This window comes from Meles meles, chromosome 20 (genome assembly GCF_922984935.1).
Source record: "Meles meles chromosome 20, mMelMel3.1 paternal haplotype, whole genome shotgun sequence".
Taxonomy (NCBI): domain Eukaryota; kingdom Metazoa; phylum Chordata; class Mammalia; order Carnivora; family Mustelidae; genus Meles; species Meles meles.
In genome coordinates this window covers 7,684,507-7,753,835 of record NC_060085.1, presented here as the reverse complement: position 1 = coordinate 7,753,835, position 69,329 = coordinate 7,684,507, and the positions used below count along the sequence as shown (strand labels likewise).

Genomic DNA, 69,329 nt, shown 5'->3' with positions numbered 1-69,329 from the left:
CCAGAGGGCCCCCCTCTGTTCCCAGCACAGCTGCCAAGGGCAGGCGGACCGAGCGTGAACTGACAAGCGTGCAGGGAGGCTGCCACATTCTCAGACCCTGAAACTGAGAATGTCACAGCAAGACCCTCCCTCTGGCCCTACGTGCCGATCCCATCCCAAGAGAACAGGTATGTCCACACCCTGCCCCCACCAGACACTCAGGTGGGCCGATGGGGGATGGGTCAGCTAAGCAGAGGTGGGAGGAAGGGGAGGCCGGGCCACGTGAGGGCTCTCAAGCCCAGCAGAGCAATCCCCAGCGCTCACACGCGGGCAGTGGGGCTCCTGGCTCCTGGAGCAGGTAGGGGGGCCTGTGGGCACACCTTTGCTGGTTGGTGCCGCCTCCTGTCTACAGACAGCTTGGAGCTACCCTGCTGTGCCCAGGGTGGGCGGGAGGGGGAGGGGACCCTCCCACACAGCCTGTCCTTCCTTCCCATGTTTAGCACCAAGGGTTCCCCCGCCTTTTGGGCAGCGTGAATTTGGGAGTCATCGCATGCCTCCCACCTGCGGGAGATGTGCGCCCCACACTGCTGGGTCTTGGGCTGCTGGAACAGTAATTTGGATAAAACTGATCCGTGGCATCAGTTTACTCTCTTCAGGCGGCCTCCTCCACCCCTCCACCCGCCCCCATCACAAAGCCAAAACACCAAGGAGAGAGACACGGTCCACAATGCGAGAGTGCACACATGCGAAGGGCTGGCAAGGCGGCCGGAGGACAGGAGGTCCGCCTCAGACCCCCTCTCAGAACCCCGCCACCTCAGCCGCCCCACGGCCTGAACAGAGCACCTCAGCGCCCCTCCTCAAGCACAGGAATGAATGAAGACGCCAAGTACTGAGGACTTGTTACTTTAACATGTATTGATTAAAAAAAAATAAAGGGAAGGAGAAGTTTTCAACGTCATTTCAGGATAACTATTTCCTGGTATAAAAAGACATTATTCTCAAACAATAACTTTCTAAAAAAAAAAAAATACATCATGCAAAGTTTTAAAAAGTTTCACTGAATGTTTCAAACCTCTGGGAACAAATTATATAGTAACCGTTTTGACCATTTTTTGCCTGAAGAAACGCAAAATCTTGCAAGTCAACGCAAAGACAGGCTTTGCCGCACAGGACTGCTGCTGACCAGAGCCCAACCGTGCTCTTTCCAGAATGGCCTGCCACTGGAAGAAGTTAGAAACCCCAGCCTGCACCCTAAGGTGAGAGGGCAGAAGATTCCAGGCCTTCCGGAATCTATCATAGCTGCACACCCAGCAGCACGGGCCCTGTGAGGCCGGCTCCTCACTGGAGAAGTGGGCTACGTATTAAGCCTTTCGGCTTAGTTATTTTAAAGCCCGATTATAACAGATAAACTCTAGAATCCCATGCATTTGCGGCTGTGATTAGGACTTGCAGAATTCCACGTTCTCTCTCCCTTAAAGCCTGTCTGTTTCCTGCACTGGTAACGGAAGCACAGTTGCGATACCTTTGAGAGTTCACCTCTAACTAACCCAACCACAGAACACCACACCCCCAAACAAGAACCCCGCAGAGCGTTTACAAAAGGCGGGAGAGGTTAATTTAGCACAATGTACAATTCCCAATGTTCCCAACGTTTTACAAGCTTATTTAAAAAAAGGAAAAGAAAAAACAAAAAAACCAGTTGCTCTGGATTCAGATGTGATAAAATCGTTTTCATTACTGTCAAAGGCATCAACCAGATGTGGGAATTTGTTAAAAGGTTAAAAATTCATACAAAACCTGCTGTAAATTAAGACAAAGGTAGATTAAAATGCATCATTATCTGTCTCTTAAATAAAGTAATGCTTTCCATAAAAAGCAAAGGTGGGCTTTTGCCTTGATGCTGACCAACGCTGACTCTAGAATTCTGTGCAATTCTGCACAAAAATGCGTTCTCTGAAAATTGCTTTCCACTTATTGTGAACTTCAATATGACCAAGTTCAAAGGCAAATCACGATAAAAACTGCCATTGTCTTAAATTCTGCAGGCTAAGAGTTTCAGACAAGCTGCGGTGACAAGCCACGGTTGAGAAACCCAGTGAAGCACAGGGGCACAGCACGGACACTTGGGTTTTGGAGTTCGAGAAAATTGGAGTAAAAAGTTGATTTTGTGTGCAATACTTTTAGATGCTCTAGGAAGACCCAAAATCATGATAGCCGTAGCAGTCTGTGAAAAAGTCACCTACAAAAGGGGGAGACAGAGCAGAGAAAAAAAATTAGAATTCTTTTGAAAAATGGCACAGAGCGCCACATCTGAAATTCATGTTTTAGATTTCTCTGCTCCTGTAACCCCCCAATGAAGGCTCCTTCTCAAGACAAGAGCTGTGCACTGTCAGGAAAAGCATCATCACAGGACTGGTGCTTCACATGGCTTAAAGCAGAGAAATGTAAAATTCTAACTCAAGGAAATTTCAAGGCACACAAATACGTGTGTCAACATTTAAAGCACGAATCACACGTCTGCAGCACGGGGCCAGAGGACCGTCTGCTCTAACTACTGAGAAAAGCTGTGGGCCACTCCTCGACCTCGGGGAGGCTGCTGCGGGTGGGCCGCCCTCTCCTAACTCAGGCGCGGGAGCTGAGCTGTAGCTTCTCCCCAACCTCAGACAAAGAGAAACACACACTTACTGTAGCCTGCTGTCGCCGAGTTGCCTCCATACCCATAGCTGCCATACCCAGCGCCTGGAAAGGAACACACAGGGTCATGGGGGAGGCAGGTGAGTCTGCCCTGCCCCTGCCTCTCCCACCGTCTCGGCCGGACCCCAGGGGCCCCACGTGCTCCAGGGAGCCAGTGGGGTCCGCGGGGACAACACAAGACCAGGGTCCTCACCAGCGTTCATGTAGCCTCCATGGTTGGCGCCACCAAATCCTCTCCCTCGACCTCGACCTCGGATGTTCCCTCCTCTTCCCCGCCCTCGAAGGTTCGGGGGCGGGGGCACTTCGTTGTGCATGGGACCTCCCATGCCAAACCCAGGGTTATGTGGCTGCGGGGGAGAGAATAGAGACAAGCGGCGTTCACCTCGCACTCCGACCACAGGAGAACTCGGGCTAAGGCCAGAGACGGCCAGGCCGACCGCTTACCTTAGCAGCAAATTTCGGTCCCCCCCTGACGGGCACAGGGGCTCTCTTCTTCTTGTTGGCTTCCAGGGCGAGAGGAGCATCAGGGAAGAGCTTTTCTAGTGCAGCAAGAGCGGCATATGCTTTTGCCACCTTTTTGTTCGAGCCAGCACCCTGAAATTTCTGTCCATCCACCTCGACCTGGGAAGAACAGACGTGTGTTCAGGGTGGCCCCGAGCCTCCCCTGGGGCACGAGTTAACTCCTGGGGAGCTGGCTGCTCACCTCCATGACAAAGCGCTTGTCGTGGCTGCCCCCGGTCTCGGAGATGAGCTCGTACTTGAGGCCACGCCTCTTTTCGTTAAGTTCCATAACAGGGTTCTTGCCATGCTTGGTCAGGATCGGCCCCTGCTGTTTTACGTTCTCAGGGAAAACAGAAAAGAAAACCAAAAAACTCAGCTAAGGGCTTTCCAGCCTGTGGTGGAGGGCCGCTGCCCCCAGACAGGACAGAGACCCTCCACTCCATCTTCCCTGCTGTTCTCACTTCCCTCGCCTCCCAGCCTCCGAAAGTCATCAGAGGGCGTCCAGCAATGGGACTGCCTCCAACGGCACTCTATCTCTGGGAAATGGCCTGACTTCAGCTGAGGACCATCCCACTGCAGCCCCAGGGGCTGGGTCAGCATCAGCAGGGGCCCTCGTGGTGGCAGCTCAAAGGCTCACCCCCGGCTCCCTGTGCAGGCCCCTGGACTGGAAGCTACCGTTGTGGGGGAAGTAACGAGAACCAGCAACCACACTGGCTCACAGGACACAGAGCTGCCTGCGGCATCCCACCGGGCACGCCGGCCCCCACCACGTGCTCACCTCGGCGGTAGGATCGGAGGGGAAGGCAGTACTGGGGGTCGAAGCAGCTTCCACCACAGGCGGAGGGGCCACCACGGCCGGCTTTGCTTCCGTCTCCTCAGCAGAGTCCTCCCCTTTGCTAGAGTCTCTGCCTTCCGCGCCAGTAGGCAGACCCATGTCCTGTAACACCTGCCGGAGGGACACCCGCGAGACTCCCCAGTTAGGGATGGGGACTCAGCACCAGGGTCATCTATGCAGACCTCCCCCCATCCCCTGGATCCCGAACCAGCAATCGGAGGCTGTCCCCCACCCCCCAAATCCCTGACGCCCAGCTACATTCAGGGACTCTCTGCCTGTCAACCACAATGAGGAATCTATCCTTCCACTTGTGACTTGGAAGACATTTGAGAACTACTCATCTCCGTGTTCACACACCCTCCCTAAGCCGGGTGTTGTCCACGCTGAGGGTTACTATGGCCCAGGATGGCTCAACAGGAGCCCCGATGCAGAAGCAAACAGAAGCACTTTGCTGCAGGGAGAACAAGCACATGGTGCCTGAACCCGCCCATATTTACCTTAACGGCCACATGCAGCTTGGCAGTCTTCTTGGACGGCCCAGAGGCCTCAAATGAGTTGCCATCCACCTCCACAGACATGGTAAAGATGGGGGCGTGGACTGGACCGGTCTGGGAAACCAGCTTATACTGCAATCCCGGCTTCAGCTGGTTGAGTCTCATGAGTGCGTTCATAGCTTGGGGAGGCTCTGCCTTCTCCTCTGCAGAGACAGAACACCGACAGGGTTCCAGACCAGCAGTCGGCGGTCCCCGGGGTGGGGGGAGGAGTCACCCAGGACCCGCTCCTGCTCCTGAGGCACGGCACGGCGGCCTGGAAGCCTGCCCCAGCCCCAGCCTCACCCGCGCTGCTCCCAGCACGTCCACCCCACTTGCGTTCCAGACCCACACTACAGTCAGTCAAGGATGGCTGCCATATCCTGCCTGAGAAAACTAAGGCAAAAAGCAAGCATCTCACCACTTTGGGACTCTTAATTGAGCCTGAAGACACGCTACGGTCTAGAAACAAATCCTAGTACCTTTCTTCTGAATCTTCTTCTTCTTTTTGCTCGGAGACTTTTCCTCCCCATCTTCTTCCATCGGGCGTTTCATGGGCGTAACAGCATAGGTGGTGCTGGGGGGGATTTGAACTGAAGGAAGAAACCACGACAGAGAAGGCTGAGACTCCCTCCCGTACTCCTGCCAGCAGACCACGCCAACCAGCAGGCTGGGGCCAGGCCCCCGTGGCGAGCTTACCTGTGTAGTCCACTGGGTTTTCATTCTTTGGTTTCTTGGGCATCTTGGAAGGCAGAGGGTCCATACCCAGAACTTTATGGAGCTGGCCAAACGCAGCAAGTCGCAGAGCATGCTGGAGAAGGGGAAGAGGACCTGACTCAGCCGCCCTGTGCTCCCCACCAAGGTGTGTGCGCTCACTAATGCCTTCTGGAAGGGGTGGGAGCTGAGGGGATTGCTAACGGTCTCCCCTACAACAGCAAGGGGTCCCCCAACAGCCAGAGGAGGGCCTGACTGCCAGGGCCCAACCTTGCTGTGGGGGAAGGCCTGCCTGTGACCACCCCCCTCGAGAGGAATACAGGAGACCCCAACCTGGGGACTGGTTGCCACACGGAGCCACGTGGGGGGCCTGCAAGGGAAGGACCCTGGAGCAGTGCACACAGCAAATACCTCTCCCCGCTGAACTCGGTGTCCAAAAACAGCACTCGAGCAGGCTGAGGGGACAGGAGACAACCACGCGTGGCGCCAAGGGAAAGAAGCAGCCCAGATTGGGGCGCCCTGTATCAGGCACAATCCCTTTTCCTTCGGTCCCCAACATGAGCCTACAAGTCCAGTGGCTACCCTGAGAATACCCAGTAACGGAACTGGAAGCCAGTGATTACAGACTGGGTAAGGGCTCACGTTGGCAATGGCGATGACTATACCTGCGCACTCTGTGTGATATCTTCCCGTTGCTGTCTGTCTAGATGCCCAATAGCATCAGTGGCTTCTTTTTCACAAGGGTCATAAATGCCAGAACCATCTGAAGGCAGGAAACAAGGAAGATATGCAGAGGATTATCTTTTAGCATCTCGGAAGAGTTGTGCTGGCTGAGGGGACCAGGTGCGTTACCCCCCACGCCCCATCCACACCCAGCTCTGGAAAACACGCTGAGCTCGGTGACCCACTCGGCGTCCAGCCCATGAGAGAAATAATTCACGTGTCTCAGAGCAAGGAGCTCGCGTGGGAGTGGGTCACCACCGCCCCGGATCCGCCCTGAGTCACAGCTGCGGAGCCGGCACAGGGCTGGATATGATGGCGCAAGAGGGGAGTCGCATGCTTCGGCCCTAGAGGGACACGGGGCTGCTGCTGCCCTAACCCGGTCAGGGGAACCGCCAGGAAGTGGCCTCGGGGCCTCAATCCCTGTCCTTTCCCTGCAACCTGCAAAGCACAAGGCCCCAACCTGGCATCACGATCCCTGACGCCAAGCACTCCAGCACTCTCCGCAGGGCCTCGCCGGCACCCATTGGTCTGTTGGCTGTGCCAATGGATTTCTCACAGAGAAGCTCAAGGGGCTGAAAGGCAAGAGGGACAGTTAGTGCCGCTGTCCAGGAAGCGATCGACCGACGCTGAGGAGCTGTCACTGCGTGTGTGTTTTTTGGGGGGAAAGGGTGTCTAAGCCCTCCAATTTCACAAGTTGGGGGGGGGGTCAAAGCCCTCAAAGATCACAAGCTAAGGATGAACCAAAGTCAGGACAACTAGAGCCGGGCTTGGTGACTTTTCCTTAAAAGGATGAACACTGAATCTGTCAGACTGTGTGAGCCAAGAGGCAAAGCAGAAACTGTTACCTAGATACTTATGCATTTATTAGGCAGCCACTTTAAAATATAAAAAGCGATCTTAACTACAGGCTGTTGACACACAGGCAGCTGGCCAGAACTGGCCTATGGGCCCCACTCTGCTGACCCCCGTCCACGAGCAGCTATAAAAATGCTTCTTCACAGTAAATGTGCTACCTGGCCAGCGCCCTTCCCTAGGCTGAGCTATGTGTCCACCATGGCGGGTGGTGGGGGGTGGGGACGGACATCCCGGTCTAGCTCTCACCCCTTGCCCGAGGTGTGGCACAAAGTAGTTCTCAATAAATGGCTACTAAGGGATGCAGCGGCCACAGCCCAGAGGGCCACTCCGGCCCGGTTACTATAACATATTCCTGGGATACAGGAGAAGTCTCTACACACACAAACCCCAAGTGGCCACAGCTATAAGGTGCCTTACCCATCCTCTGAGGGGACCCCAGGTGGGCACGCGGGTACACAGGTCCCTCAGGACCCGGATGACAATGACACATGACTTCAGCCCGTTGGCTCTGGCCTAGAGAACAAAGCACAGGCTCTTTACACCAAGGAACCTCCCTTAAATACAAGGCAAACATGAAAAACACGAGTCTCAGGGTGCTACTTTGTCAAGGGTAAATGGTGAACGGTCAAGACCATCAAGTGTGTGGTCAGCAGCGGTTTCATCGTGTGGACAAGAACAAGGTTACTCTTGGCACAAAGCAGCAGCAGCCCACCTACTCAGTCACAAGCCTCCTTTGGGGACGTCAAATTTGTCTAAGCGCGCTCCGTTAGCAACTGCACGCCAGCAGGTGCTAAGTTCGGCACGGCGGTCTTCAATGTTACCGAAACTTTATGGTGTAAGTTAGCCAAGTTAAAACTTAGGAATTCTCTACCAAAAGACAAATAGAAGAACAAAATGCAAACCTGGAACCACTTGGCGTGTCGGAGGGACGCCAAGGCAGCAAGGCATTTCTGCCTGTCCAGAACGTCCGGGGGATCGTTGACTGAGAGCGTTTCTATTCATGGATGGAATAAGAAGACAAGGTACAGTTTGACCAAGGGGTTTCTGTCAGGTGGAAAGGGGATGTGGCAGCTTCCTAAAGGGCAGCTGAGGCTCCCAGAATCTCAAGTCATCTCCACCCTAGACCAGGGAAGGAGAAGCTAGAGTGCGTTTAACTCTGCCCTGAGGAGATCGTAAAAATCGGAGGCCCCTCCAAAAAAAAAACCAAAAACAAAAACAGAAGTGGGAAGTTACTCTAAAAGGAATAATCCCATGGAGGGGAAGGGGACAGATAGGTGGATCCTATCTTCTAATAGACAATTACCTTGCTTCCTCCCCATGAGCTCCCAATAAATTAGCTATGCTAAAAATTTCAATAGCAAAAATCCCCCCCCAAAAAAAAAAACCAAAAAAAAAAACCAAAAACAAAAAAACCCCAAAAAATAAAAACAAAGCAAAAACCCCCAAAAACAAAAACACCATAATAGGTGGGGGGAGTGGAAATGAACTCCCTCTCTGCTTCCCACAACGGCCATCCCCTGAGGCATCAAAGGGGACCACCTCCGCCCACCAGGCGGGACTGCCCTAGCCCCAGCCCTTGACAGAGAGAGTCCTGTTGGTCAAAGGTCCAGCGTCCCTAAATCGATAATTGGAATCAGGTATGAGAACCAAAGGTAATCAAAGAATAGCAACAAGGGCGCAAGGTGTGAGCCTCTGCTGCAGCAGAACTGGGGCGCGTCACCGCCGCCCCCCACGTGTCAGGGGTTTGGATAAGGCCTGCGACCTTCGCTCTGCGCTGCGAGAGCTCGGATTAAAAACAGTCTGCACGCAGAAGAGACACCGGAGGGGCCCTTGGTGGCCTCTGAATTACGAAAGCATTATGAGCCTCTGAGATTTTTGGTTTTGCAAATAATACAACTGTTTACAACTTTATCCAAAACTCTGTACCAGCTCCTCGCATTCCAATCCCGGCAGCTGATTAAAGCGGCCCCTGGAAGCGAACGAGCGAGGCGGCCCTCGGTTCTGCTGCAACACAAGCTGTCTGCATGACTCCAACGTGATGTTCATGCAGAGACCATCTGGTTGTCTTCCAGAATTTACAGGCCATATAAAATCACCAGGGACACACTTTTCCAAGGCCAGAGAACGCTCAACAGAAAAACCAAGTTAACACTGATGAGAACACTCACGGATTCAGATTAAAAAAAAAAACGGTGCAATCCTCTAAGAAAAGTGCTACTCACTTTTAGTGCAACTGTTTTGTCAAACTCCCAAGTGCTGAAACTGCACGGGAGATGGGGTCTCAGAGTACAGGTGGTCAAAGCTACACCGACAGCCTTTTAGCAAAGCAGTCTAAAACTGAATAGCACGTTTGCCTGGTGAGGGCACACCAAATTTCCACAGTCCTGCTGGCCTTTCTCAGCCTCCCTACCTCCGGCTAATACTTTCTCCATTTCTTCTCTGACAACAGGGGATGTCAGGTGGATGGTCAGGGACAATGGAGGCTCTTTTGTGTTTTTTATCACAATTGCAGCATCGTCAACAGACTGGAGTATTTCGTACTTGTCTTCCGTGACCGCCTACAAAAGAAAACGCAACTTTCAAACACACTTCCTCCCCAAGGCAGGCCATCAACAGCTCTGTCTCGCAGGTTACCCCAGCACACGTGGCAGCTTCTTGGGTGGAGACGGGACAGCGGTGCCTTCATCTAGGGGATCGGGACCTCCCTCCTGCCCACCAGGTCTCTGGCCATTTTCTGGGTACTCCAGAGCCAAGGTCTCTAACTACGTAGAGAAGTCATTTTTCACGAGGAGCTTCACAATGCAACACCTCAGGGTCTGGGAGAAGGAGACGAGGGTGCGAATCCTCATTGTGTTGCGTGGGAGTTGTGTTTAACTCTGGGCGAGTTGCTTCACCTCACTGAGATACTGGTTTCTAATGTGTAAAATGGAATTCGTGACAAGACCTACACTACCAGGCTGCAGGCTTACACCGACACCGCGTGCAAACACAACCCGCAGCACAGAGGAACCCACTGCTGGGGGCGGGGGGCAGCCATCAGTGTGCAAAGAGACGGAGTAGTAAGTGATCAGTGTCACAGGACGCACACAGAAAAACATGTGCTTGCTGCTAACGTGCGTGTCTATAAAACGATGTTCGCCTGGCTTCTGCTTTCTCCTTTGTACCAGCTTACGTGCCTTCATCAAGAAAATTCAAACTATTATGGTTTTTGTGAGGAGAAATATAAAGGCACTATCACGTTGAGGAGAGGACAAATGCAGACTGAAGAACCTGGGTTTTTTTCCACTTCAGCACCAGGGACCCCCTGGGCTACGGGGACAGCCTCCGCCCTGCGGACACTGAGCAGCCACCTCTGGCCCCCACCCAGCAGAGATCAGCAGCACCCCACTCCCCCTGCTGTGACAACCAAAACTGTCTCCAACTCACCAAACGTCCTCTGTGAGGGCCAAAATCGCCCCAGTCAAAAACCACTAATCTGAATCAATAAAAATACACTATTTGTATCTTTCTTAAAAGACTTTACAAAAGAGAAAAGAGGTCTTTCCTTTGGAAACATTTACAACAACGCAATTTTCATCAACAAATATACTTTTTATAGACCTGGATTAAAATTAACATAAAAATGACCACCAACGGGGCGCCCGGGTGGCTCAGTGGGTTAAAGCCTCTGCCTTCGGCTCAGGTCATGATCCCAGGTTCCCGGGATCAAGCCCCACGTCTGGCTCTCTGCTCAGTGGGGAGCCTGCTTCCTCCTCTCTCTCTCTCTCTCTGCCTACTTGTGATCTTTGTCTATCAAATAAATAAATAAAATTAAAAAAAACAAACAAACAAACAAAAAAAAACAAACCACCACCGAAACAGAACAGTTAGGGCTTCATTCACCCGGAACCTGGCTCTCCAGAAGTACCTACTGTACTGCATTAGCTCCACACTCAGTTCTGACCTCTATCCCAAATCAAGTTATCAAGCACATGGGAAAAAGAAAAAAAAAATCTATGTTTACATTTGGAAATGAACAGTGCCTTTCCCTAAGGAATTCCACTTCTTGGTTTCGTTTTGTTACTTATTCTTCTGCTAATCCTGCTGCTGAATCAAGGGTGAATGTGTCCCAAGGAGGCAGCACACGGTGGTGACACATGGAGGTCCTGAAACCCCCGGACCCACAACCAGGGGTCCTGGGATCAACTACTCAGCTCCTCGCACCCCAGTGACATCTCCTGAAATACTCGAACAACAAAATCCTATCTTAAAGGATCATTACGAGGAGGAAACTTATAAACACATATAAATAAATACATATACGTAAGAACACCAACAGTACGCCTGGTCTAGAGTCTGGTATAATAAACAGTAAACACACAGGAAATGTTGAGGGTATTATTTATGTAACACTTTGGTAATGAAACACATAAGCTGGTTTTTAAAAAGCTCTTGTGTCCAGTTTTGGATCAGGGAGGAAGAGTTAAATCATTGTACCTTCTACCCAACCCTCCGCATACCCGCCCATCCACCCCAATGGATGGAGCACGGACTTAGGGCTCCAGTCCAGTACGGCCCAGCACATAGTAGGCACCGAGTCTTTCCCGGCTGACAGCATCTGGGCCCATGGTGGTCGGTCAGGCGCCATCCCAGAACCTCAGCAGCCCTGCGGCGTCCTGCCGTCACCTCCGGGTCAGGCGTGCGCAAGCACGTGCGAGGCGGGGTTTGCGCCGCACCTCCCGATGCACAGCACAAGTGGGCCTCTCTTCTGTCCCGCCGTCCCCGACAAGCGCGACCCGACCCCACCCTGGGGAGGCAGTGACACTCACAGCGAGCTGGATGGCCAGGTTGTCAGCCACCTTGTCCAGGAGGGCGGTTGTGGGCTTCTCCTTACAGAGAAGCACCAGCTCTAAATCCAAGTCCCCCTTGAGCAGCAGGCCCTTTGCCACGAGGCCCACGCGCATCACGCCGCGCAGGGTTCTGGTCATGTGCTCCGTCTTCTGCTCCCTGAGGGACACACAATGCATGCTCAGTGAGGGAGTCCACGCAGCCAGAACCCAGAGTCCCTGGAAAGGCTGGAGTATCTTAGAAAAGGAGATGCTCACTCCGATGCTGGCCAGTCTCTCTCGGAAGGCTCCCCACCCTTCCAAAACCTCACACGTACCCAGCCCCTTCTTTGGCCTCATCCTCCGGGGGCACGTCCACATTCTCAGACTCCGCATGCTCACTGCTGCCTTTCTCCTGCTCGTCTATCCAGTCGGACACGGCCTTGAGCGCCCTTTCTGTGTGCGACACCATGTTCTGGACCGCCTCCAGTTCCTCTTGGGTCGGATAAACAGAAGAATGCTTTGCCATCACATGGCGATCGTCATTCACAAAAATTCGCATTGGACGCTGGAAATGTGAACACTCAGTTTAAAACCTTGCACAGACACCAAGCCCCCTCTGGGTGTCTTTCAGGCTGCCCAACTCAGAATTCTGCCTTATCACTTGTGTCAGAGTAGGCTGAGAAGCAGGACAACCAAATGGAACAGCTGCTCATTCCGGAGGCAGCTGAGAGGGGACACACTCAACCTAAAACATTTGTATGTGCGTTTGTATCTGTATGCGTGTGAACTCTGACACAATGTAGTAGTATTTTGTAATTCAAAAAGTCTAATGAAAAAATAGGAGAATCAAATGCCTTGGGGAAATGCCACATCTCTGAATATCATGAATAAAGAAGTATGATTAAAAAAACTTACCATCTTTACTTCTTTTTTCTGTAGTGTCTGGAAATCAAATGTTTGCTTATCTTTTCAAATTGTGACAGATTTCCTTGGTGTTATCAATACTTCAACTATCTATAAGATCAGAAAATCTTTTTAGTTTCAAGTATTTCATAGATGGATGAATTTTAGCAGCCAGACACTGAACAGGATGAAGGACAGTGGTGCAGCCACGGGAAGGGGCCCTGTTAACCCAGGAGGACACATTTTTATTCCAAGTAGTCACTGCTAAGCTGAGGTACAAACAACTAATTATAAAATCCCGTAAAAATGAAAACAGACCAACTTTCCACCCACATCCAGTAAATTTCTATTTCATCTCCTTTCATCTTTTTTTAATGTAAAATATGCCAGTTTTTACACATATAGACAAAAAAATCAAAAACCTATGAGCCTCCAATAAATGTTCAGCAAACTCTTGGTGCTTGAAGAAGGAAAAGAGAGGGAAAGAGTTCTGGTCTTTGAAGGGAATGAAAAAGACGGAAGGAAAGCAGGAGACAGAAAGCCAGTTTCTGTACTGGAAAGGCAAGAACCTCCCGCAACATCAGGTGGATGTGACCGTGGCTCCACGTGGCCACACCTGTGCGTTCCATTTTGGAGAGGCCGAGAGAACCAAGTGCGTGACCGAAGTCCTCAGGACAAGCACAGCTGTAATTACCATCTGGGGCTCTAAATAACAGGCTGACTACAACCTACTCAATTCCCACTCTGTGCAAACAGTCTGGTCCACACTCAAATCTTCCAAATGAGTAAACAACAACAACAAAATCCATCAGAGTAATACACAACAGAAGAATGCGCATATCCCATCCAACCACACAACAGCCAGCTCCTTCAGTCTTGGTCAGTCACCAGCAGGGGCAGCAGGCCCCACTTGGAAAGGCACACATTTCAAGGACAAACCTGGACCTGACGGGCCAAAACAAGAATTTCCCACAATGCTTCAGGACTACCTAACAACCTAACTGCAAATCTGCAGGTTTCAAAGTGAACTATAAAGCTGAAAGGTGGAATTAGAGGGGGCTACAGACAAGCGGAGGTCAAAGGCTATGCTGTGGGAGGGCTGGGGAGAGGAGTGAATCTCTGGGCTCCGCTCTGGTCTCAGCTGTTCACTGCACCCTTGACGAACCGCTCGGTCACCAAATGGGAGCTTCCGCACACACCTAGGCTTGCCTGTCCAGCCACTAGCCATGTGGCCCTCCAGTTTCCTTGCAGCTTCCTTCTACACCTGTGACACAGATACGGCCCATCTTCGCAGGAGGAGGCAAAATTAAACAGGTCAACCTACAGAAAGCAAGCAGCACGGACCCTTCCCAACGGCACCAACTTCTTCCACCACCGAGATCTCCACTTGCCAGGCTGCCCTGGGAGGCTAGGCGTGAGTGACACACAAAGTGCATCCCGTATGAAAAAGTTCCCACTCCTTCACTTAGGAACACAGATATCAAGGCTGTGTACAAAAAGAATGCTTTACTGCTAGGCAGTATTTAAGATAAATTACGGCTGCAAGTACACTCCTGGTATTTGCTCTAAAACACCCCAGGGAGGCAGGTGGTAGAGATGGGGACGGAGGTAAAATGGGACGGTGCAGTGCTGACCGCCGCTGAAGCTGGGAGACGGTTATGTTGGGATTCACTTGTAATGTCTGAAAACTGCCATTCTGGTTTTTTTAATTGCAGAACGGACTTACGTACTTCTAATCAAAGCGCAGCCACGGCAGGTCATCCAAAAATTCAACCAACACTCAGATACCCAGAATCTCAACCAAGAAGCAGACTCCGAGAAATCACAGCCCACTGGAGACACGGCCATGCCAGATGGCCCCCACTCCTGGCCACGTCGACGCTGGAACCGCATCCCTCTGAGTAGCGAAGGCTGATGCTCCAACCGTGTTGTATTTAGCACGTACTTTCTCCACACGAGGCCCCAGGGTTGGCTTCCCGGACAGTGCCAGACACATCAGACAAGGGCCTGGCCCCCATGGACCTGGCTGGCTGGCACAATGTAGAGAAGAAATTCCTGCTTTCCGAGCCCAACAAGGTGCCAGGAGCCAACATCTCACCGCACACTTACCAGCTCTTCGTGCTACGCTCCGCCGCCGCCACGAACATCAAATGCAGAGATTTTAAAAACAACAGAACTTAAACCAAGTCTTCAGAAGGCTAAGAGCTTTTCATTCTAGGTTTTACAGACCTGATGTTGTCTAACTTTCTAAAAGGAGCTCCCCAGAGAGATGGCAGTTCCTGCACCTCACCCGGGAACTGTGGGAGCCTGCTCATTTGCACATCAGAAAGCAAGGAAGCGGGGCGCCTGGGTGGCTCAGTCGTTTAGCGGCTGCCTTCAGCTCAGGTCATGATCCCGGGCTTCTGGGATCGAGCCCCACATCAGGCTCCCTACTTGGCGAGAGACCTGCTTCTCCCTCTCCCACTCCCCCTCCTTGTGTTCCCTCTCTCTCGGTGTCAAATAAATAAATAAATTTTTAAAAAAGCAAGGAAGTGCTTGGACATTAACGCAAGTCCAAAGGACAAGGAGTTGACTTGTAAAGGCTCCCATCTGGAGCTACATCTGGAGCAATGGAATACAAAAGAAAAAAAAAAAAAAAGAAAAGAAAAGAAACATAAAATGAGCAGTGCCTGGGTGGCTCAGTGGGTTAAGCCTCTGCCTTCAGCTCGGGTCATGATCTCAGGTCCTGGGATGGAGCCCTGCGTGGGGCTCTCTGCTCAGCAGGGAGCCTGCTTCCTGTTCTCTCTCTGCCTGCCTCTCTGCATACTTGTGATCTCTCTCTGTCAAATAAGTAAAATATTTAAAAAAAAAAAAAGAAAGAAACATAAAATGCTGCCGTATCTATGAAGTTCTAGAACAGCCAAACTGCTCAGCAGTTGCCCTGGATAGGTGGTGGCAAGGACACTAGGAAGGGTGCTTTCAGAGTGATGGTCACAGTCTACATCTTGGTAGAGATGGAGCATACGCAGTGGTCAAAACTAAACAATATACCGAAGATGTGTGCATTACTTAAGAAAAAACAAACAAACAAAAAACCCAAAAACAAACACAACTGTAACTAAATACTGGTCTCTAGTTAATACTTAGATAGAGACCGCAATTTTCAGCCACTGAAAGGCATCATAAGGATAAAGTGGATTATACGCCAGAGGCATCCAGTAGACGCGTACATAAATAAACGTGAACTGAACAACAACCAGAACAGACGGAGAGATGTATGAGATAAAACCAGAGCCAAAGGGCCACGGAGGAACCTAGGCTATACCCACAGGCAGCTGCTCACTATAAGACTCTGTCACCTTCGGTGTACATTTGAAAATTTTCATCCTAAAACGTTATAAATATATAATCATATAATTAGATATAAATATATAATTGATTCTGCACCAAAAATGTACATAAAAGCTTGAGTCTGTAATAAGACTTAATAAAAACCCCAGAACCTAACTTGCCACCACGGGAGGGGTCCATCCCAGCTCCCTACTCTGAAAATGGGGAAGAGGGACTGAAGCCCGGCCACAGCTGAGGTGGGCATCGCAACTCAGAACAAACGCCATCTGACAAAGAGAAACCAGGAGTAGAAGATCACTCTTCTATGAATGGGTAAAAAGACACTGTGTCACGGGACGCCTGGGTGGCTCAGTGGGTTAAGCATCTGCCTTCAGCTCAGGTCATGATCCCGGGGTCCTGGGCTTGAGCCCCACATCAGGCTCCCTGCTCACTGGGAAGCCTGCTTCTCCCTCTCCCTCCGTCTGCCACTCCCCCAGCTTATGGGCCCAGGCAATCATTCTCTTTCAGGCAAATAGATAAATAAAATCTTTTTTTTTTTTTTAAAGATTTTATTTATTTATTTGACAGAAAGAGAGAGAGAGATCACAAGTAGGCAGAGAGGCAGGCAGGGGAGGGGGAAGCAGGCTCCCTCCTGAGCAGAGAGCCAGATGTGGGGCTCGATCCCAGGACCCTGAGATCATGACCTGAGCCGAAGGCAGAGGTTTAACCCATTGAGCCACCCAGGTGCCCCGATAAATAAAATAAAATAAAAAGATTGTGTCAAAGTAAATGAGCCCATCGAAAGTACCTCAGAGACATACACACGCCCCCAAATGCACCTGCTGTCCCGCATGCAGGCCTCCATCTGCCGCCTTCACCATTAAAACTCGAACGTGGGTGCGCCTCTGCTGCAGGCGGCTGCAGCCCCTGATCTTCCGCTGTTCCGAGCGGCAGGCCCCAGAAGGAACCCCTGAAGAGACCCACTGGGCTGTGGCTGGCCATGACCACCACACCTGGCCCCCACCTGTGGAACATTCAGCCCCGGTGCCCTTCTCCTTTAGACCGGGCCTTGGTGGTGATGCCTCCTGACTCAGGGGCACAGAATTATGTGAGCTAAAACAAACGCTGAAAACTGGAGACAATGCTCCTTTGCAGGCCAGCAAACCCGGTCTCCGTTGTCTCTATGAACCCGGATCTGTCATCCCAGCCGGCTTTTTCAGAAGCCAGCTGCTCTGGTCTTGAATACCAGGGAATCCAACTCATTAACAGATATAGGACCGTCTTCTGGGCAAGCAGAAACCTCCTTTCCAAGATTTTTAGTGAAGAACACTGTTGGCGAGAAGCCCCCAACACCCACCTACCCATAAGCAACACTCCACTGGCCCCTGCCAATCAAACTTTAAATAGAAGTCGCTCCTGCAACCACCTTTATGATTCAAAAATGGGGCATAAGGAAGCCCGATTTTTACCAGCCCAGCTTCTCTGAAAAGAAGCCAAAGCAAGGAACGGCTGGAGAGTGAAGAACCGGGGTTTTAAACGTGAACTTTGTGTGGCTCAGGATGTTCTAACAGGGATCAGGTTTCTTTCTTCTCGAATCCAGCCCACTCACAGCATGAAGAGTTACGAAAGTTTAAACCACAAAACCCTTCTCTTGCAGTGTGATGACCACCTCTCTGACCTCTTGCTAATTAGAATGTGACATACGCGGCACTTGCTGTTGGAAAAAGAAACACGCCCAAGTCAGCATGCAGGGATCAACAACCGTTTATAGGATGAACTGACAGGTGCAGCGGCAACATCCTCACAGGTACGGCCCCGCCTACTTTCCAGAGCTGATACCTGCTCTGCCAGCATATTTCCCCGAGTTCCTACCGCTATTCCAGAGACTCTGGGGAACTGTCTTGAAACAGACGCTCCGCTAAGAGACTGAAGAATTAGGCTTTGACATGTGCAAGGATCCAATTTTAGTATATGTGCTGCCGAAGCGAGCACCATGTGCAAGGATCCAAACCCCACGCCCAACTGCCCCATCTCTGGAGCTGTCCTGTCCTGCTTTGTGACGTGAAGTAACAGACAGGTGCTCCTCTTTAGTGACTCTACAAACCTCTACAGACTGACATCATCAAGGACACAAAAAAAGTAAGTTTAACAAAGCACTTCAATCAAAAGACACCTATCTAAAATCTGGTTATGGGGGCGCCTGGGTGGCTCAGTGGTTTAAGCCGCTGTCTTTGGCTCAGGTCATGATCTCAGGGTCCTGGGATCGAGTCCCGCATCGGGCTCTCTGCTCGGCAGGGAGCCTGCTTCCCTCTCACTCTCTCTGCCTGCCTCTCTGCCTACTTGTATCTCTCTCTGTCAAATAAATAAATAAAATCTTTAAAAAAAAAAAAATAAAAATAAAAAAATAAAATCTGGTTATGAATGCCACTCCGAGAAATTTTAAAATCCAGCACAGATCTAATATCTAGTACAGTGATTCCCAAATCTGTCTGCAATGGTATTTTTACTGATCCACAAGGAGATATAAAGTTAGGAATAAAGATTTTCACAAACATTTTCTATTTTAAAAAGCATGTCTTTTTTCTCAAGAAAAGATGGACACAAGGTACACTAATTAATTACAAAGATATTTTTCTTGGCTAAATAAAAAGTTGACAAATACAGATTTTTTTCCCCTCAAAAGGTTTCTGGAACTCCACTGGTGAGACCCCGGACTCTAGGGCCACTAGTACTGTAGAACATTCACGGATCTTGGGAGACAGAAGCCCCAGGTTTGTGCCCACCAGGGCTCTCCAAACTAGCACCTATGGGACCTTCCAGCAAATTACCTACCTATTCAGAGCTGGGTCAAACATGAGATGGAAAACACTAGCTAAGATAAGAGTTGCAAGTACTAAGGATAAAAGGTGACTTTATGGAAAGAAACCTCATCGACCATAAGACCACAAATGCAATATATTAAAGGAGGAATTTCAACGACTGCTGGACGAACCAACAGAAATGTTTTTCAAGGCTGCCTGTGAGAGGACCTGTCAGTAAAGTGTGTACCATGACTCCAAGTGGAACTGCCAAACCTCCTTTCCAACATCCTCTTCAAGAGGCAAGGTGGCGAAATAAGTAAGTTTAGGAACTCTTCCACACCTGGCTGGGGAGGGGGACACCCCCCACCCTGGGAAACCCTTCCTTGTTGGATTTTTTTTAAGTAGACTCTACACCCAGCGTGGCGCCCAACGCAGGACTTGAACTCCTCACCCTGAGATCAAGCATCAGATGCTTAATCACCTGAGCCACCCAGGTGCTCCAGATTTTTTACTTGGCATGCAACCTGTTCACTTCCCCCAAAACACCCCCCCCAACCTCTGCAAAGAAAATAAGATCATTCCTCAAAGGATGAGACGTATACATGCGAATTCACAAACACAAATTATTTTAGTGGGTGAGGGCGGCACTTTTCGGTTTTTAAAACTTTTATTTTATTTAAATTAACATATACTGCATTGCTAGTTTCAGTGATTCATCAGTTGCATGTTAACGCCCCGTGCTCAGTACATCATGTGCCCTCATTAATGTCCACAGCACAGCTACCCCCTCCCTCTTCCAAGGGCCACCCTCTTTTAAATAGAACTTTTCTATTTTGAAGTCACTGTAGCTTCACATGAAGTTGTAAGAAATGACAGAGATCAAGTGTCCTCTGTAACCAGCCCCCACCCTCGCCCCCGGCAATGGTAACATCTTGCAAACTACATAGTACAGTATCACAACCAGAGCAGACGTGGATACAGACACAGGCCACTGCAGCCCCACAAGGATCCCTCCTGTTGCAAGTGACTGGCCACACTCCCCTTCCACACACCTCATATGCCTAACCCTAAAAACCACTAATCCATTCACCATTCCTATAATTTTGGCATTCCAAGAATGTTATGTATGTGGAATTGCAGAGCATGCAACCTTTCAGCATTGGCTTGTTTCATGCACCATAACTGCCTCAAGCCTCATCCAAGTTTTGTTATCAACACTTGCTGCTTTTGGTTGGTGAGTAGCATTCGAGTATGGAGGCACCACTGTTTAACCATTCACCCACTGAAGGGCATGGCTTCCCACTCCTGGCTACCAAGAATAAAGTTACTATGAACATTTGTGTATACATTTTTACGTGAACATAAACATTCATTTCTTTGGGAAAAATGCCCAAGAGTGAACTTGCTGGGTCACGTGGTAGTTGCCTATATGGTTTCCCAAGAAACCGCCGTGTTTCTCCAGAGCCGAGATTTTAAAGAAAATTCCAGTTAACTTCATCAAAATCAATTCAGTTCACCTTCTCTCCACTCCTGTCAGCTCACACATCTGCTCTGTGCTGCTCTGGTCACTGGTGAGCCCTCACCGGGCAGCCTTTATTCCTTCCTGCAGACATTCTGCACAGGTCACCCACAGGACAAATGCTTATTAAGGGCTGCTACGAGCCATGGGGCTGGGCTGGTTATTTCCACATTGTTAACATCTGGACTGCTTTTCTGAATTATGAGTACATAGCAAGGATTATTAACTAGCAAAAAATCTAAATGTACCAAGAAGCAGCCAACCTAACTGGCAACATTTTATTCTTTAAACACACACAAACTCAGTCAGGTAAGAAAAGGAGTCCAAAGGAAGCAACAGAAAACCAAGTGGCCTGGATGATTATCCTAGTAAGACTGAGCTTGAACCACAGTCCTAATGAAAACAGTAAGAAGGATGGCTGTTTGGGACGTTCAAAGAAAATTACAATAGATCTCAAATTGCAAACAGCATCACTTCTCACTAATCACCTAAGATTATAAAAATAATTTGGGGGGAGGGCACCTGGGTAGCTCAGTGGGTTAAAGGCTCTGCCTTCAGCTCAGGTCATGATCCCAGGGTCCTGGGATTGAGCCCCACATCGGACTCTCTGTTTAGCTGGCAGCCTGCTTCACCCTCTCTCCCTACTTGTGATCTCTGTCAAATAAATAAAATCTTAAATAATAATAATAATAATAATCTGGGAAAGATTTACATACTCTCATAAAAGGATGCATGCTCCGTTTTGTGACTAAATGATCCTCAATGATCACATATGGCACACAAGAATATGGCCTGTGGACGACAAACTCATTTTCTTGTTAAAACTAGCAGCTACAGGGGCGCCTGGGTGGCTCAGTGGATTGGGCCGCTGCCTTCAGCTCGGGTCATGATCTCGGGGTCCTGGGATCGAGCCCCGCATCGGGCTCTCTGCTCTGCAGGGAGCCTGCTTCCTCCTCTCTCTCTGCCTGCCTCTCTGCCTACTTGTGATCTCTCTCTCTGTCAAATAAATAAATAAAATCTTTAAAAACAAACAAACAAACAAAAAAACCTAGCAGCTACATTTTCAATTTCTTTATCCCATGAACACTTAATAAGAAAAAAACTTAAGGGGCGCCTGGGTGGCTCAGTGGGTTAAGGCCTCTGCCTTCGGCTCGGGTCATGATCCCAGGGTGCTGGGATGGAGCCCCGCGTCGGGCTCTCTGCTCAGCAGGGAGCCTGCTTTCTCCTCTCCCTCTCTCTCTGCCTGCCTCTCTGCCTACTTGTGATCTCTATCTGTCAAATAAATAAATAAAATATTTTAAAAAAAAACTTAAATTTCAACTGGACATTGCTTTCTCGAGACATGTGAAAATGGCTGATGTTAAAAGTCACTTCTAAACTTCCAATCACAATTTATAATGGGATCGCCTATTAAATGCAACCTTGGGGAAATATCACAGGCATTTAATAGAGCATAAAATGGCAAGAAACAATTTTTAGAAGTCGCCACACTGAAAAGGCTCCCTAACAAACACCTGTCCACTCCGCTTTCAATATTGTTCCTGTAATGCTGCTAGCGCCACAAGAAGTCAGCACCCACTTACCCTAAATAACAGAGCAGAGAGGGAAGCTGGTCATTTCAGATGAACTGTCAAGTGCTGCAGCAGGAATCTGAAGGAATCTCATCCCTTCAGGGGCCCCAACTTGCTTCACTGTGTGTAGACTCACTCGTGTCAAACCACTATCTGCCTTTAGTTTCAAACCCCTTTGCTGGAAATAGAAATCAAATCTTTCTCTCCCAGGACTTGACTAAGATAAAAAGCACCCAATACGCATAGCCTGGAAAATCCTAACTCCCGGGACTCCTGGGTAGCTCAGTGGGTTAGAGCCTCTGCCTTCGGCTTAGGTCACGATCCCAGGGTCCTGGGATCGAGCCCTGCTAAGCAGGGAGCCTGCTTCCCTCTCTCTCTCTGCCTGCCTCTCAGGTGCCTACTTGTGATCTCTGTCAAATAAGTAAATAAAATCTTAAAAAGAAAAAAATCCTAACTCCCATGAAGGCTCAATCAAAGCAATATTCAGATAAAATGTCATCCCTCTGTGAGACACACATGCTAAGTTAATACCAGATAGTGACATTTACAGTTCAAAACTGCACAAGGTCCATCAACTTACTGACAAAATGTAAAAGGAGGGCAAATCCAAGGAGGTATAAACCCAAGTTCCTTGGGTAAGGGAATTATTCCTTTGAGTCATAAAAGGTGAAATCAGGAGGAACTGGGGAGAAGGATGAGAGAGGTAAATAAGAGGGAGTTGATTCAGCCCAAAGAAAACTTTTTTCCTTTTTTAAAGATTTATTTATTTATTTATTTCAGAGAGAGAGAGAGAGAGAGAGAGAGAGAGAGAGATAGAACACACACAAGCAAGAGAGCACAAGCTCCCCACCCAGCAGGGACCCAGAATCATGACCTGAGCTGAAGGCAGACACCTAACCAAGCCCTCACAGAAACTTATAAGAAAGCCTTTTTCAGAAAGTCATTTCCAAGCCCCACATCTTGCTACGGACAAGCCTACTGCTTACTCAAACAGAAGGGGCTTAAAGACTTACAGAAAGCTCTTTCCTCATCACTGACTCCACCTGTTCCTACCTGGAGAACTTAAGCAGGGGAGCAAGAAAACGAGCACCGAGTAAGTGACACCCACATATTAGCAGCCGCTCTTGACAATACAGTTTGACAGGAAGAATTTAAGAAAAGGAAGAAACAGCCTTAGATTCCTCATTGTCTATAACATGGGCCTCAAGAAACAAAAACAGAGGGCGCCTGGGTGGCTCAGTGGATTAAGCCGCTGCCTTCGGCTCGGGTCATGATCTCGGGGTCCTGGGATCGAGCCCCGCATCGGGCTCTCTGCTCCGCAGGGAGCCTGCTTCCTCCTCTCTCTCTGCCTGCCTCTCTGCCTATGTGTGATCTCTCTCTCTGTCAAATACATAAATAAAATCTTTAAAAAAAAAAAAACAGAAACAAAAAGCCTCTAAAATATACTAGAAGAAGCTAAAGAAAGGAATGTTTGCCTAAAGGCACTAGACAAGTTCAATCAGGAAAAAATAAAAAGTGCAAGCGATTAGGTACCACTCCGCTCCAGAAAGAGTGAGATTCCCAGGCTTGCCCAAGCTCTAGAAGAGTAGGGAAACACTGATACACCCGCACTCGATGCTGGCAAGGCCAAGCCTGGCAGTAACTGCCAGCCTCCAATCAACTCCAAACACGAGGGCCTGCAGAGATTCCATTCACAAATCCCAGGGTCCAGGATCTGCTCACATGGCCAACAGACAGCTGGGGGAAAGACCCCAGCACTAGGACAGTAGCACCTGCCAGTACCCCGGGGCCTCTTTTTCTCTTTTCCAGATGTTAATGAGTGTCTGGTTCCCACACCTCATTCACAGCCTCACTGGCTGCTGTTACCTACATCCCACAAGACCACACACAAAGCATAGTGGCAGCAATGTGAGCAATCCGCGGAGATTCCCAACCACAACTCTCTGAGAAAAAAAAAAAAAAAAAAAAGAGTCTGCAGCCCTAAATTTGAGTCCCAACTCTGGGTAGCACCTTAGGTCTTCCTGTGGAACCCAAATCTGCCACCAGGCCACTCCCTTTAAAGAGGAGAATCCTAAGCAATCGGAAGCCAAGATTCAGACCACTGAAATACCTAAGGCCTGAAAAGGAAGGCTTCTCAGGGAAATGGGCACTCCCTTACTCATCCATCATGTCCCCTGAGCAGAATCCCAAGCAACGGGTCAATCAATTTTGGAAATACTGAGAAGAGATGGCTTATCTGCCCCCAAGTTCTGAACTGAGGGAGAGCATGCTGATCACTGTACATCCCAGATAATTCATCCAGGCGCAGTATTAAGTGGGGCAGAACTTTAACTCAGTCCCTCAACTACTTGAGAAAATAATGCAGAAAATCGTTTTAGGCTCTCATGTTTAGGTCACAATCTTGCAAGTTTCAGGTACCCAAATATCGCACCAGATCACCATTTTGAGGAAGGATGCAAATCCTAAGCAACCTGGAGAAAATTCATCATCAGTGAAACACCTGAACTAAAGAAAGGAAAAGCTTAAACCCTCCGCCAAAAATGGGCCCTGGGGAGGCCTGGCTGACTACAAATTTGGGAACCCCATGCACCGACAAAGGCCTCCTAGGCAATCAGCGTGGGAACGGGGTTTCTGGGAGGAGGTCCGCGTCTCCACGCCATGTAAGGACAAAGGCGGCGACATTTCCCGCCTCGGGAACCTGGGACTCTCCTGGAACCCGGGACGGGACTGGGACAAAGACTGAAAAGGAACGAGGAGGGGGTTCGCTCCTGCCGCGCCAGCCAGGATGCTACCGGCCAAGGGGGGTGTGTGCTCCCGGCACGTGCGCGCGTGCGCGCGGGGCGCCGCAACAGACAAAGCCGGGCCCGGGGGACTCGGCGGCGGGGGGCCCGGTGCGCGCGCACCCCCCGCGCGAGGCGCCGCCGCCGGCCGAGGGGCCGCGAGGGGGGGCGGATGCGCGCGCACCGGGCCCTCGCCGCCGCCGCCGCCATTTTGTTTCCTCGGCACAATGGGGGAGAGTAACGGCCGAGCGCGGGAGCGAGACTGGCGAAGGAGGAATGAGACAAGTGCTGGGGCCAGGGAACCGGGCGTAGGCGGGGAGCGCGGGGCGCCTGAGGCCCTGTCACCGCGACCCCTCAGCCCGGCCCGCGCTGAGTGGGAGGACTGGCGGGGGGAGGGGCAGAGGCGGGAATGGGCCCCGCCGCCGCCACATTGACGCTTACCTTGTCGGCGTTCCCTTCCCCGACCGCAACCGCCGCCGCCGCCCTCCTGCCACAGCCCGCCGGGGTCTCCCCCCAAAAGCCACGCGGTGCGCACCGGGCTGCTGAGTCCAACTGCAATGGCGAGAAGAGGAGGAGGAGGAGCCGGGGCCGGGGGCGAGCGGGCGGGCGGGCGCGCGCCGGGGAGGTGCGGGCCACGTGATCGGCTGGAGCCCCGCCCCCTGCCGCCGCGTTGCCGCCTGACGCAGGCCAAGCCCGGGAGGGAGGGAGCGACGAAAAGAGATAAGGCGGGCTTCAGTCACGTGGCAGGAGCGCAGCCGTTGCGTTGTTGGTCACGTGGCATAGAGACGTTTACCTCTTTTCGAGGCCTTGATCATGTGATAGTGGCTTACTCAGAGGGTTCCTTGGCCATGTGACAAGGACTTCGGCGCGTCCCTTTGCTGTATTGGTAGGTCTGCGTCATGTGATATGGTCGCCGCTTTTTTTAATGGCGGTTTTACTTGGCATTACCACGTGACGGAGGTCGAGGGGCGGGGTCTCCCCTGCTGCGAGTTTATGCGCCTGCGCGGCTGCCATCTTACGCCAGTCGCTCAGTGTACGTTGGCGGAAACGGCTCGCAGAGCCCGGCATGTGAGTATCCTCAAAGTGGCGGAATTTCGGTCGCGGAGGTTCGGCCTGTGTCCGAGGTTACCTGGCGGAGCTTCTTCCCCTCTCTCTGCATGTCTTGCTAGAGACCGAGAAGACCCGAGATGCGGGTGTCAGCAACAGCCGGACAGATCTTGTTGCTGCCCCGGGACTGGCGCCGGTGAGCGCTACAGTTCTTGGTCTTGAAACCCCTTAGTGTAGCGTCTGGCCGCCCTGCCGGGCCCGGCGTCCAAAGGGCAGAGCCGAGCTGCTAGGGATCTTCTAGTCCTTTCACAGGTAGGGAAACTGAGGCCTAGCTGGAGGATTCACATCCCGCTCGTGGGAGAGCGGGGTCTGCGGTCACACGCTCGGCCAACCACAGCTCAGGGTTGTTAAGTAAAGGCACCGGGGACCGAGCGCCTTCTCTTTTCAAGCCCGTTGTTGTTGCATCCTCCCGGCGTTTCGTGAGATCCCAGATGTGCATACAATCTGCCTAAAGTCATCCCCGCTCCCTTCCGGTGTCAGAATCAAGCTGGCGCTTGACAGGCGTCGTTACTAGGCACGTTGTCAAGTTCGAGGCTGTTAAGAAACTGCCAGGACTTGGAACAAGGACTTACTGAAAAGGTTTCCTTCTTGAAAGTGAGAAGCCGTTCAAGAGTTATCGGCATAGTAACGGATATTCCTAGCAAAAATGTAGGATGTAAGCGCCTTTGTTAAGGATGCAAGACCCACTGTCTGCTCTGGGTTTGAGTCGCCCCCCCGCCCCGTGTCACCAAAACCAGCCCACTTCTCTTGACCCTGTGTTTCCTTATCTACAAAATGGTAACGATTTTTCTTTAAAGCACTTGGCACAATTCTGTGTGCAGAATAAATGCCTCATAAATATTATTAAAAAGGTAAAGTGTAAAAATGTTACAGAAATGGATGCATACTGTATCTACTGCTTTGCTTTTCTATTTACATTTTATTTAGGATTTTGAGCAGATAATCTGTTCACCTGATACAAAGTGTCAGATTTTCAAGAGTGTGAGAGGACTATATCTGCCTTCGCTCGTTAGCAGCCAGTGTTAAGCTTCGTGTGTATCTCCACATTGGTCTTATATTCACGGAGAGGCTTAGATTTGTTATTTATTTTTGATGTTTTTCACACAAATGGTAGACATTTTGCATCTTGTTTTTTTCCCCCGTATTTGGAGATCTTTACTAAATAGAGCTTGAGACTGAAGGAAGTTTTGGTAAAATTAAGGGGCAATGCATTCAGGTAGAATTGGTTAAAGTAAATTCAGATTGTTTACCGTCCTCATGAAGAACAAGGTGATAACTGGCTTTAACCGGTTAGATTCCAGCCATTACCCCTACTTCAAGGCACAGCTCAGCTGGGTGTAACTTGACTAAGCTAACAGCGCTACCAAGTGGCAGAGCAAGGAAGGTTTCTAGTTTTTGACTTCCCAAGTCCATGGATGGTTCTTGGGAGGGGCCAAATATTAAATTTCTCAAGAACTTGCTTTTGAGGCTCTCAAGGCAGACCCTGTCAGATGGCCCCAAACTCAGAAAAGGGTAGATAGGATCATGGTTATAACCAAAGGTTTTAGATCAAACTGCAGTCTTCACAGAGGGCCAAGGACAGCTTTGAAGTGTTTTTCTGTCTCAAGGCTTTGCTAAGGATGCACAAAATGAGTGCCGGGGAAGCTGGTGTGGTTCTGATTGTTAACCTGTTGGACAGGTGGCTCGTCCAACCTCGATTTTGTAGTAAGAGCTGCTGGACAGCAGTTGAAGTGTCAAGGAAACCAGACTCCCTTAGATAGTGCGTTCTGGGGGCGCCTGGGTGGTGCTGTCAGGTTTCTGACTCTTGGTTTCCACTCAGGCCATGATCTCATGGGTTTTGAGATCAGGCCTGGAGTCAGGCTCCACACTCCACCGGGAGTCTGCTTGAAAATTCCCTCCCTCTGTGCCTCTCCCAACTCTCACATGCATGTGTGTGCTCGTGCTCGCTCGCTCGCTCTCTCAAATAAGTGAAGTTTAAAAAAAAAGTATGGGGCGCCTGGGTGGCTCAGTGGGTTAAGCCGCTGCCTTCAGCTCAGGTCATGATCTCGGGGTCCTGGGATCGAGTCCCGCATCGGGCTCTCTGCTCAGCAGGGAGCCTGCTTCCCTCTCTCTCTCTCTGCCTGCCTCTCTATCTACTTGTGATCTCTCTCTGTCGAATAAATAAATAAAATCTTTAAAAAAAAAAAATATGTTCTGCTGGAGCCACCCCAACCCCATCCATCAGGAGTGGCAAGATAAGTTTTCAGCCCCGTCTTCTGACAAGCCACATCCATCCTGCTCCTTGTCTGTGTTCTCTCCTTGGTCACCGTGCAAGATAGAAGTCCCAAGGTGCCACCTGTCCCCTCTTGTCCCTTCATCTCCACCTGATCCAGCCTTCCGCCCTTACCTTTCCATCAGTACATGTTAACAACCCCTGTATGCACAACCATTCTGACTTCCGTGCCATGCCCTGTCATCTAGCTATGCACCCCCTGTCCCCGCTACAGCCTCTCCATCAACAGCTGGAGAGTAAGGTCTGTCCCCTCCTCTTGCAGTCCCTCTGCCTAGCCAGCTTCTGTCTTCATCAGGGACTTCAGTGTTCTCGTGAACATGCTGTCCATTGCTTGCCTTCCTCCTCTTTCTTGCACTTTAGCCCCCCACCCCCAGTCACACTGTGGAACTTTTCCCTCTGAATCCTTTTTGACCCATGTTGGTTCCCTTCTTTCCCTTTCAGTGAAGTGGACATGGATGGATCACAGTGCTTTGGGGATCTTCCCTTCTTTGCTCAATCTGGAGTTCAGTTGACGAGTCCCTGCTATCATACTCAAACTAGGCCCATGGCTTGGCCACAGTGCTTGGCTTTAGGGGTGAGGGACCCAAATCCAGTCAGTCAGAGCCACTGAGCTCTTGGCAAGGAACTCAGGCAAGAGACGCTCTTGTTCTAATCTTGAAGCCAAGGAAATACCAGGGGAGGGGGGGCGGGCAGGGAGTAGACCTTGATGAAAGAACTTGACAGAATGAAACCAACCAGGAAGAAGGCTCAGCTAAAGGTTGGAGCAAGAAGACAACTTGGGGGGCGCCTGGGTGGCTCAGTGGTTTAAGCCTCTGCCTTCGGCTCAGGTCATGATCTCAGGGTCCTGGGATCGAGCCCCGCATCGGGCTCTCTGCTCAGTGGGGAGCCTGTTTCTCCCTCTCTCTCTGCCTGCCTCTCTGCCTGCTTGTGACCTCTCTCTCTGTCAAATAAATAAATAAAATATTTGAAAAAAAAAAAAAAAAAAAGACAACTTGGTGGGGCACCTGGGTGGCTCAGCGGGTTAAGCCTCTGCCTTCAGCTCAGGTCATGATCTCAGTCCTGGGATTGAGTCCCACATCAGGCTCTTTGCTTGGTGGGGAGCCTGCTTCCCCTTCTCTGTCTGTCTGCCTACTTGTGATTTCTCTCTCTTTCTGTCAAATGAATAAATAAAATCTTAAAAAACAAAACAAAAAAACGGGCGCCTGGGTGGCTCAGTGGGTTAAAGCCCCTGCCTTCTGCTCAGGTCCTGATCCCAGGGTCCTGGTATCGAGCCCCGAATCAGGCTCTCTGCTCAGCCGGAGGCCTGCTTCCCTTCCTCCCTCTCTGCCTACTTGTGATCTGTGTCTGTGAAATAAATAAATAAATCTTTAAAAAAGGAAAACAACACCGTGTTTTCTCCCAAAATTAAACAACATATCCAGCAATTCCGCTTCTGAGACTATGCCCACCAGAAATGAAAGCAGGGACTCGAGATGCTTACACACCCCTGCTCATAGCAGCATGACTCACAGTAACCAAAAGGTGGAAACAGAACCCAAGCATCTGTCAATGGAGGAAACACAGACAAGTTGCAATGTATGCAGACCATGGAATATTAAATATTCAGCCCTAAAAGAGAAGGAAATTCTGACATAAGCTATGATGCGGATGAACCTAGAGGATGTCACAGTAAATGAAATTAGCCAGACACAAAAGGGTCAATACCGGATGATTCCACTCCCGCAAAGGTCTCTGGAAGAGTTAGATTCACAGAACCAGGAAGTAGAAGGGGGTTGCTTGCGGGTAGGGGAGTTTGTGATTAATGGGAACGGTTTTCGTTTGGGAAGAAAATTCCTGGATGTGGAGGGTGGTGATGTTGTACAAGGGTGAAGGTAAATGTCACTGAGTTGCACACTTAACAGTGGTTTGGGTGGTGATTTTTATGTGTATTTTACAGCTATATATATATATATATATATATATATTTTTTTTTTTTTTTTTAAGATTTTATTTGTGGGGCGCCTGGATGGCTCAGTCAGATAAGCGTCTGCCTTCGGCTCAGGTCTTGATCTCGGGGTCCTGGGATTCCCTGCTCAGCAGGGCGTCTGCTTCTCTCCTTCTTCCTCTGCACCCCCTCCCTGTTCATGCTAGCATGCTTGCTCGCTCTTTCTCTCAAAATAATTTATTTTATCTTATTTGACACAGAGAGAGAGATCACAAGTAGGCAGGGAGGCAGGCAGGGGTGGGGGAGCAGGCTCCTCGCTGAGCAGAGAGCCTGATGCAGGACTTGATCCCAGGACCCTGAGATCATGACCTCAGCCGAAGGCAGAGGCTTTAGCCCACTGAGCCACCCAGGCACCCCAAATTAATACAATTTTATAAGTAAATGTATTGGGGCGCCGGGGTGGCTCAGTCGTTAAGTGTCTGCCTTCAGCTCAGGTCATGATCCCAAGTCCTGGGATTGAGCCCCACATTGGGCTCCCTGCTCAGCCGGAAGCCTGCTTCTCCCTCTCCCACTCCCCCTGTTTGTGTTGTGTGTTTCTCTGTCAAATAAAATCTTTTTAAAAAAATAAGTAAATATTTTGAGAGAGCACACACGCTCGTGCACTTACGAGCAGGGGACGGGCAGAGGGAGAGAGAAAGAGAATCCCAAGCAGACTTCTTGCAAAGCGCAGAGCCCAACGCAGGGGTTGATCTCATGACCCAGAGATCATGATCTGAGCCAAAACGCAAGAGTCCGAGGTGCCTGGGTGGCTCAATGGGTTAAACCTTTGCCTTTGATTCAGGTCTTGATCTCAGGGGCCTGGGCTCGGGCCCGCATTGGACTCTGCTTTCCCCTCTCTCTGTTTGCTGCTCTGCCTGCTTGTGATATCTCTCTCTCTGTCCAATAAATAAAATCTTTAACAAACAAAACCGAAGAGTCCAACACTCCAACTGAGGCACCCAGGCACCCCAGCAATATTTTACATTAAAAGAAGTAGATGGGGGGCGCCTGGGTGGCTCAGTGGGTTAAAGCCTCTGCCTTCGGCTCAGGGGATCGAGTCCCGCATCGGGCTCTCTGCTCCACGGGGAACCTGCTTCCTCCTCTCTCTCTGCCTGCCTCTGCCTAGTTGTGATTTCTCTCTGTCAACTAAATAAAATATTTAAAAAAAAAAAAAAGTAGATGGAGTGAACGTGGAGCCATATCACGGCCACATTAATTTGAGCCCCAGGACGTTAAGACATGGAGAGAAAAATTGGCATGGCCGCATGTCAGTGCTGTCATATGGCCCAAGTGTATGTAGGAGCCCAGCCACCTGGAGTTGACCATCTTCACCTGCCGGGGCCCTCTTAGCTGTCCTCAGGTCCCCGCTGTTCTAGTTCTTGCTCTTGCTGTCGTCCCACAGAGCAGCTGGCTACCCAGCAGTGGCTTTGGCCTGCTGGGTACCCATTCCCCCTTTGTTCTGAGAACCAAGGTTTTCTTTTGGGGAACCACCACTCACCCACTGTGTTCCCACCACCCAGCCTCTGCCTTGGATCTGGCTGATCAAAACCCTACTTCTTTCCTGGTCCCATGATTGGTGGAGAGATGGTGTTTCCCCAGAACTGGCCAAAGACTAGGCTGCTTTGGGACTTGCCTCCAGTCATCAGAGAAAGCTGCGATCTTTCTGCTCTGGCAGCTGGACTGGGAGGGTGCGAGCCTGGGATATACAGTTTGCCTTGTCCTTTCACAACTTCCTCCATTCTTTTAAGCATCCTGTCACCTCAGGGCCTTTGCACTGACCATACCCACTGCCTGAAACACTCTCTTCGCTCAGGTATTCAGAGCTCCCGCCCTCACTTCTCTGAGCTCTGTGCTCCAGCTGCCTTCACCACCATTTCTCCAACAGCACTGTCAGATTATCCTGCTTTATTTTTCTTCAGAGTGTCTATCACCACGAGTTACATACTTAGTTGTTATCTGTCTCCCTTGCCAGAGAGTTAACTCAGACCAGGGAACATGGTTCTGGTTCACCCTGGCTTGCAGCACTCGATACAGTGAGTAAATGCATGATTGGGTCACCCACCACACCTGGCCTCCCCTGTGCCCAAGTCAGTCCAACCTCAGGGACAGCGGCCAAAGAGGAACTCCCCATTTCCTTTAAGGCACTTTTTTTTTTTTTCAACCAAGGTATAATACAATCATTTAAGCGTACATCTTGTTAAATGTTTACGCATATATCTGTGTAACCACCACCCGAATCAAGATAAGGAACGTTGGCACTACCCCCCACCCCCAACACCCAGGAATCTCCCTCCTGCTGTCCCTAGCCAAACCCTGTCACATCCTTAGGATCAGCTTTACCTGTTCCTGAACATAACAACTGGAAGACCTCTTCGTGTCTGTTATATGCCCGAACCACTTCATTTCCTAACTAGCCCACACACCCGTGCCTGCTGGCCTCCTCTCCGCTCGGGCGGCGGGCTCCCTCCCCTCGGCCTGGCCACACCCCTTCGAGTATTCTGGATTGGTACCTCTCCCGAGCTGCAAAGGGCAGAAGCCAGTGCTGGCCAACCGGAGCAGAAAAAGAGCTTCATGTAGGCTGCGGGTGACACAGACCATCTGGGAGGGTGGGAGGAGCTGGCCTTGAGTGTGCTGCTGCTGGAGACACCGTTAACGAACCATCCCAGGGCCCTGCGCTCGCAGAGCTGACCTAGCGGGGGAGACAGGTGATAGATAATAAAGCAGAGGCGAGTGCGGGGGGTGAAGATAAAGCAGCACAGCGGTGATGCGGGGCTGGGGCAGGTGCAATTTTGAGTCAGGCGGCACCCAGCGAAGTCCTTACAGGGAGCTGAGGGAGGGAGGCCGAGCAGCTCCATGGGAGATGGGCGTTCCAGGCAGAGGGAACAGCCAATACAAAGCCCAGAGGTTGGCAGTGCTTGTGGAAGGAGCAGCAAAGAAGTCCCAGGGGCTGGAAGGGGGCCAGGATGGGAGGTGGGAGGAGAGCCATCCAAGAAAAGGGGTGGATAGGTTGTTCAGGGCCCTGGAGACCCACATGGAGACCTTGACTTTCACCCCGAGTGCTTTGAAAGCTATGGGCGGGTTTTTGGACAGCAGAAAGCTAGCCTGCCTCTTGCATCTCCCCCTGCACGTACTCTCAAGCCCCTGCGTCTTTTTGTCGAGCCGGAACTAAATCTACCCTCTGCCTGCACCTCCCACCTTGTGAGTTTGGGGGAGAAAAAAAAAAAAACAGCCCACAGTCCTAACATTGCTCATTCATGCAGTGTTCTCCCAAATTTCACACCTTATCATTCATGCAGTGTCTCCCAAATTTCACACCTTATTACAGCGTCCAACATCACAGGCTCTGCCCTCCGCTGCCGTCCGTCCTTACTGCACTAGAAAATAGTCGCTCCATTCAGTTGATCCCACGCTAAAGCCAGGAGCGCTTGTGCCCACACTTCCTGCCTTCAGCTCGAGACGCCGCCGCTCTCCCCTAAGTCCCCTAAGTTCTTTTTTTCCCTTCTCCCCGGAGCTCAGACCTCACCTCTCTGGACACTTAACTCCCCAGGTGATCTCAGCCAGCCCCACGACCTCAAAGACCATCAAAACACTGATACTCCCGATTCAATGCCTCCAGCCTGGGATTCTCCTGTGAAGTCCCGACACATCCAGCCACCTACATCACTTTGTGTAAAGGAGTTCCAAAATACACCGACCGGCCCGGATCCCTTCATCTCTGCTAGACTGTCTCTTTGCCAGGGCTTTGCTGGCTTTTCCGCAACCGCCTGCCCACCACCCCTTCTTCAGAGAACTACCCTGGGCTCGGGACGACGCCAACACTGTCAAGAAGGTCAGACTGGGGCACACGGACATTTTGCCTCTGCACCCATGAGAGTCAGACGTACCTAGGATTGTAAGCTCCTGGGCCACCTTTAGTCCAGTTTAGGACTGCTCTGAGAAGTCACTTATCCTCTCCAGCTCCCTATGGGCTCAAGTAACAGGTACCCTCCACAGGACTCTTAACTTGACCCCCTCAGTCCTGCTTCCTCCTCCTTCCTCGAGTTCTCTCTCTTGTGTGTGCAGTCAAACAAGTCAAGTCGAGCTCCATCTTCAAATGACGTGCGAAATCTGCACGCTTTTCATTATCTTCACCAAGACCACCTGAGTCGTCCACCAGCAGCACATGCCCAGATCAGTGCAGTAACCTTTTTTTTAATTTAAAATTTTTAAAGATTCCAGCATGCATGAATACACGTAAGCATGGGGGAGGGGTAGAGGGAGAAGCAAACTCCCCATTGAGCAGGAAGGCTACATAGGGTTCCATCCCAGGGCCCCAAGATCATGACCTGAGCTGAACACAGACGCCCAACTGACAACTTAAAAAAAAAAATCTTTTCTGGGGGAGGGGCGCCTGGGTGGCTCAGTGGGTTAAGCTTCCACCTTCCGCTCAGGTCATGATCTCAGGGTCCTGGGATTGAACCCCGCATCAGGCTCTCTGCTCAGGAGGAAGCCTGCTTCTCCCTCTCACATTCCCCCTACTTCTGTTTCCTCTCTTGCTGTGTCTCTCTCCATCAAATAAACTCTTTTAAAAACAAAAACAAACAAAAGCCACACACACACAAACAAAACAAAAAAAAATCCACAAAAAATAAATAAATAACAAAAACAAGGGCTGCCTGGGTGGCTCAGTGGGTTGGGGACTCTGCCTTCAGCTCAGGTCATGTTCCCAGGGCTCTGGGATCAAGCCCCGTGTCAGGCTCTCTGCTCAGCAGGGAGCCTGCTTCCTTCCTCCTCTCTCTCTCTCTCTCTGCCTGCCTCTCTGCCTACTTGTGATCTCTGTCTGTCAAATAAATAAATAAAATCTTTAAAAAATAAAAAACAAAAACAAAAAACCACCTTTTTTTTAAAAAGTAGGCTCTACACCCAACCCAGGAGCTTGAACTCACGACCCTGAAACCAAGAGTCGCAGGCTCTACTGACTCAGCCAGCCAGGGGCCCCTGCGGTAACCTCCTCATCGGTCTTCCTGCTTCTATTTTGCATGGTACAGTCTTTGCACGCGGCAGCCAAAGAGTTTTGAGCGTGCACGGAAGATCGGGAACTTAAACGCCAGCACAGGCGAATACACCGGTAACAGTGGTTCGCACTGCACTTCGCCCAGGCCAGGCACTGTGCTAAGCCCTTCGCAGTTATTCAGCTGTTCTGTGCCTGTACACGGAGGGCCTGCTGTGTACCACGCACTTCGTCCTGCTCTGGGATAAGTTGGTTTAAAAAAAAGAAAAAAGGGGCGCCTGGGTGGCTCAGCGGGTTAAAGCCTCTGCCTTCAGCTCAGGTCATGATCCCAGAGTCCTGGGATCGAGCCCCGCATCTGGTTCTCTGCTCGGCAGGGAGCCTGCTTCCCTTCCTCTCTGCCTGCCTCTCTGCCTACTTGTGATCTCTATCAAATAAATAAATAAAATGTTTAAAAGAAAAAAGAAAAAAAAGGCGGCCAGATCTGGATCCCCTCTGAACTGACATGCTGGGTGGGGAGGCTGACAATTATGAAGTGAAAACACAAATACTTGCAGGTTGTGACAAGTGCCCTGAGAAAAATAAAGAGTGTGATGTGTGGTGGTCACCAAGAGGTTCTTCAATGAGCCCCGAAGGCTTCCTGGAGGAGGTGATCCCTGAGCCAAAGGTCAAGGAGCTAGCCACACAAAGAGCCAGGTGGGGAGCACTTCAGGCACAAGGGGGAGCCGATGGGGCAGACGGGGCAGGACCTCAAGGGCTGCAGTGAAGACTTCGGCTCCTACGCTGAATAAAGTGGGAGCCATGGAGGGTTCTTGAACAGAAAAGGAGTGTGAACTCACTAGAATGTTCACAAGCCCCCTTTAACACCTGTGTCAGGAACTGCGGAGGAGGGGAGGGGATGGCCGGAGCCAGGGACCTGGGCAAGGGACTGCGTTGGTTCAGGTGGGCGACAATGGGGGCTGGGGAGCTGAAGACGGGAAGAAGTGGGTAGGTTTGGGACGTATTTTGGAGGCGGAGCTAACAGGAACTAGGGATAAGGAAGAGAACAAACTCAGATAATCAGAGGCGACACTCTCTGGAGTTGGTACAGGGTAGTGGGGAGGGCTTGGAGTCCCGGAGACCTGGATTCAAATGCCTTCTAAGCCACTCTCCCACTGGGCGACCTTCAGGAACGTAACCCAACCTCCCAGCCTCAATTATTGAGGGGAGTAATAGAAGTGGTCTGTGTGGTATGCGTAGGGAGTACTCAAGAAATGGTGGCCATTTAAGAAAAAATTCCTAGGGCGGGGGTGCAGAGAAAGGCAGTGACACCCACTGTCACCCAGCAGTGACAATGACAGATAGAGACAGCAGGGGGCAGCACGAAGCCTCCAGGCAACAGGCCAGGCGCCAGCTCTTGGCCGCTTTGCAGGTTCAAAGAGGCTGGACTGGACTGTGGACGCCTCAGGTGCCTAGGCCTGGGGACAAAGCAGGCCTGCGAGCATGTGTCCAGGTCACAAGACTGAGGTGGGCGGGAGGTGGACAGGCTGTCGCTGCCTTCCAGAGTCTAGGAATCAGACCCTAATAAGGGGCGTTTTGTTCAGGAGAAACCTGAGCAGCCTGCATGATGGGACTCAGGCAGAGATGGGGCCCTGCAGGCCGAGGGCTTCCTGCCCTGCCTCCTTCCCCGCCCCCCCGGGAGACTCGCCCCAGCTCAGACACCCAATCCCGGGGCAGTCAGAGCTGGGGTTCCCCCTACCAGCCTCCTACTCCCTCCACAAACACTCCAGGCCCAGGCTCTGTACAATAGGCACTTTATTAGTGGTTGGAATGCATTTAACACGCAAGAGTGTGCAGACAGAACGGGGGGGTGGGGGGTGTTTGCTGAGGGCTGGCGGCAGGCACAGGAGACTGGGACCCCAGGCTGGGTTTTCTCCCTCTCTCGGATGCTGCCGTGGTGCTGATGAGCAAGGACGTGAAGTCACGGGCCCGGGGATATGGCGAAGGGGGAACCGGGAGACCAGGTCCCCCGAGTTCAACAAATTTGGCAAAAGGACCCTCAAGGTGAGGTGATGGGGTGGGGGGTGGGGCCCAGTGTGTCCACGGCATCTGCCCCCAGGCCCTCCCCTGACAGTGTCCCTCGGGTGGATTCCGCAGCTCGTTCTCTTACAAAGAGAGCTGTGTCAGTAACGGGCGCAGGAGGGAGGAAACTGGACCTGACTGCCGCGGGCCAGCAGATTTCCATTAAGCAGCTATTACCCGACCCCTCCCTCCTACTCTGGTCTATCCACACCGGTCTGTTCCCCGCAGCCCTCCCCCGACAGACAGATTCACTACTCCCTCTCCTTCCACGACACCCCTGCTGTGGCCTCCGTGCCAGGAGCCACTCCCACTTGGCCACACCACTCCCCGCCCAAGCCAGGCTCCGCAGGGAGGGGACACTCAGCAGGGACGACAGAAGGCACGCCTCAGCTGGCCCCATCTCAGCCGTGGAGACAGAAAAAGCAACAGACCCTTTAATGCATGTCCAGGTTAAAAAATAATAATAATAATCAATGCGTGTGGCAGCCCATGAGACAGCTGTTCAGCCGTGAAGGGGCTCGGTCCTGGCCAGAGCAGCCACGAGTCAATGGGGGCCTCACTTTAGCCGGAGCTTACGTTGGCCATCACTCTTGCAGACACCAATACCGTCCCGTCCTAAGAGGGGAACAGGCCCCCAGAGGCCGGGGCCCCCCTGCATGCCGGACTTCAAGAGGCCTCACCGCCTACGCCCCATCCTAAGGCCTGGAGTGACCTGTGTGGGCTTGGGGCACCACCGTGAAAACTCCCAACTGCCTCTTGGCACAGGGAGGAGAGGCCCCAATTCCTCCAAGTGCCCGGAATCCAGCTGTAACTGGACGGTTGGGCGGGGGTAGGGGGAGGCGGCAGTGATCGGACTTCCGGTGAGCCCAGGGGGCCGGAGGTTCGGACCCAGCTGCCGAGCACCCAGTGTGAGACTTCTGGAGAGATGGGGGGGTGGGGGAGAGCGGGGATCTTTAGGACTCCGCCAGCTTCTTGTTGGTCTTGTTCAAGAGCCTCTTGAGGTTGGGAGACATGAAGTAAGGCCTCTCGGCTGAGCCATCATTCCTCTCCAGGTCCTCCACTGCGGAGAGAGGCCCCCGAGATGGTAGCATGAGGGGAGCCCATGGGCAGGAGACTCCGGGGACAGGGCGGGAGAACGGGGGCCATAGAGAAGCCTCAGAGGATTAGGAAGCAAGACACACTGGGACCGGAGAGGGGCAGACTGGTGGGCTCGGGACCAGGACACACACACGCCCCCCACACTCCCCAGGCAGGGTAGCCCCGCATGCACCCCGGTCTACGGGGAGGAAGCGAGGAGGCCTGCCTGGCCCCCCCGCCTCCCACCTCTCTACTCCTCTACTTGTGCCCGCTTCCCCTCCTCCGCACTCCCCTTCAACAGGATGTCTCTCAGCCCGGGCGACATGAAGTAGGGTCGCTCCTGAGAGCCGTCATTCCTTTCCAGGTCCTCACCTGGGCTCCCCCCAGGAACCGGCAGGGGGACAATGGGGTGGTCAGGAAGGGAGGGAAAGAGGGAGGCAGGGAAGAACAGGGAAGCCAGCAGGCATGGAGTAGAGGAAGAGAAAAGGAAAAAAGAAAAAAACAAAAAAAAAGACAGGTGGAGAGACCAGAGTTAGTAGCGGCCACAGACCCCCGCCCCAACAACGCCAGAAACTCCAAGCCGAGGGCCCAGGGGCACAGCATTCTAGCTGCAGCCTGGACCAGGGGACAACAGGACGGAGCAGCTCCGAGAGGAGGGAGGAGGCCGAGAAGGCATGCCAGGGCCCTCTGATGCGGAGCAGCCAGTCCCCTGGGGAAGCTGGGGGCGCGTGGCCAATGAACACACAGCCATAGCCCCATCAGATGTCATGCCCAGAGGGGAGAAAGCAGTGAGGGCCTGGCAAGGGCTGGGCTGAGGGGTCACTCACAGAAGCAGAGGAACAATGTGTCCACACACATGCCGTAGACACTGAAGAATCCATGGGCAATCAGGTAGGAGCCAATGATCACCGTCTAGGCAAGGGGAGCCAAGCTGTTTCCATCCCAGCTCCCAGATCAACTCCCACACCACACCCTCCCAGGCTCAATCCTGTTATTTCCCTGCTGATAAGCCCTCAGAATAACATCCTAAGTTCAGCCATTCACTCCTGGTTTTCTTTAACCCCAGGGCCTTTGCACATGCTGGTGTCCTGACTTTAAGTCTACTTTTTGTCTTCTTATCCTTCTGTTTTCAGTTCAAACATCAGGTCCTCAGATACTACCTCCTCCAAAAAGCTGCTTATGACATCTGGACCCTGTTTTATGCTCTGCTAGAGCAAGATGCCTGTCCCCTGAAACCTTTGTCTGGTTGCAATTTTATGCGTGTTTAGGGCATGACAGGCTTAATACCCTCATCCCCATTAGACTGTATCTGTTCCACTTACGGCCACACCCCCAACAATGTGGAGACTCACAGGCCCTTGGCAGGTATCTAATAAACATTTACAGACTGAAATAAGTGGACCAAGGAGAGATTGAATAACTTGTCCAAACTGACTCATCTTAGAGTGAGCAAATAGAGAACTCAGATAAAAATCTAGGTCACAGAGCTCCAAGGCCTGCAATGCTCTCAAGGTGATGACATTACCCCTTCAGGGCCCTACCAACTCCCTGTCCTTATCCCCACCTCTGCCCCTCTACACCAGTCTCCTCACTGTTCCTGGCATAGGTCTGCCTCAGGGCCTCCGTATTTGTTGATCCCTGTGCCCAGAGGCTCCCCATATCTCCTTCAGATCTTAGATCTGACATCCAGATCCACAGTGAAAACACCTGACCTTCCACAGCTGTCCACATCTTCCACTACAAGCTCTAACAGTTCCCTGTACCTCTCCCCTGCGGCAGAGATCGGCTTGGATCAGGTCATAATCACACGCCCACCCAGGTCACTGCCCACCCAGGTCACTGTTCACGGAGGTCTATTTGCCTCTGAAAGGTAAGGTCCTCTTGAAAGAAGCCCTTCCTCTCCCCAGGGGCTGGTACACAGTAGGTGCTTACTCCATGTCTGTGGACTAAATAAGTCATCAATCCCCCACCTCTGACCTCCATCCATATCTGTCTGGTCAAAAGAGACCAGGAGACCCCAGCACCTCCTTCTCCCTGGACCCCCACCCATCCCGGAAGATCCATACCAGTATAGGGACCCAGTAATAATTGAGGGGCGGTGCTGTGTCTTGCACAATCCTGATCCGGTGGGTGAAGAAAAAGAAAGCCAGGATCCCTAAAGAAGAGAGGAGAGGAAACCAAGGTGGATGAGAGTTCTGGCTAAAGGAAGTCCCCCTCCCCCCTGCCACGAGACCTCAGAGAACATGGCACTCGTCACAAATGAAGACATGTGGACCCAACAGTTCTTCACAAGTCACCCTGACAGGCTCCCACAGCCCCACAGGCTGGCCAGCGGCACTCACCCACGCTACCCACGATCAGAAGTTTGCCCAACAGGAAAAGGAAGTCAGTAACTTTGTCTAGGACGGCCACTCTGCAGGGGACAGTAAGAAGCAGGCATGAAGGCGGCCTCAGGGCCTGGGGGAGGAGGGAGGCAGCCCGAGGGCTGTGCTTTCCCTGACCTGATGATGTTTCTCATGAGCAGGAAGAAGGCATTCCTGGCCGAGGTGCAGAAGTTGGTGCCGTAGATGGCAATCTGGAGGGAGGGGGAGGGGGGATCAGGCCTGCTGGCTGGAAAGGAGGGTTCCCGGTTCCCAGCGGGAGCTGGCGGTGGGCAGGTTCTGGGTCCCAGGCCTCCTCACCATGATGTAGGCGTTCCTGTTGAGGAATCGGATGAACTTCTCCAGGCACCAGAAGCAGCACTTCAGACAGGTCATAAGGAACTTGGCAAACTTGTTCTCTGCAGCTAAGAGAGAAGGGAGGGAGGCAGAAGTGAGGAGAGAGGAGAGATCCCCGGTAGGGACACCCCCCACCCCCACCCTGCCTACTCAAAAGACAGGGAGAGGACACGTGATCCAGAACCCCCGGGGTCCTGCCCCTCACTCAAGCAGGCACCAAACCCGCCCAGGACTCTCAACCCGGACCCCTGGAAGGGGCCTATCATGAAGCCTTTCAACCCAGCCTCCAGGGAGGAACCAATCACGACCCACACTCCCACCCTGGCCCCGCCTCCCAAGCAGCAGCCAATCCTGGCCTCCTCCTTGGCCCCACCCCCAAAATTAACCAATCCCCACCCCACCGCTGCCAAAAAGAAACACGCCTCAGCCCCGCCCCTCTCTGCACAGACAAACCTTTGCCTCTGCAGGAACCAATGGGGGCTCAGGCCTCTCGGCCCCGCCCCACCCCGAAGTAAGAACTCCACCCAGTGGGCTCCCTCAGCCGTTCCTCCACCTTAGGAACTAACTGCTCCAACTCCCCGTTCCACCCTTCTCACCCCAAGCAGAAACCCATCACAGTCCCACCGCCTTAACCCGCCCCCGGTAAACCAATCTCCCACGAGCCCTCAGTCCTGCGCCCCAGCAGCCGAAGCAAGCCACCGGTGGGCCGCACCTTTCAGGCGCTGATCCAAGTACTCCAGCATCACTCGGATAATCTGCACGATGGCCAGAATGAGGGCACCAAAGGCCAGGGAGCCTGTGTGGTACCTGAAGGCCAAGGGGGCGGTCAGTGGCCACGCCAAGGCTCCCCCACCCCACCTCGCCCCACCCCTAGCCCAGCCAGAATCCCACCTGAGCGCCCGGCCGAAGGCAGAGAAGAGTGGGAAAGCAGGCAGGTCGTCCGGCTTGTGCAGGGCCCAGTAGTAGGAGGCGAAGGCCCCAGCTAACGTGACCTGGCCCAGGGCCAGCACGAAGTTGGCCAGCCAGAAGAACATGAAGGCATTGAAGATCTGCAGGCCCAGCAGGGCCCGATGGTAGCCCGACTCTCCCCCGTAGAAGGCAAACTGGCAGTGGGCACCAGGGCACAGGCGGGACTCATTGGAGGAGGCGAAGGTCTGTGGGAAGGATGCAAGGCCGGGTCACAACACTGGGGCCAGGGGTTCAGAGTGGCTTCTGGGAATCAGGTCTGGGTCCAAGAAACCGTGCGGTCGGACAGGAGTCGTGGAAGTCACAGGTTAAGTCAAGGGACAGGGGTTTAGTATAGGGGCTTCTAAAAGCAAGACAGGATCCTTGATTCCACCGGGGTCAGTGAGGCAGGATAAGCTATCCTGGAGATCAGGGTGGAGTCATGCGAGGACAGTGCCCACATGGACAGGACAAGAGTGGCAGAGATCAGTATGAAGACCACAGAGGTCAGCAGAGGGGCTTGTGAGAGGCAAGGAAGGGGTTCTAGAGGCAAGACCTGGCCATCACTGGGTTAAGGGAGGGGCACCGGGCAGGAAATGAAGTCAAAGGGAGAAAGGCAGGAGGTTCAGGATTCAGGGTGGGCTGGAGGCTGCCAAGTTGGATCTCTTCCCCTCCCTGCTTCCCACATCCAGCATACATCAGGCATACAGCAGGCACCAAATATTTGCTGAATGGTCCCCAAGTGGGGTTGCATGAATGAGAGGTTGCAGATGGTCTGTGGGCTGCTGGGGAAAGAGGCGACCCCCACCTCAGGGTTGCAGGTTTTCCCGGCAAACTGGCAGGTGCCGTCATCAAAGATCTTATAGACGGCTTCGTTGGAAGTAGACAGGAAGCTGGAGGTTCATTAAGGAAACTGAGGTTTGGGATTAGGGACCCTGGCGGCCTGTGAGAAAGGATCCATTCCCCCCACCGGGTTCTGGCCCTCCCCCCCCAACGCCCCACCCCCAAGCTGCAGGTCACTTCTAGGCCAGTTCGGCCCTTAGCCGCCCCCGGGGTCAGGGATCCGGGTCTCAGGGTGGATACACAGCAGTGCTAGCCCAGTAGGCGATGCAAAGGCACAGCAGGAGGAAGGTGACCAGTGGGTACAGCAAGGAGCACATCACGTAGCCCACAGCCCTGGGGAGGAGACGAGACACAGGCATCAGGGCCTGAGCAGCCCCAGGACCAGCCAGCTCAGCCCCCGGCGGCACCCCGGCACCCACCTGCTGGCTTCCTTGATGAGCGCGATGGCGATGAGGATTCTCTTCCGCAGAAAGATGAGCAGCAAGATGATAACGACCTCAAGAATGCTCAGAATGACCACTGCGGGAGGCAGAGGGGGGCTGAGTCTGCCAGCCGCCTGTCCCCACTCCTTCCCAGGCCTCTCCAGGGTAGGATGGGGGAGAGGGGGCTGGGACTCACTGAAGGCCATCCATGTCTGCCTCAAGTGAAGATACACGCGGAGGTCTGTCTGGAAGCCAAGGTCCACCAGGGAGATGTCGGAGCCGGCCTCGCCCCGCAGTCTCACATACTCCATGTAACAGTGAAATATCCCTGCACAAGGGACCGACCTTAGCCCACCGGATGCTCACCCCGCACTACAAAGCAGGGGGAGCACCCCCATTTAGCGGAAGAACAAACCAAAGCTGCTCCTGCCTCCGAGCCTTTGCGAGGATTATTTGTGAAAAGGAGAGAGCGAGCAAGCCGGGGGGAGGGGGAGAGAAGGGGAGAGAGAGAATCCCAAGCAGACTCCCTGCTGAACATGGAGCCCAATTCGGGGCTCGATCCCAGGATCCCGAGATCATGACCTGAGCCAAAATCAAGAGTCAGATGCTTAAGCAAATGAGCCACCCAGGTGCCCCGCCTCCAAGCTTTTATACTTGCTGTTCCCTCTGCTTAGTACTGGATTTCTCACACCCTCCTGTCTCTACTCAAATGTCACATTCTTTTTTTTTTCCTTTTTAAAGAATTCATTTATTTATTTGTTAGAGAGCATGCGCGAGCGCAAGCAGGGGAGTGGCAGGCAGTGGGAGAGAGAGAAGCTTCCCACTGAACAAGGAGCCAAATGTGGGGCTCAATCCCGGGACCCCAGGATCATGACCTGAGCTGCAGGCACATGCTTAACCCACTGAGCCACCCACATGCTTAATGGACCGAGCCCCTCAAAGGTCACCTTCTAATGAGACCTATTCAAACAGCTTCTCCCATTTCAAACCATACCCCTTCATACTCAGCCTCTCAGCCACTTCTCTCTGCTTGGACCTTCTAGAGGGTTTTCTGGTATATTTATTTAAGATCTTACTTTTACGTAATCTGTACTCCCAGCATAGGGATCCAACTCATGACCCTGAGACCAAGAGTCGCAGACTCCCCTGAGCCGGCCAGGTGCCCCCTGGTTTATTACTTCTTTCTTTGTTTTTTTTTTTTTTAAGATTTATTTTATTTTATTTATTTGAGAGAGAGAGTGAGAGCATGAGAGGGGAGAGGTCAGAGGGAGAAGCAGACTCCCTGCCAAGCAGGAAGTCCTATGTGGGACTCGATCCCGGGACTCCAGGATCATGACCTGAGCCGAAGGCAGTTGCTTGACCAACTGAGCCACCCAGGAGCCCTGGTTTGTTATTTCTTTCTTTCTTTTTCTTTTTTTTTTATTAAAAGATTTTATTTATTTATTTGACAGAGATCACAAGTAGGCAGAGAGGCAGGCAGAGAGAGAAAGGAGGAGGAAGCAGGCTCCCTGTCAAGCAGAGAGCCCGATGCGGGACTCAATCCCAGGACACTGCCTGGGACACAGGCACTCGATCCAGGCCCGATGCACACAGGCGTACATGAGTGCGTGGCTAGGGGCCAGGATGCCCCGGGACCTGAGGTCTTCCTTGCCACCCAGTTACGATTCATGAGTGGGGACCGAGGATGCGGTATTAACATTCAGTGGGGTGGCATTAGGGATTTTCAATATTCCCTTTAGCTCTTTGTAGAGTGAAACTGTAAAATGCAGATTAAGTGAAAACAAAAACAAAAAAACCCAGGGACGCCTGGTTGGCTCAGTTGGTAGAGTACGTGACTCTTGATCTGAGGGTCATGAGTTCGAGACCCACGCTGGGTGGAGAGGTAACTTAAAAATAAAATCTGGGGCCCCCGGGTGGCTTAGTGGGTTAATGCCTCTGCCTCCGGCTCGGGTCATGATCCTGAGATCCTGGATCGAGCCCTGCATTGGGCGCTCTGCTTGGCAGGGAGCCTACCTCCCCCTGCCCGCCTCTGCCTACTTGTGATCACTGTCAAATAAATAAAATCTTTAAAAGTAAATAAATAAAAATAAAATAAAATAAAATCTTAGGGGCGCCTGGGTGGCTCAGTCTGTTAAGCATCTGCCTTCGGCTCAGGTCCCTGGGGTCCTGGGATCCAGTCCTGTCGAGCTCCCAGCTGAGCTTCTCCCGCCCCCTCCCTCTGCACCTCCCACCCCAGCTCATGTTCTCTTTCTCTCTCACTCACTCACTTTCTCTCTCAAATAAAATCTTACAAAAGAAAAGAAAATCTTAAAAACAAAAACCATTTGCCTAAAATGCTAGGGCCCAGCAAGAACCCACCATTAGCATGAATATTTTAGTATCTGTGTCCCCACATTGGGCTGCCTATGAGACATCCTTCCCCTGGAATGCTTATCTGAACGATCAGAACATGAAGCCCTGGGTTTTGTGCATTGCCTCTGGGTTCCACAGACCTCAGATCTACAGGGCCTTCCCCCACATCTCACCTGTATACTTTTTCTCATTAAGCCACCTAACTAGTAAATACTCATTATCCCCAGTTTATAGAGGAAGAAATTGAGGCACGGGGAGGTTGAGTCATTTGCCCAAGGTCACAGAGGAAGGACTGGGCAGAGTTAGCATTTAAACTACACCCCCCTCCCCGCCCCTGCTCCCCCCCATCCCCCATCCCCCACCCGTCTGGTGCCAGGCACACATCTTTAACCACTGTGCAAGCGGTCTGCTTGTGGGTGCAGACAAAATGCAGCTCTGGCTCCCACCTGGAAGGCTACGATCTAACTCATACCCCGTCGACACCCATGGAGGTTATTTCCAAGTGCCTACTCCCATAAACAACGCTGAGACGAACATCGTCGCAAATATGCTCAATGAAAGACAGATGGCTTAGGACAAGCTTCCTGAAGGCCAGGGTCAGGTCAGAGGGCAGAGGCATCTTGCAGAGCACAGGGCTAGCGGGGGGAGGGTGCAGGCAGGGGGAGACGCACCGTAGCCCAGCACCAGAATCACCATGATGATCATCACCCAGACCATAATGCCGGCCAGGAAGCGCAGCAGGACGATGAAGAGAAGACTCATCAGCATAGCGATGACCAGGCCGCTGGGGAGAAAACGGGGGGACGGGGGCGGCATGAGCAGCCGGCATCCTCTCGCGGGCCCCAGATGCCACAGACCCGGGGGCTGCTTTTCCTCCCCACTTACATGACTATCCAGTACCAGGAGACCGTGTAATCTTCAAATATCCGCATGGCCAGCTGCCGTGCCTCGAGGACCCCGTTGGCCTTCCTGGGGACAGGAAGACAAGGCTCGTGCCAGGGCCCCTCCCTGATTGGGCCAGCCCCAGGGGACGCCCCGGCCCACCCGGGAGAGCAGGACCCCGAGGTGGTGGGCCGCGGTGCGGTCCTCACTTGGCACCCTCCACCAGCTCTGTGACATTCTTCCGAGAGCCGTGCCCGTCTTCGTAGGTCGTCTCGTTGCCCACCATGAGGACCCCCTTGTGGGCATGGATGGCTGGGAAGCATCGCCGGGCCACTGCATGCAGCAGGGAATGAGACCAGTCAGGCTGAGCCCCTGAAACCTCCCCCCATCCCTGCTGACCATGCCCTCCTCCCCCCAAGTTTGCAGAACCCCAGACTCACAGGGTTTGCTGGGGATGAGCACGGCGGGGCAGTCACCATCCCGAAGCACCTCAGCCACACCCTAGCAAGAAAGGGAGAGAGGTTCGTGCCCCAGACCAGCACCCTCCACCTCGCCCCCTCCCTAGGCTCGCCTCACACCTTGTTGCTCTGGAAGCCAGGCACACAGAACTGCTTGTAGTATTCAAAGTCCTGGGATGTGTGAGCATTCAGGTAGGTGAGGTAACGGTCGGGGCATTTCTCCACGCAGATCTTGGCGGGACAGAAGGCAGGGGTTGGGTGGGATCAAGACAGACACCCGATCCCCACGCAGGACAGAGGCCCTGCTTCCCATTCACCAGGGGAAAAGAAAGCTGCTTCTCCGAGAGAGAGAAGTCCCAGGGGGGAGAAAAGGACCCAGGGATGGAAAGCAGGGGTGGCAAAGAAGATAGGGGCGTGGCCAAATTACCTGGGGGGTGGGACACTGGAATTCCAGCAGGACCAAGGGGCTGGCACACTTCACAATGTTGAAATAGAACAGGAAGGGTTTGTTCCTAGGGTTGGGGAAGGGAGATGAAAACTCAGGATTTCTCAACCTCCCTACATATAGTATCTAATGCAAGCAACCCCAAGAGATTCCAAGCTCAGCCGCCGGCTGGCTCATCTAACCATCCCAACAGCCTCACGAGGGTGGGACTGTGATGATCCCCATTTCAGAGATGAGGAAAATGAGGCCCAGAGAGGTTGAGACACTCGTTCTAGCTCACACAACCAGGGAGTGGCACAGCCTGGACTGAACTGGCTTTTAGCTCACCTGCTTAGCTCACCCCACCTGACATCAGATCCGGGGACGGTCACCTCTCTGTCCCTCCCCTACATCATGAGCTCCCAGAGGACAAGACTCTTAATATCTCATTTAGTGCAGTGTCCTCGAAGCCTAGAACAGCGGCTGGGGACAGCAGGAGCTTTTTAAGTACTTGCTGACTGGACTAACAGAGGGGTGGAGGTGGGGGAAGCCTAGAACCTTCTCCCCAGTGCTCATGAAGCCATCCTGCCCGCAACTCTCCAGTCCCACCTCCCTGTCACCCAAGGAGACAGACTCACGCATTTTTTGTGCCCTTCTGCCCGCAGAACTCGCCTCGGCTGTCGGTGGGGTAGATCACCTTCCGAGGGTCCCCATGGGTCCAGGCTGTGAAGGGATCCAGGGACACTAAGGCACTGCCATTCCTCAGCACCATGTCTGCCCTAAAGGCTGTGGCTTGTCCTCCCACCTTGGAACCCCAATCCTGTGCACGGCTCCACTCACCTATGATGCCTACCGCCACGTAGCCCACAATGGCCAGGAGGAGGAACACACAGCAAATGATGTCCGTGCAGCCCCTAGGGAATGGAGAACAGCATCAGGGTGGCAGACTTGGGGTCACCCCATCCTGCCCGGCACACATGCCCATGTCCATGTGTTATTTGGATGCCTGTTCCTTAGTGCTATGCTATACCAAAGAACCCGTACATTTTACTTCTTTAAAGCAAGCTCTATGCCCAACACCAGGCTCGAACTCACAACCCTGAGATCAGGAGCCTTGGTGTGCTCTACAGACTGAGTCAGCCAGGGGCTCCTTACATTTTGATACCTAATGCTACACTGTTCTTGAAGCAGCTGGCCACAATGTTCAGTTCTCTTTCGATTGACAGTGCCCATTTCCCCCCACCTTTAATAGCAACGGGGATTAATGTTTTCTAAAGTTTAAACTATTTCATTTTTATTTTTTGGTAAGAGTTTATTTATTTATTTGAGAAAGAGTGAGCGAGAGAGTACAAGCTGGGGAAGAGGCAGAGGGAGAGAGAGAAGCAGGCTTCGCTCCGGTGATGATCCCAGGGTCCTGGGATTGAGCCCCAAGCTGGGCTCTCTGCTCAGTCGGGAGTCTGCTTGTCCCTCTGCCTGTCTACTGCTCTGCTTACTTGTGCTCTGTCAAATAAATAAATAAAATCTTCTTTAAAAATTCGTATTTTGAAGGGCGCCCGGGTGGCTCATTGAATTAAGCCTCAGCCTTCCGCTCAGGTCATGATCTCAGGGTCCTGGGATCGAGCCCCACATCAGGCTCTCTGCTCAGCAGAGATCCTGCTTCCCCCTCTCTCTCTGCCTGCCTCTCTGCCTACTTGTGATCTCTCTCTTTCTAATAAGTAAATATTTTTTAAAAATTCATATTTTGAGGCACCTCAGTGGCTCAGTCAGTTAAGTATCACACTCTTGGTTTCAGCTCAGGTCATAGTCTCAGGATCATGGGACTGAGCCCCAGGTTGGCTCCCAACTCAGCACAGTCTGCTTGGGACTCTCTCCCTCTCCCTATGCCCCTCCCCCCACTTACATGCACCTGCGTGCATGCTTACTAGCCTGTACTCTCTGCTCTCTCTCAAATAAATCGTTTTTAAAAAGTTTCGTATTTCCAAATTCCCTCCAAAATATACTGAGCCACTTAGATTCAGAGCAGCACATATACCATTTTTTTCAATCTTTGCGGGTCTGTGATGGGGCCATTCTATTCAGCATTGTTTCCAATCCCATTCCTTGACGTTCGGTGAATTTGCACACTTCCCCATTAACTGCACTGTCTACAGTATTTCTTGTTCTAGAAATTATCTCTTCCAGTCTTTTGCCTGAGTTTAACAATTCATTTGTAAAGACTCTTTGGGGGCGCCTGAGGGGTGGAGGGCAGCTCAGTTGGTTAAGTGTCTGCCTTTGCTCTAAGTCATGATCTCAGGATCCTGGGCTGGGTCTCCAAGTCAGGGTCCTTGCTTGGTGGGGAGCCTGCTTCTCCCTCTCCCCCTCCCCTCCTGCTCTCTCGAAGTCTCTATCTCAAGTAAGTAAATAAATAAAAATCTCAAAAAATTTTAAAAGACAGACTCTGCATGTGAAAGAAATTAGTTCTTTAATTGTCAAGTCACAAATACTGGTCCCCAGTCTGCTGGAGAGGAAAGAGAGAGATTAGGGGGAAAAGGAACAGGGGTGAAGGCCATGTTAACAGAGACCCTTCCTCTCCCAGGAACCCAGAGAGAGCCCTTACCTGTTGTAAATGGGTCCTTTGAAGGTAGGGTCATACTTCTGTGGTGTTCCTGAAAGTCAGCAAGATGGAGCAGGGTGACCGAGAAGGGACTGCTGAGACCGCCCTCCCCAGAAGCTCCCAGAGGTGTCTCGCACCCTGGGGAAGAGTTAAGTCCAGAGACCCAGCGGCATTTCCCGCCTCACCACACCTCCAGCCCCCAGGGCGGGCAGGCCTAGGCAAGGGGAGCCACCCTGGCTGTCCGAGAACAGCCCCGAGTTATCAGGAGTTATCAGCTGACGGCCACCCACTGGGGAGGGGGCAGGACTTGGGATGGAGAGCCGGGGAGGGAGGCGAGGGTCCAAGGTGGGATCTGGAGAAGGTTCCCGCAGGGGTACAGGGCGGGGACCTCCAAAGACAGGGCCCCTCAGTGGAGGGGGTCTGGAGGGAGCGCGGAGAGGCAGCTCCCGGAGAAGGCAAGAGCGAGGGGCGAACCGCAGGGATGGGCAGTTCTGCTCCCTGCCCTTGCTCCTGGCCAGATCGTCCCGCTGCCCCCTCCGTCCCGCTGCCCCCTCCGAGAGGCCGGGCCCGGGTGCGGGAGGGGGGGGGCGCTGCCTACCGTGCTTCCCGTAGTAATGCTGCCGCTCGCCCCCCATCCCCGCGGGCGTGCAGCCCCCTCGGCGCTGGGTCTGCAAGCGTGGGTGTCCCTTGGGAGGGACGGACCGACCGACCGACCGACGGACCGGCGGCGGCTCCTCCCAGACCGGAGCCAGGCGGGGCGGCCCAAACCGGTCTGACCGGCCCTAGCTGAGCGGCAGCCTCCGGACGGACTGGCCGATGGAGGGGAGGGGAGGGAGGGGAGGGGGGAGCCGGGCGGGCTGCAGCTGCTCCCGCCACTCACCCGCCACCCGATTTAGCCCTCTCCGCCCCCCCCCACCTCCCAACTGCCCAGCCCCCACCGGGGAACTCTGGCCTCACCCCGCGGCCCCCGGGCGCTCCCCTACGTCCCAACCAGGCGACGCCGCCTACGCCCCCTCTCAACCCGGGAAGAGCGCCTCTTGCTGCCCCACTCTCCAGGTATGGAAACTGAGGCACGCAGGGAGGTAACTCTAGATTTAGGCGCCGCAAAACAGGCAGATGGCGGAACCCAAACTCCCAAATATAGAGTATTGGCGCTGAAAACTCTCAAGCCGGTGGACCCGTTTTATTTCGGTCTGCATTAAAAAAAAAAAAAGAAAAGAAATGCCAAATGAAACATCGGGAGAATCCATATAAAAACCCACATCGCGGGCCGCCTGGGTGGCTCAGTTGGTGAAAGGGTCTGCCTTCAGACCGGGTCATTATCCCGGAGTCCTGGGATCAAGTCCCACATCAGGCTCCCTGTGCCTCTCTCTCATCTCTCATGAATAAATAAATAAAATCTTAAAAAAGGAATTAAAAACAAACCCCCCAGGGCTAGTCTCTTTAAGACTGGCAAAATGAGACTGGCCACCCTGATGCCCATCCCCGCCTGGCACTTTGTGGCCCCCAAGACTAGACACCTGAGCTCCGCATCCCATCACACTGTCACACAGCCCCATTATGAGTCCTGAAGCCACTGTTTTGTAGAGCAAGTATTTATGGAGCGCGCACTGGGTGCTGGCCCAGGGCTGGGCACTAAGCATGGTGGGAGCCGAGAGACCCAGTTCTGGGGGTCTGTTCTTGAGGCGCTGATATCCTGACTAAACGGCCCTAGATTCCAACATCCCTTCTGCCCTATCCAAGCCAGAGGACAATTCAGCCGCTGTCCTGCCTACCCTGAGCCCCCTCAAAAGTAGCAAACCAAGACTGGTCACAGACCCACCACAGGATATCGGGAGGTATACAGCTGGCCCAGCAATTCATAGTTGGCGCAGGTACACCGCAGTCAGGGGCCGGGTGTTTAACTGCTGTGAGGGTATAGGTTCGCGGGGACCGCCAGTATGGGGCGTGGCTGGTGTGGAGGCATACAGCCAACAAAAAGGTAGGCAGTAGCCAGGGGGGTGTTTCATCAGTGTGGGGTACACAGCAGGGGTGGGGGTATATAGCTGGTGCAAGGTATACAGTTGGCAAAGAGTTGTAGAGCCAGTGTGAGGGTATACAGTCAGCATGGGGGCACACAGCTGGCTATACTCCGCTTACTGTATTCTTGCACCCCAACCATCCCCTCCCCAAGCCAACTGTATGCTCCCTCCATCATGGGGCCGTCATCACTGCACCCCCAACAGCTTTGGAGGCCAGCGATACACTTCGTAGTGTGGTGGATGCGTGGTGGATGCCTGCTGGTACCGTGGCACAGTCACCAACAGGGTTCGACAGTGCGGTCATATACGGTTGGCGCTCAGTAATTGTGCTACCTCAGAGTCAAGCATCCCCTGGTGGGGCTCTCTGGTCACTAACTCAGCTTGTCCCTAGAGCAATGTGCCTCCCCCCCACCTCCAAGGGCCTCCAGCTATGGAAGCCCCGCCTGACCCCTGGCCCACAGGCTTCAGCAAACAGGGGAGGCGCCAAGCCACGCCCTTGGGTGACCAGGCCTCCCAAAGAAACCCTGTGGTTCCCGTGGTCTCTGCCAACCCCAAGGCTGGCTGGTCCTACCCACCCAGTCCAAACAGGGGACCACAAAAATAAATAAATAAATAAATAAAACAAGCCAGGCACAGGCTACAGCCTCTTCCCAGCTACACTAGGTCCCTTGGGGACATTCCTGCCGACTCAGGCCTCCAGCCACCAGCTCCACCCCGAAGATCCCATCAACGTTGGTCCCCTGGGCTGTGCACCCCTGTAACGCCTGTCTCTCGGAGGTCTCGGGGGTGTCTCACATTCACCACAGCCACATGCAAGCCCCTGGTGGTCCCCACCCTGCCCCGGCTCAGAAAAGGCAGCTTCGTCTTCCCAAGTGCTCAGACCAGAGACCTGGGGTCCATCGGGTCTGCCTTCAGAATTTATCAAGAACCCAAGCCCCTGTCACACAGATGTGGTTTCCGGCCTGGACCAGAGCAGGCAGCTCCCTCCACCCTGCTCTCTTGGCTCCCACCCTCCCCCTCCCCTCACTGTCTGTTCCCTCCATAGCAGCCAGAGAAGCCTGTTAACACTTCTGCCCAGAACCTTCCATGGCTTCCAACACCTCTTCACCATGCCCCATAAGGCCCCATATGCACTGCCGGGTCCCCTCCCTCTCTCCCCTTCGCTTGCTTATTTCAGCTTCACTGGCCTCATTAACCGAACCGCAAACTCACCAGGCAAGATCTCACCTCAGGATCTTTGCACAGAGGGCTGTCCCCTCTACCTAGAAAACTCTTCCCAGAGACGTCCATGTGGCTCCACTTCATTCAGGCCTCTGTTCAATCATCCCCTCCTCAGAGAGGCTTTCTCCGACCATCCTATCCAAAACAGCATCCCTTTCCTCTTGACCCCATCACCCCATTTATATATGGCTTGTTTATTGTCTGCCCCCTTGCCTATTCCCAGCACAAGGACAGGGATTTATGTCCATTCTGTTAACAGAATGTTCCTGGGGCCCAAAATACCACCTGGCACTCAGTGTTTGCTGAGTGAATAACCACAGTACACCATTTATAGACAGCTACGACTGGGGGCACCTGGGTGGCTCAGTCGGTTAAGTGTCCAACACTTAATTTCAGCTCAGGCCATGCTCACGGAGTCCTGCGGAGCTCTGCACAGCTTGGAGTGTGCTTGGGATTCTCTCTCTCCCTCTGCTCCCTCTCCCTCCCTAGCCAGTGTCCCAGCTTTAGTGTGTATGCACACACCCTCCTTCACATAAATAAACAGTATCTTTTTTTTAAACTTTATTTATTTATTTGACAGAGAGAGAGAGATCACAAGTAGGCAGGGAGGCAGGCAGAGGGGTGTGGGAAGCAGGCTCCCCACCAAGCAGAGAGCCCGATGCGGGACTCGATCCCAGGACCCTGAGATCATGACCTGAGCCAACAGCAGAGGCTTAACCCACTGAGCTATCGAGGCACCCCAATAAATAGTATCTTTAAAAAAAAAAAAAGAAAGCTAGCTAAGGCTGAGAGTAAAAACATTGCTTAGAGGTTTCTAGGTACATGCATTTAAGAAACTAATCTGTGAATTTTATATATAAAGTATTTAATACATGATAAATGTGGAATTTTCACTGGGCAGGGAAAGGATAAATCAATTCATCATAAGCCTTGATTCCAATAGGAAGGAAAAAAGTTAACCTCACCCCCAACACACAGCAAAATAAATTCCACATGCATTAATCACGCAAAACAGATAAAAACTCGGAACTATTATGAGTATGAAGCGAAAACACAGGAACGTATTTCCACCATCTGACAGGAGAGACCGGTAAGGGTGGAGAAGAGATAAGGGAGTACAAGCGGCTTCCGGTGTCCCTTGAAAGGCAGCCAGACTGGCAGAGGGGAAGCAACCAGAAACAGCTGGGGCGCCTGGGGGGCTCAGCTGGTTGAGCGTCTGCCTTCGGCTCAGGTCATGAACCCAGGGTCCCGGGATCGAGACCCCTGTCGGGCTCCATGTTCAGCAGGGAGTCTGCTTCTCCCTCTTCCTCTGCTCCTCCCCTCACTCATGCTCAAGCTCTCTCTCGCTCTCTCTCACTCTCGGATAAATATAATCTTAAAAAAAAAAAAAGTGGCTGGTGCTGGCTGAGGAGTGCCTATCAGACTCCAGCTCTGTCCTCATCATACTGGAGGTCCTTCCATCAACCCATTTTACAGTGGAGGAAACCAAGGCTCGGCAAGGGGAAGTGGCCTGCCCAGCTACCTAGCAACAAGTGGAGGGTCCCTACTCTAGGTCTGATGGGTGAGTGGGAGCCACTGAGAGAGTCTTTGAGCAGGAGCATGACCTGGCCAGGCTGGGGAGGGCAAGACACAGAGAGAGGTTTCAGCTCTGAGAGAAGTTGGTGACTGTGGATGGGACAGTGGGGCCATGATCTTGCTGCGTGAACCTGAGTCGTCTCTCCGTGAGATGGAACTAAAGATTCAGCACAGCACCTGCCATAGGCTTGGCGCTGGTATTGGCATCTCTCAAGAAATACCGGAGGGAACAGCGGTAAAGCCATCTGATGGGTTCCAGGTGCTCTCATTAACGTTAGCAAGGAGGGGGAGTTGGGGGGGGGCAGGTTAAATACTCCTGGATTCTGATCATTGAGTCTGATCCAACCGGCAGGATGAGAACTTGCTGAGTCTTTGCAACAACGCTGCAAACTAGTAACAGGACAGATGCCCTGATTCCTCCGTTTCACCGTACCTTACCACGTGCTGGGCACTTCTCCGAAATGTCACAGCGCCTTAATAGATGGATCCTGTCCTTACCTCCATTGGAGGGATGCAGACACAGGGGCCCCCAGCAAATCATGTACCCGTGGTAAACCACAGAGCAGGGCTACCCACCCAGCTCGTGGATTAGCTTTGGATGAGATGCCCAGGGCTGCTGTAACCAATGACCACCCAGGGGCGCCTGGGTGGCTTGGTGGGTTAAGCCTCTGCCTTCAGCTCAGGTCATGATCTCAGGGTCCTGGGATCGAGCCCCACATCAGGCTCTCTGCTCAGCGGGGAGCCTGCTTCCCCCTTTCTGCCAGCCTCTGCCTACTTGTGATCTCTCTGTTAAATAAATAAATAAAGTCTTTAAAAAAAAAAACAAAAAACCATAAATGACCACCCACCTGGGGGCTTAGAACAACACTAACTTGGGGCGCCTGGGTGACTTAGTCAGTGAAGGTCTGACTCTTCGGTTGGCTCAGGTCATGATCTCAGAGTTCTATGCTCAGCAGGGAATCTGTTTGAGATTCTCTTCTCCTCCCCTCCCCCTGCTTGTGTTCCCTCTCTCGCCACGCTTCTCTGTCAAATAAATTCTTTAAACAACAACAAAAAAGATCCTATATTTATTTATTAAAGATTTTATTTAATAATAAATCAGTCAGGGAGAGAGAGAGAGAGAACGGGGAGCTAGGAGAGGGGCAGAGGGAGAAGCAAGCTCCCTGCTGAGCAGAGAGCCCCAGGCAGGACTCGATACCAGGACCCGGAGGCTGTGACGCAAGCTGAAGTTGGACACTCAACTGACTGAGCCACCCAGGCACCCCCATAAGATCCTACATTTAGGGGCACCCGGGTGGTTCAGTGGGTTAAAGCCTCTGCCTTCAGCTCAGGTCATGATCCCAGAGTCCTGGGATCGAGCCCCACATCCGGCTCTCTGCTCGGCGGGGAGCCCGCTTCCTCCTCTCTCTCTGCCTGCCTCTCTGCCTACTTGTGATCTCTGTCAAATAAATAAATAAAATATATTTTTTAAAAAAGATCCTACATTTAATCTCATCTGCAAATTCCCTTTTGTGCTGGAAGGTGACAGTCACAGGCTCCAGAAGTTAGATCATAGACATCTCTGGGGTGTGGGGACTGTTACTCTGCCTGTCACACAGCATAACCAGGGGCTGACAAACTGTCATGGGATGGTGGTGGGGAGGAATCCACCCATGGCCTGTTTCAAGACGACCCAGAACTAAGAATGGTCTTTACATTTTTGAAGGGCTGAAGACCATCAAAGGAGGAAGACTATGTTGTGAGCAAATTATATGGAATTTAACTGTCAGCAGCCCTAAGTTAATTTTTCTTGGTACCCGGCCATGCTGGTTCCTTCTCATGTTATTTGTGGCTGTTTTCAGGCTTCAGCAGTAGAGCTGGGTAGCAGGGACAGATCGTACGTGGCCTACAGAGCTGAAAATGTTTACTCTCTGGCCCTTTCAGAAACAGTTTGCTACCCCCTGGTCTCGAGGCCCTGAACCGAGTGTTGAGCCCGATTCTGTGCAGTGGATTTCACATGCTTTCTTTGTTTTGTGTGTGTGTGTGTGTGTGTGTGTGTGTGTGTGTGTGTGTTAAGATTTTATTTATTTGAAAGAGAGACAGAGACAGCACTAGCGGGGACAGACAGCAGAGGGAGAAGGACAAGCAGACTCCCCGCTGAGTGAGGAGCCCAGCTCGGGGCTTGATCCCAGGACCCTGAGATCATGACCTGAGCTGAAGTCAGATGCTGAACCCACTGAGCTCTCTCTGTAACAACCAGGAGTGGTTCTCATTGCCCACAGAAGGGCTGGGGGGATGCACACGCCCTTTCCCTCTCTAGGCTGCCATCTTCCTATCTGGAGAGTGGAATTAATACTGACATTTTGCTTTTGTGGGTGTTGTCAGAATTCACTGCTCAAAAAGCACTTAGCACAGGCCTGAGGTTCAACAAACACTAACAAGGGGTGTGGTCCCATTTGACAGAGAGGGCAAAATGAGGCCACAGCCTCAGACCACATAGCTGGGGAGGGACGCAGCTGTGTGAATCGAACCAAGGCCCTTCTGGATCCAACCCAGGCCTTTTCCTCAGCGGATACTGGGAGAGGCAGAACTGAAGATGGAACAATGAGGGGAGAAGGTGCAGGAAAGCTGGAAAAATACACCAGGCTGGGTGGGGGAGGCAGCCCTTGGTCCTGGCCTTGCTGGGCACAAAGGCTGTCCCAGCCGGTGCAGTGTCTGTAGAAGATAAGGAAACCGATCCAGGCTGCTCAGTCATAATGCCCGGGCCAGGGCGCCAAGTGCCACCCAGCCCCCACAGCCTCCAGATACCGGCCACGTCTCCACAGCCTCCAGCAGCCCAGGGCCTCACCCACGCAGCCGGGCCGGCTCACCCCTGCCTTCCCACACATCTGTGCCTAGGGAACGAGATCCCAGCCCCCCACATGAGTCCCTTTGACAAAGACTCTAGGGATAGCTTCCAGGTAAGAAAGCCAAGAGTGACATTCCCGGTCACAACGCTAAGAGTAAAAGACAAAGCCCCTACTGTGTGCTGGGCCTACACTGGGCACCAGAGCAGACATTTATTTCTGGAAGCGCCTGTCATCCTCACAAGGCTCTGAGCGTATAGGGCCCAATACAGAAACCAAGACACAGGGATACTTCATGACTTGCCCCAAATCACACAGCCAGGAGGAGCTGGGATTTGAACTCTGCTCCTGACAGCCATGCCCTTGAACTCTATGCTCCGTGGTGCACCCCACCTAAGTGTTACCTGCATCAGTTCCCCGAACCCTGGAGGCGGCCTCAAGAGGGAGCCAATACTGTTGTTAACCCCATTTTACGGATGGAGAAACTGAGGCTCGGTATAGGAAAGGTTCAGAGACACAAAGAGTACAGGTGGTACAGGGCAGGGAAGAAGACAGAGGAGCCGAGGCGATGCTGGGTTCTAGAATCTGGCTGAAAGTCAGAACTCCGTGGTAAGCTTTTCTGTAGATGTGCCTGTTTGCTTAGCACCTTGGTACCCAGTGATCCATGTACCGGTATAAGTGCGATCAACTTGGTCCTGGTCTCCTGACTTCTGCCATTGCACTTTATAGAGGCTAGAGGGCGCCTGTGAGCACCTGAGTCAGGCCAGCTCCCTCCTCCGCGCAGAACTCTCAATGGCTCTCATCGCTCTCAGTACAGAAGCCCAAGTCCACAGGCCGTGCCCTCTGCCTGAAACATTGTACACGGCTCCCACCCTCCCGCTTCTGGTCACCTTCAGGTGGTCTTAAAATTTTCAACAAAGCCTCCAGGCCCTACAGATGACTCCTACCCCTCTTTCATGCCTTATGTTTCTTCTGAGCCTTTCTCTGCCATTCTTAGACCATCCCTCCTGTATCTTAATGCTAATACCTTGTCTGCTTCCTTCTCTAGAACGCCAGCTTCACGACTGCAACACCTGCTCTGTCTCCCGGGTCTAGAACACAACCTGGCTCACGATGCCCACACAGTAACTGTCTGAAGGGGGTTACGAACAAACTCGCTTCTGTTAAGTAAATCCTACGCTTATGGGGTAAAAAACTTCAACCGAAACAAACCTTCAGACTAAGGAAAATCACTCTCTCTCTTGCCCTTGGCCCAGAGCCCAACTTCCTCTCCCTGGTTTCCCTTTCCTACTTCCAGACACAGTCTAAGTACACATGCATAAGCAAATTTGTAGCTCTTTACCGCTCCCCCAACACACGTGCTGTTTTGTTACACACACTGTTCCCAATTTTGTTCTTCCGCACGCTAACATAATCCGTCCTTGTTTCCCATCAGAGAGGTTGCTTAGGCCTACTTCAACTTTTTTACAAGGCAACATAGTATCCCGCTCTGGGAACAGTACCATTTGTCATTAAACCAGCCTGAGGAACTTTTTAAAAATACACAGAAATTAATAGGCTAAGCTCCTGCAAGGGGCTTCGTGGTCGCGTCACCTCTGGGATGAGGACAGCTGGCCGAGGGGATGCAAAGGGCTCTTTTACTTGGAAGGCTAAAATATTCCGGGTGGTTGAGGGCTTATTTTTATTTTATTTATTTTTTTAAGGTTTTATTTATTTATTTGACAGACAGAGATCACAAGTAGGCAGAGAGGCAGGCAGGGAGAGAGAGGAGGAAGCAGGCTCTCCACGGAGCAGAGAGCCCCATGTGGGGCTCGATCCTAGGGATCCCTCGCCCGGAGGGATTATTTTTAATTTTCAGCACCCCTCTGCCCCTATAGAGAGAATATACTAATTTTATTATATAAGAGATTAAAATCTTATGTAAAAACAAGTCTCCTGGGGTGTCTGGGTGGCTCAGTGGGTTAAGCGTCTGCCTTCAGCTCAGGTCATGATCTCAGGGTCCTGGGATAGTCCCGGGGTTGGTCTCCCTGCTCAGCAGGGTGTCTGCTTCCCCCTCTCCCTCTGCTTGTCCTCACTTGCGCTCTCTCTCTAATAAAATCTTTAAAAAAAATTTTTTTTAAATTAATAAAAATAAGTCTCCGGATTGACTGGGGAGGAGCACAAGAGAACTTTCTGGGGGTAATGGGAAGGTCCTTACTTAAGCTCTGCAGATTTTCTTCTGTTAAAGGCCACATATTTAAGATTTTAAGCTTTGTGGTTCACATATCATCTCGGTCACATATTCCTTTTAATTTTTTTTAACAACAATTTATAAACAATGGAGCCATTCTTAGTCTATTGGCTTTATAAAAGCAGGCCTCAGCACAACAATGCAAATAAAGTTAACACTATTTTTCTTTTTTTTAAGTAGGCTCCACCCAGCATGGAGCCCAACACAGAGCTTGAACTCAGGTGACCCTGAGATCATGACCGAAGCTGAAATTACTTAACCGACTGAGCCACCCAGGCGCCCCTATACTTAAAACACTATTGAAATGTACAACTTCAAAAATGATTAAGATGCTACATTTTTAAAAGCAATTTTATTTATTTGAGTGAGAGAGAGCCTGAGAGGGGAGGTCAGAGGGAGAAGGGAACTCCCGATGGAGCTGGGAGCCCGATGTGGGACCTGATCCTGATACTCTGAGATCATGACCTGAGCCAAAGGCAGTCGCTTAACTAACTGGGCCACCCAGGTGCCCTAAGCTGCAACATTTTATGTGATGTTTCTTACCACAAAAAAATTAAAACTAAAATAGTAATATTGATTATCCCCTCCCTGGGCATGAGGGGCTTTTGGGGTGCTGGTAATATTTTTGTTCCCCCTGATGTGGGTACTGATTTCATGGATGTGTTCACCTTGTGAAAACTTCTGGAACCTCATACATTTAGGATGTTTCCTTTTATGTATGAATTATCTGCTTCAATAAAAAGCTTAAAATATTCCCCTTGATTGGCTAACTATAAGATCGGTTCAATATAAGATGGTTTATCCATGGGCTCAGGTCATGATCTCAAGGTCCTGGGATGGAGCCCTGCATCGGGCTCTCTGCCAGTAGGGAGCCTGCTTCCCCCTCTCTCTCTGCCTGTCTCTCTGTCTACTTGTGATCTCTCTCTGTGTCCAATAAATAAATAAAATCTTAAAAAAAAAATAAGACGGTTCATCAACAAATGCACTATTTTTATGCAACTGTCAGAAAACACTGAGGAAGCTTTCCAGGCACTGACATGAGAAATGTCTCCAAGACATATTAAACAAAGAAAGCAACAAAAAAAAAAAAAAAACCAACAAAAAAAATCAACAAAGAAAGCAACATGTGAAACAAACATCTTTTCATTTGTAAGTGTCTGTTGAGTACCTACTAGGTCTCAGGCACTGTGGACCTATCTTCAGACACACAGACACACAATCCTGCCTCATGGAATTAGCACACTAGAGATTTGCTGGTATTTTTGTAAAAGGAAAAAAAAAAAACAACAAACCACTAGATAAAGAATATGTATGTAATTGCACGCAAAGTTAAGACTAGTCTCGCATGCCTAGACTCCATTTGGAAGAAAGCACAAGATGCTGGAACAGCAATGTGTGCCAAGAAGAAGGGTGTGTCACGCTGGGAGAGGAAGCAAGAGGGAGACTTTTCATGATAAAGCGATGCCATCTTTGTATCCTTTGTATTTTGAAGCATGTGAATGCTTCTGAAGCATCCAACTTTTGGGCGGGGTTGGGGGGGGACACCCATAAAACGAAAATAGCAAAAAACAAAACAACAACAAAAACCCAACTTTCAATTAATAAGTAAATATCCCCTCCCAACAATTTAAAAAAAAAAAATCAGATGCCAGATTCCCACGGCCACCTGAGTTGGACTCTCTAGCAAATGGGGCCAGGGAACCTGCTTTTTAAACAAGCACTGTTGGGGCGCCTGGGTGGCTCAGTGGGTTAAGCCTCTGCCTTCGGCTCAAGTCATGATCCTAGGGTCCTGGGATCGAGCCCCACATCGGGCTCTCTGCTCCCCGGGGAGCCTGCTTCCCCCTCTCTGTCTCTCTGCCTACTTGTGATCTCTGTCTGTCAAATAAATAAAATCTTTAAAAAAATAAAAAAATAAACAAGCACTGTTACGTTGGTCTCACCTCCCACCCACGCACCCCCAATCCCCTGGAGAGAGTCTGTTGTTTTGGGTTCTAGAATCTTTTCCCATGATCATGCCCAGGGTGGGTGGGAAGGACGGCAGTAGCCATTGCTGCCACCCATCAGGGCCAGGAGCCATTTCTCTAGATATGGTGTCTGCTGAGGAGGGAGCTTCCTGCCCAGCCCAGGCCAGCCAAGTCTATTTTTAGAGAGGGCTGCTTTTCCATCAGCTCAAGTTAAAACCACGTCCCCAGAGGCCTCCTGAGCAGGGAGATCCCACCAGCCACTGCGGAAAATGCTGCCCACCAGTGAGTGTGATCTGCCGAGCCCCGCGGACAAGGATCCAGAGTCTCCGAGAGATCTCCAACATGCCCATGGCCACACAGTCGTAAGTGTCAGAAGCAGGATTTGAACCTGGGTGTCACCACCCCTAAATTCACGGTAACATGACGGGCCAGAAGGCACCGGGATACAAGAGATATGTGAGCGCTGGGATTTCTCAGCAACTCTTGCAACATTATTCCCAAAGGAAAGCTCTTTATTTTCAGGCAGGGACTTCTTGTGGCAGCCTGGGGGCCCCAGGGTTTTGGTTGATAAGAACCGACAATTTACAAAACAAGTGAGACCTGCCCCTCCCCGCCCCCCCACTTCAAGGAGTCAAGCCAGGTGTCTCCTCTAGAAGCTCAGATGATGGCCTGGCTTTAAGACCAGCTGAAGTCTCCACCTCAGGCATCCTTGTGCCCTAGAGCAAAACAATTATGTGGTTTGTTTGCTGTTCCTTCTGCCTAGAACACACTTCTCCCAAATCATCCAGCGGCCCTGGGCTCCAACACCAGCCCTTGGTCACCTAAAATAATCCCAGAGGATTCTCCCACACACATGCTGTCCTGTTTTCTGCTCCACAACACTTACAACAACCTAAAATCATATATTTATTCAAGGGTTTTTCTGCTTTGTTCACTGTCTAGACCCTCCCTGTACCACACTCAGTAAATGCTTGTTGATGGAATGGGCTTCTGGCATCCAGCGCAACCTCTGTTGGGCACAGAGGTCCCCTGTCTGGAGTGTGGGTCTGGCCAGGCCTGGGAGGGTTTGCTCAGACCCATCCATGGCTGGCTGGCTCCCTTTGGCCAAATTCAAGGCTTGGTGAATCACATCCCTGTCCACTCTGCCATCCCTGGCCCCCCAGCCCTGCCTTACAGAGACCCAAGATCCCTCAGCTGCTGCCCACAGGAAAGCAGGCCCTCCCAGACCAGAGACAGCCAGCCACACCCAAGGGATGCCCAGCACCCCCTGACAGCAGGGTCTGAGGCTTGAACAAAAACCAAGAGCAAGAGGCCCCTGGAGGTTGGGCCAGCAGCTTATGGCAGGGAGGGAAGTGGCTGGGTGGTGGCCAGGTCCCTGTGTTTCCCTCTAGGCTGGGCTGGGCAGGGAGGGTCCCAGTCTCCCCCACCTGTCTCTCTCTGCGACCTGCTGAGGCCACTGTCCCTGGTGGCAGCAGTCTAGGACGAGGCCCATCTCTTGTCAGCTTTGTTTTTCTTGATTATTTTTGAGCGGTTTCCTGCCCCCTCCCCAAAGCTTTCTGTCTCACAGTTTCCAGGAAGTTCTTGTCACACAAGGAGGGGCAGCGGCGCCCCTTCGCCCCAGGGGAGTGCTACGTGGGACCAGTGCCCAGCTCAGCCCTGGGACCCAAAATGGAGAAGAGAAAGGAGAAACTGAGGATGGCACTCCCCTCCGTGGGAACCCGGGGAAGGAAGGCACTGTAGGGCGTGGGTAGGGAGGAGCCTCATCTTGGCCCCAACTCCTGGGCCCGCAAGGCGAAGGCCAACCGCCGAGGTTCGCGGGAGGGGAGTCCGCGTTGCAGAGACCTCGCGAAACGGTAGCGGACACCCCCAGTCCCTTGCACGCGGCCGGGAAAGTTTCTCAATGGTTTCCTGCCTCTTTACTGCCCCCTCGGTGAGGGCGCCCTTCTTTCTGTCCTTCCAGGCCGCTTGCAAGAACCGACTGGCTTCCACCCCCGCCCCCAGCGCTGGGTCTGCCCAGGCCTGCCTCAGTTTCCCCATCTTGCCAGAAGCCCGGAACGGCTACTTCTCGGGAGACGCGAGCAGGAGAAAGAAGTGGACCAAGGCAACCAGAAGAGGGGATTTGGGGAAGTCGGGGCCCTATCCCTTTTCCGAGCCCCGGTCTCCAAGCCTCCCCTCCCCCGCCTGGCATCTGAGCCGCCCAGATAACGGGACCTCCCCGGGCGGAGCATGCGCCATGCGTCCCGGCCCATCAGCCGGAGGGGGTGCGGGGGCTCCCAGGAGAGCGGACTCGGGGAGACCCGGCGGGAGCAGGGGGGCGTGGGCTCAGCGCGGAGCGGAATGCTGGGCCGGGAAGCGGGAGAGGGCCCGCAGCTGCAGCGCGGGTGTGTATAATCTCGAAGGCACCCCTCCCCCAAGGCCCCCCAACTCAGCAGAGGCGACCCCGGGCCCGAGGCGGCTCCTACCGTAGGCTCCGTCCTTCCGCTCGTCCTCCATGGCCGCGTCGGGCGGGGAGGGGAGTCCGAGCCGGAGCGACCCCAGCCCGCGCGGGCGGGAGGCTCCGCGGGCTGCAACGCCCCGCCCCGGGCCCGGCCCCGCCCCGCCCTCCTGGCCGGCCCCGCACGCAGCCTCCAATGGGAGCCCGGAGCAGCCTGGGGCGGGGCATGGGGCGGGGCCGAGCCCGGGAGAGGGTGGGGCCCCAACCTTTGTTTCCCATCTGGAGGGAGACTCTCCCAGGGCGTTCGGTGTGCCCGGAGCAGTTGTCACCCGTTCGCTCATCTACCCACCACTAACTCATTATGTAGATATTGAGCGCTGACTGTGTGCCAGTGCACGGACCAAAAAATGCCATTTTTCATTCATCAGATTGGCAAGAATTTGAGAGCCCGGTAACAACCAGTGGGGTGAGCACATGCTGTGGGTCAAAATGTTATCTGGCAGAAAAGATTAAATCCAGCAGTGTTTGCCTTGCGCGATTCATCTCTGCCTTTGACTCTGGAGAAGCCCTCATACGTGTCTGTGTCTGAGGACTATGTATCAAAGGTTGCTACCTGAGGCTTTGATAGTTACTGTGATAAATGGGGGGAGGCTTCGATGTCCACCAACAAAGGAGGGCAAGGATCACGAGGAGCAGGAGGGAATACCATGCAGCGAATAAAAAGAATGAGGCTGTCGAGGAAATGCAAATTAAAATTCAATGATATACCTCCATATGCCCACCAGAAGAGCTAAAACTAAATGGTACCAAGTATTAGGCAAGTAAATGAGACTATCCTGGACTGTTGGTGAGAATGTAAAATGAAACAACCACTTGGAAAAAGATGTCTTAGGGATGCCTGGGTGGCTCAGTGGGTTAAGCATCTGCCTTCAGCTCAGGACATGATCCCAGGGTCCTGAGATCAAGTCCTGAATCAGGCTCCTTGTTCAGAGCCTACTTCTCCCTCTGCCTGCAGGCAGCTCCCCCTGCTTGTGCCCTCTCTCTGTGTGTCAAATAAATAAAATCTTTTATTTTTTTTAAAGACAATTTTTTTTTAAGATTTTATTTATTTATTTGACAGAGAGAAATCACAAGTAGGCAGAGAGGCAGGCAGAGAGAGAGGAGGAAGCAGGCTCCCTGCTGAGCGGAGAGCCCGATGCGATGCGGGGCTTGATCCCAGGACTCTGGGACCATGACCTGAACTGAAGGCAGAGGCTTTAACCCACTGAGCCACCCAGGCGCCCCATAAATAAAATCTTTTAAAAAGAAGAAGAAGGTGGAGGAGGAGAAGGAGAAGAAGAGTGCCAAAATCTTGTATACAAATGTTCATAGCAACTTAATCACAACTTTGGGAGCATCTGGGTGCCTCAGTCAGTAAGTGTCTGCCTTCCCCTGGGGTCATAATCCAGGGTCCCAGGACCCACCCCTGCATCAGGCTCCCTGCTCAGCAGGGAGTCTGCTTCTTCCTCTCTTCTGTGCACACACTCTCTCTCTTTCAAATAAATAAACAAAATCTCTAAATAAAACAAACAAACATTTTATCACAGCTCTATTCATAAGGGCCAAAATTTGAAAGCAATCCGAGTGTCCATAAATGGATGACTGGCTCAGCACACCGAGGTCCATCCATACCATAAAAAAGTCCTCGGCAAAAGGCATCAACTACTGATAAGTACAATATAACACTGATGAGTTTCAAAATAATAATAATAATAATAATAAATAGTATTATGCTGAGTGACAGCGGAGGCCAGGCACTTTTGAATGAAGTTCTAGGGCAGACCTTGCTAATCAACCCATGGGAAATGGCAGATGTGTATCAGTGCTTGCCCTTGTGGGTGGTAGGGCCCCTGCGGCAGCTTCCGGGGGTGGGGGAGGAAGGGAGGCAGGAAGCAAGACTGTGGTTACACAGGTGGGTTCAGTTTGTGTCAATCACTTCACTTCTGACCTTTCTTAATGTGTTACGTTTTAAGAATGGAAAAATTGTTGATAGGTTACAGGTTGTAAGGAGAGTGAATGTTTCCAGGGAGCTTACTCAACCTCAGAAGAGGGATTACGTGCCTTGTAGTCCATCTTTATAATCATTTTCCAGTTGGGGAAAGTGACACAGACAGGTTAAGCCTTTCCTTAAGTGCTTCGTATTAAATCCTGGCAATGCTTTTCCAGGTGGAGAAAATGACACAGAGAGGTTAAGTAATTTCCCCACAGTCACCCAGGTAGTGAGTGTGGGGCTATACACAAATTTGAACTCATGGAGCCTGTCTTCACAACCCACAGGCTCTCCATAACCCTGCCAGGGTAGCTGGGCTAGATTTCCAGGTCCCCGTGGTGAGTAAAAATAGCAAGTTGAGGGGCACCTGGGTGGCTCAGTCTGTTAAGCGGCTGCCTCAAGCTCGGGTCGTGGTCCCAGGGTCCTGGGATGGAGTCCCTCATCGGACTGCTCATCAGGGAGCCTGTTTCTCCCTCTGCCTGCCTCTCTGCCTGCTTGTGCATGCTCTTTCTCTCTCTCTGACAAATAAATAAATAAAATCTTTAAAAAACCAAAAAATTTAAAAAAATAGCAAGTTGCAAAATAGAAAGTTTTTTTTTTTTAATTTTTCATTTTATTTACTTGACAGAGAGAGAGAGATCACAAGTAGGCAGAGAGGTAGGCAGAGAGAGGAGGAAGCAGGCTCCCTGCGGAGCAGAGAGCCCGACACGGGGCTCGATCCCAGGACCCTGAGATCATGACCTGAGCCGAAGGCAGCGGCTTAATCCACTGAGCCACCCAGGCGCCCCTAGAAAGTTGTATTTAATTGGTTAGTTGTGTATGGTCTGCGGAAAAGACAGAGATACGATATCACACACACACACACACACACACACACACACACACACACATCTGTGTGTGACTTAATAGAAAAAGATCTGAACATGCCCGTTGTCAGAAAGACCAGGATGGAGGGGTTGGGGGACAGAAGGGACTGTTCCCTAATCTACAATGTTCTCTTTCCTTCTCTCTCTTTTTAATTTTTTTTTTAAAGATTTTATTTAGGGCGCCTGGGTGGCTCAGTTGGTTAAGCAACTGCCTTCAGCTCGGGTCATGATCCTGGAGTCCCGGGATCGAGCCCCACATCAGGCTCCCTGCTCAGCAGGGAGTCTGCTTCTCCCTCTGACCTTCTCCCCTCTCATGTTCTCTCTCTCACACAAATAAATTAAACCTTTTAAAACAATAAAGGTTTCATTTATTTATTGGTGAGAGAGAGAGAGAGAGTGCACAAGCAGGGCGAGCAGCAGGAGAGGGAGAAGCAGGCTCCCCGCTGAGGAAGGAGCCTGATGCGGGACTCCATCCCAGGACCTCTGCCTGCTTGTGCTCTCTATCTCTCTGTCAAATACATAAATAAAAATCTTAAAAAAAAGAGAGAGAGAAAGAAAAGAAATAGGTTTAACGCGGAGGAAAAGGAACCCTCGGGCACTGTTGGTGGGAAAGTGAATTCGTGCAGCCACTACAGAAAACAGTACAGAGGTTCTTCAAAAAATTAAAAATAGAGGGCACCTGGGTGGCCCAGTCATTAAGCGTCTGCCTTTGGCTCAGGTCATGATCCCAGGGTCCCAAGATGAGTCCCACATGGGGCTCCCTACTCAGCAGGGAGCAGCCTGCTTCTCCCTCTCCCCATCCTCCTGCTTGTGTTCCCTCTCTCACCGTGTCTCTCTGTCAAATAAAGAAATAAACTTTAAAATTTTAAAAAATAAAATAAAATGCTTACAGCAGTTAAGATATGGAAGCAACCAAAGAACCCACTGATGGTTGACTAGATAAAGATGGGGCGTACATATTTGATGGAATGTTACTCAGCCGTAAAAAGAATAAAATCTTGCCATTCCTGACAGCACAGACCTAGAGGGTATTATGTTAAGGGAAATCAGTCAGAGAAAGGCAAATACCATGTGATTTCACTTCCATGTGGCATCTCAACAAAGGCACAAACAAACAAAAAAATCGGAAGAGGATGATAAATACAGAAAATGGGTAATGGCCAGAGAGGGAAGAGTGGGTACATGAGGGACCTAAGGGAAGAGGGTTACGGGGTACAAACTCCCAGTTCTAAAACACCTACGTCACGGGGATTAAAAAGGACAGCCCAGGAAATACACAGTAGGATTGTAATGACATTAGATGGTGACAGACGGCAATGCCGTACTTAACCGCGTAAGACAGAGAATTGCTGATTTGCTGTGTTGTGTGCCGGGAGCCAATATAACGTTGTCAACGACACTTCAATTTAAAAAGCATTTTAAAATTAAATTAAAATTTTAAAATTAAAACATTTTAAAATTAAAATATATTTTAAAAATCGGGTTTATCAGGCCGGTCACCAAAGGACAAATGCTGTCTGATTCCACTGCTTTGAACTCCCTAGGGGAATAAATTCAGGGAGACTGCAAGTAGATGGTGGGTGCGGGGGTGCTGGGGAGGGGGACTTGGGGTTTTAATGGCCCAGAGTTTCAGTTTGGGGAGATGAAAAGAGTTCTGCAGAAGGATGGTGATAAGGGCGGCACAATGCTGTGAATGTGTTCAGGTCTCTGCATTGTACACTTGAAATGGATAAAACGGTCAAGTTTATGTTAGACAGCTAAAGTTTAAAAAAAAAATAATTTAAAAAAAACAGTACAACACAGCTGTGACAGGGGAGAATGGAACAGTGGAGAGAGAGCCCAGAGGAGGGACATGACCTAGACACGGGCTGAGAGATCAGAGAAGGCTTCCTGAAGAGGAGACCTTATCTCGGCTTGAGAAAAAGCCCAAAAAAAGCAAAGAGGAGCAGGCAATTTTGTACTGTGCGGTTAGGTGCTGGAGGAATGAGAGAAAGAGAGGGAGGAACTGAAATTTAGGAAGTCAGTGTGTCAGGGGCAGTGGGTTCAAGCAGCGGTGGCTCTGTAGAGAGGTCAGTCGGGGCAGTTTCTCACTGTACTGGCCTCAGCCGCTCAAAGGCGGTGGGAGCCGTGGGGGATAGAAGAGGGAGGGAGTGTCAAGTTTCAGAACCAAGCCCTTGAGTAACGTGGAGAAGGGACAGAAGGGGGTGCAGAGAGGCAGAGTGGCAGAGTCCCAGAGAGGAGGCTGGGGCGGGCTCTAGACCTCTAGGAGGAACTGGGGCAAGGCCGCAGTTCCCTGGGGACAGCCGAGGCGGGGCCCTGGGGCACACAGAGCTGCTCTGTTCTCTGCCTCCGCTGAAGCTTTCGGGTTAGTGCATTTTACAGCCAAACAGACCTTGAGTTTCAGATTCCAGGGCTTCAGGGCCCGGGCTTTTGGGTTCTATTTACTGCCTGGAAAACATCTCGGGGAGGGGCACCTGGGTGGCTCAGGAGGTTAAATAAATCCTCTGCCTTCGGCTGGGTTCAGGATCCCAGGGTCCTG

The 69,329-nt window shown here is 51.9% G+C and overlaps 2 protein-coding genes across 8 annotated transcripts in view; both read right to left on the bottom strand.

Moving 5' to 3' along the window:
• Positions 1-25,148, bottom strand: part of ILF3 (interleukin enhancer binding factor 3) — a 28,532-nt gene extending 3,384 nt beyond the window's left edge. The window contains exons 1-18 of one of the 4 annotated variants that reach the window (XM_045990671.1): positions 24,964-25,148; positions 12,555-12,653; positions 11,975-12,204; positions 11,640-11,817; positions 9,242-9,389; positions 7,734-7,825; positions 7,249-7,344; positions 6,437-6,548; positions 5,919-6,016; positions 5,239-5,350; positions 5,022-5,132; positions 4,507-4,706; positions 3,953-4,120; positions 3,377-3,514; positions 3,118-3,294; positions 2,867-3,020; positions 2,665-2,718; positions 870-2,218 (exon numbers count right to left, since the gene is read on the bottom strand). In XM_045990671.1, the coding sequence (XP_045846627.1) occupies positions 2,169-2,218; positions 2,665-2,718; positions 2,867-3,020; positions 3,118-3,294; positions 3,377-3,514; positions 3,953-4,120; positions 4,507-4,706; positions 5,022-5,132; positions 5,239-5,350; positions 5,919-6,016; positions 6,437-6,548; positions 7,249-7,344; positions 7,734-7,825; positions 9,242-9,389; positions 11,640-11,817; positions 11,975-12,204; positions 12,555-12,557 (2,121 nt within the window). In that variant the 5' untranslated portion in view covers positions 12,558-12,653; positions 24,964-25,148 and the 3' untranslated portion in view covers positions 870-2,168. Of the gene's footprint in view, positions 1-869; positions 2,219-2,664; positions 2,719-2,866; positions 3,021-3,117; positions 3,295-3,376; positions 3,515-3,952; positions 4,121-4,506; positions 4,707-5,021; positions 5,133-5,238; positions 5,351-5,918; positions 6,017-6,436; positions 6,549-7,248; positions 7,345-7,733; positions 7,826-9,241; positions 9,390-11,639; positions 11,818-11,974; positions 12,205-12,554; positions 12,654-24,963 lie in introns of those variants that run through there. The other 3 variants (XM_045990672.1, XM_045990669.1, XM_045990670.1) reach the window with 3 other exon arrangements.
• Positions 25,149-36,628: 11,480 nt separating this feature from the next.
• SLC44A2 (solute carrier family 44 member 2) lies at positions 36,629-64,065 on the bottom strand. 4 transcript variants are annotated; one of them, XM_045992164.1, is made up of 23 exons: positions 63,924-64,065; positions 49,629-49,677; positions 47,873-47,946; positions 47,671-47,755; positions 47,036-47,120; positions 46,729-46,839; positions 46,591-46,651; positions 46,360-46,483; positions 46,154-46,237; positions 45,940-46,052; positions 43,113-43,244; positions 42,914-43,013; positions 42,735-42,827; positions 42,460-42,544; positions 41,598-41,860; positions 41,419-41,513; positions 40,671-40,774; positions 40,491-40,564; positions 40,332-40,402; positions 40,056-40,144; positions 38,817-38,901; positions 38,236-38,361; positions 37,840-37,972 (listed from the first exon to the last, which is right to left on the bottom strand). In XM_045992164.1, the coding sequence occupies exons 1-22, from the start codon at positions 63,952-63,954 to the stop codon at positions 38,240-38,242; spliced, it is 2,130 nt and encodes a 709-aa protein (XP_045848120.1). In that variant the 5' UTR covers positions 63,955-64,065; the 3' UTR covers positions 37,840-37,972; positions 38,236-38,239. The 4 variants fall into 4 exon arrangements, with proteins under 4 accessions (XP_045848121.1, XP_045848123.1, XP_045848120.1 ...); XM_045992166.1 differs by lacking the exon at positions 63,924-64,065 and adding an exon at positions 50,224-50,367; XM_045992165.1 differs by lacking the exon at positions 38,236-38,361 and having other exon boundaries at positions 36,629-37,972.
• Between the last annotated feature and the right edge of the window lie 5,264 nt (positions 64,066-69,329).

Coding starts and splice junctions, on each gene's coding strand:
- SLC44A2 (XM_045992166.1), bottom strand. CDS start 50,260: ATGGGGGGCGAGCGGCAGCATTACTACGGGAAGCACG. Junction 47,121..47,670: donor CAGAAGGGCACAAAAAATGC/GTGAGTCTGTCT, acceptor CCCCAACCCTAG/GAACAAACCCTTCCTGTTCT. Junction 46,053..46,153: donor TCCTGGTACTGGATAGTCAT/GTAAGTGGGGAG, acceptor TTTTCTCCCCAG/CGGCCTGGTCATCGCTATGC.